A 72,089-nucleotide genomic window follows, 5' to 3' on the forward strand; every position below is an offset into this window, starting at 1 on the left:
TTGCAGACCCGTTGACTAAGCCTCTTCCATGAGCAAAACATGATCAGCACTAAGGCTCCATGGGTGTTAGAATCATTACTGTGTAATCTAGATTATTGTCTCTAGTGCAAGTGGGAGACTGAAGGAAATATGCCCTAGGGGCAATAATAAAGTTATTATTTATTTCCTTATATCATGATAAATGTTTATTATTCATGCTAGAATTGTATTAACCGGAAACATGATACATGTGTGAATACATAGACAAACAGAGTGTCACTAGTATGCCTCTACTTGACTAGCTCGTTGATCAAAGATGGTTATGTTTCCTGACCATAGACAAAGAGTTGTCATTTGATTAACTAGGTCACATCATTAGGCGAATGATGTGATTGACTTGACCCATTTCGTTAGCTTAGCACTTCGTTTAGTTTGTTACTATTACTTTCTTCATGACTTATACATGTTCCTATGACTATGAGATTATGCAACTCCCGTTTACCAGAGGAACACTTTGTGTGCTACCAAACGTCACAACGTAACTGGGTGATTATAAAGGTGCTCTACAGGTGTCTCCGAAGGTACTTGTTGGGTTGGCGTATTTCGAGATTATGATTTGTCACTCCGATTGTCGGAGAGGTATCTCTGGGCCCACTCGGTAATACACATCACTTAAGCCTTGCAAGCATTGCAACTAATGAGTTAGTTGCGGGATGATGTGTTACGGAACGAGTAAAGAGACTTGCCGGTAACGAGATTGAACTAGGTATTGAGATACCGACGATCGAATCTCGGGCAAGTAACATACCGATGACAAAGGGAACAACGTATGTTGTTATGCGGTTCGACCGATAAAGATCTTCGTAGAATATGTAGGAGCCAATATGGGCATCCAGGTTCCACTATTGGTTATTGACCAGAGAAATGTCTCGGTCATGTCTACATAGTTCTCGAACCCGTAGGGTCCGCACGCTTAACGTTCGTTGACGATATAGTATTTATGAGTTATGTATGTTGGTAACCGAATGTTGTTCGGAGTTCCGGATAAGATCACGGACATGACGAGGAACTCCGGAATGGTCCGGAGATAAAGTTTGATATATGGGATAATAGTGTTTAGTCTTCGGAAGGGTTCCGTAATTCACCGGAAGGGGTTCCGAATGTTCCCCGAAATGTTTGGGTACGAGAACACTTTATTTGGGCCAAAGGGGAAAGCCCACAAGGTTTTTGGAAAGCGCAAAAGGAAGTTTTGCGGAGTCCAGAGGCGAGACGCCAGGGTCCCTGGCGTCTGGGTCTAGACGTCGGGAACCCTAGCGTCTGGCCTTGGAGTCCGAGAAGGACTCTTGCCTTTCGGGTGAAACCGACTTTGTGGAGGCTTTTACTCCAAGTTTCGACACCAAGGCTCAACATATAAATAGAGGGGTAGGGCTAGCACCCAAGACACATCAAGAAACACCAAGCCGTGTGCCGGCTACCCCGTCCCCTCTAGTTTATCCTTCGTCATAGTTTTCGTAGTGCTTAGGCGAAGCCCTGTGGAGATTGTTCTTCACCAACACCGTCACCACGCCGTCGTGCTGCCGGAACTCATCTACTACTTCGCCCCTCTTGCTGGATCGAGAAGGTGAGGACGTCATCGAGCTGAACGTGTGCTGAACGCGGAGGTGCCGTACGTTCGGTACTTGACCGGGACGGATCGTGAAGGTGTACAACTACATCAACCGCGTTGATAAACGCTTCCGCTTACGGTCTACGAGGGTACGTAGACAACACTCTCCCCTCTCATTGCTATGCATCACCATGATCCTGCGTGTGCGTAGGAATTTTTTTGAAATTACTATGTTCCCCAATAGGGGGGATCCTACTCCCGGTGGGAGTAGGACTCCCTAGGGAGCGCCATAGAGAGGGTCGGCCCCTCCCCTCCTCCACTCCTTTATATATGGGGAGGGGGGCACCCCATGAACATACAAGTTGATCATTGATCTCTTAGTCGTGTGTGGTGCCCCCTCCACCATAATCCACCTCGGTCATATCATAGCGGTGCTTAGGCGAAGCCCTGTTCCGATAGCATCATCATCACTGTCATCACGCCGTCGTGCTGACGAAGCTCTCCCTCGACACTCTACTGGATCGTGAGTTCATGGGACGTCACCGAGCCGAACGTATGCAGATCGCGGAGGTGTCGTACCTTCGGTGCTAGGATCGATCGATCGTGAAGACGTACGACTACATCAACCGCGTTGTCATAACGCTTCCGCTTACGGTCTACGAGGGTACGTAGACAACACTCTTCCCTCTCGTTGCTATGCATCACCATGATCTTACGTGTGCGTAGGATTTTTTTTTTGAAATTACTGCGTTCCCCAACAAGTCCCGCCGAGTTTGCTTGACCAACTCTTTGTTTTGCTTATTACCAAAATCGGTCACACCGAGTTTGTGTAATCGGTCAAACCGATTTGAGGTTTTACCTAACCCTAGCACATCGGTCCCACCGAGTTGATCATATCGGTCCCACCTAAATCCTAACGTTCACATTACTAAATCGGTCTGACCGAGTTTCATAATTTGGTCCCACCGAGTTTGGTAAATTGTGTGTAACGGCTAGATTTTGTGTGGAGGCTATATATACCCCTCCACCCATCCTCCATTCGTGGAGAAAGCCATCAGAACGTGCCTACACTTCTACCATTCATTTTCTGAGAGAGAACCACCTACTCATGTGTTGAGACCAAGATATTCCAATCCAACCACAACAATCTTGATCTCTAGCCTTCCCCAAGTTGCTTTCCACTCAAATCATCTTTCCACCAAATCCAAATCTGTGAGAGAGTTGAGTGTTGGGGAGACTATTATTTGAAGCACAAGAGCAAGGAGTTCATCATCAACACACCATCTATTATCTTTTGAAGAGTGATGTCTCCTAGATTGGTTAGGTGTCACTTGGGAGCCTCCCTCAAGATTGTGGAGTTGAACTAAGGAGTTTGTAAGGGCAAGGAAATCGCTTACTTCGTGAAGATCTACCCAAGTGAGGCAAGTCCTTCGTGGACGATGACCATAGTGGGATAGACAAGGTTACTTCTTCGTGGACCCTTCGTGGGTGGAGCCCTCTGTGGACTCGCGCAACCGTTACCCTTCGTGGGTTGAAGTCTCCACCAACGTGGATGTATGATAGCATCACCTATCGGAACCACGCCAAAAATCTCCGTGTCTCCAATTGCGTTTGCACACTCCAATTCCATCCCTTTACCTTCTTACAAATTGCATGCTTTACTTTCCGCTGCTCATATACTCTTGCCATGCTTGCTTGAAATGTATCGTGAGTGTTTAAACTTGTGCTAAAACTCCACCTTAACTTAAAGAAATTAAAAATTGCTACTTTTCTTTGTTGAGTGTCTAATCACCCCTCCTTTAGACACCTCTTCTCGATCCTACAGCGATGCAGCAAGGAATGTTGTGACGCGTCGTCGATGCTGCAAGGCGGTGCTCTGAGAACGTCGTCGTGCTACAGGGCGGTGTTGTGAAGGCATGTCACGAGAGTAGAGACGCCGCCGTGTGAGCCATGGTGCAAGCGCGATGTCACACGACGAGCGGGTTGCAGTGAGCGATGTGGGTGCTTTGACTACATCGACGATGATGCTTTAACGACGGGGCAACGACTCCCCAAAGGGTGGATGGGCTGACACGAGGCAAACTTCGATGTGAGCAGAAACATGTTGTGTTATGAGGGAAGAGAAGCCGTGGTACGTCCACGAGCAACGCTACAAGGGTGCGGCGTACATAGGGATAGGATTAGCCGACTTGAGCATGTCACATCAAACGACCGAGGAGGTTACTCGTATTTCCTCTCGTATAGCCGGCTGACGCCTAATAAGGTTCATGTTCTTGGTCAGATTAGATTTAAAAAAACATTGACAACAACAACATGGTACTTATGGTGGGAGAGAAGAGGTCTAGGAAAAGTAAGTTCAATCACCAAGCCAAATCTACACTTCAACTGGTCTCTAGCAACAAGATTGCACATTCACTAAAGGCTATTAAGATATATGTTAAACTTAATGTTGATGTAGTTCATACAATACTGAAAGATAATATAGGTGATTTCCCAGCGGCAGCAAATGAGAAACTTGATATTTGTGTGGATACAGTTTATAACGGGAATTATGACGTTGTGATTTGGTTTGAATCTAGTCCAGACAGTTGGCAGTAACCAAACGATGATCAACTCTGATAATATTGGTCTTGCAACAATTGTCTTCGAGGACTGTTATCAATTATCACATGTCACAACCCACTTTTTCCATGTAATATACTCCCTCCGTTTCTAAATATATTTCTTTCTAGAGATTTCAACAAATGACTACATACGAAGCAACATGAGTGAATCTATGCTTTAAAATATGTCTACATACATCCGTATGTTGTAGTATATTTGAAATGTCTAAAAAGATGTATATTTCGGAACGGAGGGAGTATATGAATATTGTTAGAGAATGCATTAGTCCATGAATCAGCTAGTTTGGCTAGATTCTCCAATGCTGGAACTTGGTTAGATAAAACATGCACCGCCGTCACGCTCGCAGGCTACTGCGCCCGTGCTCTGTTACCATGGCTGCTCGGGCGCTCAGTGAAAACCAAGGTCGGGGGCTCGGGACCTCCGTAAAAAGGAGCTACTGATAATAACTAACCAGGGGATTCAGTTAAGTATACTTAGGTGTTCTTCCCAATTTCAAGAAGAAAAAAAGTGTTCTTGCCACTCTCGCTCTGCTCGGACGCGCGCCGCCATGGACAGTTCCTCCCTGCTCTTCCCTCGCTTCCAATCTCGTCGCGTTAATCACCTTCCAGTTCCACCAACGCGAGAAATCTCATTTTTCCAGACACAGAATTCCAGTTCTCTAGTTTCGATGCGAATTACCCAGCGCCATCCCTTCCCCAGTTCTCCAGCCTCGTCAGAGTAGCCGATGGAGATAGATCTGAACCGGGACGCCCGCGACGGCGACGCGGAGAGGGTCGCCGCCCCGCAGAGTAACCGCGCCGTCGGAGTGGAGGTCGTCGCCCAGGAGGGCAACGGCGATGGTGGCATGGTGGCCGCTGCGGAGGGCGTCGGCGCTGCCCCGGAGACGGTCGGCGTCGGCGCCTCGGAGGGCGTCGCCCCGGAGAAGAACGGCGTCGGCTCCGGTGGCGAGAAGGAGGTCGCCTCGGAGGGGAGCGGCGCCGGCGCCGAGGTGGGCGCTGCCGTCGAGACGAACGGCGTCGCAGTTGACGTCTGGATCTGCCACCAGGTGAGAGCTCCCCTCCTCCCTTTCCCTTTTTTTTGAGCGAATTCGCGAGACGCCAGGCGACTCACGAGGCGATCCCCAATCGCAAACCCTAGCTACACCCTTCGACCCTCGACTCACTCCTCGCCGCCGCCGCCGCCCTATTGTTCCTCTGGTTGCCTCGTGGTGGTCCATGGGCCATGGCGACGGCATGTGTGGGATAGGCGCTTCTCGGCAGGGCTGCAGTGGCGGCGGGTGGCTCCTCCACCGGTGGTGGGAGTAGCCGGCGTGCATGGCACCCCGCGCCCACTGAAGGTGGTGGGCGTTGGCGTTCCAGCTGTGGGCTGCTGGCAATGCAACTCTGATGTGGCCGTACGCAGTTCTGCTGGCTGCTCCTGCCATGGCGGCACCTGCGCCACATGCCAGCTCAGGGGGCGTGGTTTTGACATGCTGCCGACGGGTGCCTTGGTGAGGCTAGGGGTCTGAATGGAAGTGGTTAGCATGGGAGCTCCAGAGGATGAACGCCGTGCCTTTCAGGGTTGGCGACGCTGATGTCTGAGGGCTTCATCTTCCTCCTTAGAGGCGTTGTCGTGGAGTTTCAGCATCTCTTCCACCCTGGGGTTTCGTGTTCTGGGTAAAAACCTCAGATTTGGCTTGCTGGATCGGGCGCCGCCGCCGTCCATATCCTCCTTGGAGGTGTCGTCTTGGAGCCTTGACTCTCTGGTTCAGGACTGGATGGATCTCGGTGTTGGGTGCAGCTTTAGGAGGCAGGCCTGTGGGTTCTGCCGCAGACTTGGGCATTTTGGCTGCAGGTCTAGTTGGGCATGTAAGGTTTCGCCTGGTTTGCGGTGTCCTGGACATGGGCATTTCGGCTGCAGGTCTGTCCTGGCGGCCTAGTTTTGCCCTTTGCAGAACTGGAATCTCTGTCCCGGTAATTAAGGTTTCGTCTGGTTTCAGTGTCCTGGACATGGGTATGGAAGGCATCTACGCTTGTGTCGTGTAGTTGATGCATCTGTGTAATGTCCACTTAGCAGTGTCGTTTGTCGTTCAGTTAATGCATCTGTGTAATGTCCATTTAGCAGTGGCATGTGTAAATTACTCTTTCTATCAATGCACCGAGACGCAAAGCTTTTGCGCTTTGTTGAGAAAAGAAAGCAAATTCGGGAGGGGAGGCCCCTACCTTGATTTTCGTTAAAACGCTGAGCCAAAAACTTGGATGGCATCTAAAAGATTTACAAACACCAAATCAAAGAACCGCACAGATCGAACAGGAGGGAGGAAAAACAGGGGGGAGACAACTGAAAATCCTTTATGCCATGGATCTGATTTTGTTAAGACAAGATGCGTTTCACACAACTTCCTGACCGAGAGATCTATGATATCTTTAATGTAATCCTGCAACTCTAGTGACTGACTTCACTGGACAATTAAGGAGGGAAATTGGTTTGAAGTTACTACGGATTGTTGTCATTATCTTTTTTTCTTAACAAAATCATGTAAGATCTGTTTATCCTTTCTGGTTGTCCACCCAAATTATATGCCAGAAATCCTGAAAGAAAGCAGAACTGGATCCATCCGGACCTAGCTCATGCTCCCTTTCGCTTCTGCTCAACTAGTAAGCGTGCACGTGCAAATGCACGTCTCGACTAATATTACAAACATATGTGAAAATTAACTTGCAGAGAAAGATGTTTTGATCCACTAAAAAATATTGCAAATCAAGAAAGTATGTATATGGCCGGTTCAATTTAGTTGGTTCAAATTAGTGTAATTTCACACATAGCACTGCTTTATTGCGGGCCTTTGTTGCGATCGTACGAAGATAAACCACACCTCAGTAAATATGGTGCCGCATAGAGCCATAGTTAACATCCGGACCTAGCTCCTGCTCCCTTTCGCTTCTGCTCAATGTATCTTCGTTTCATCTCTTCTGTGTTGCTATTCCTCAGTGCCGTCAGAGAAAAACAGGGCTCACGGCAGCTTGCAGAGGGTCCAAGAAGAACGGCAAGTGCACTCTCAGATATTGCAAGAATTGCATACGTAACAGGTTCAATATGTCCTCTCTGCTTTTTCTTAGAGGCTGTGGTAGGCAATCTTGAATGGGTCTGTTGATGTTCTCTTTATTTAACAGGTACCCTTTGATTGCGGATGAGGTGTTGAAGGAGGAAGCCTGGGAATGCCCCAAGTGCAGGAATGACTGCAACTGCAGCAAGTGCAAGTGAGCAATCTGAAGCTGGTGCTTGTCATGAGGGATTATAGGTTTTTGTTATTGTTTTTATATACTCGTTATCTGGTTTTGTTTGGCAGAAAGAGGAGAGGGGAGGAGCCAGCAGGACCAATGGTCCATTCTGTCAAGAGACCGAAGGGCGACCTGCGGAGAATTGAGAGCACCGATGCTCTCAAGGATGAAATAGTCATACCCAGAGGTACTCTTGTCAAGAGACCGAAGGGCAACCTGCGGAGAATTGAGAGCACCGATGCTCTCAAGGATGAAATAGTCATACCCAGAGGTACTCTTGTCAAGAGACCGAAGGGCAACCTGCGGAGAATTGAGAGCACCGATGCTCTCAAGGATGAAATAGTCATACCCAGAGGTACTCTTGTGACTTGCGTTGCTGGTGTAGAGATGCAGCCTGAAGATGTTGGTGCCGCCATTCAATTTTTGGAGTTTTGTCGCTCATTTGGCGAGGTAGTTATGGAAAGCAAATAGTATTTTTTAATCATATGTTAGTTACACTTCTGCGATAAAATCTCCTTAGTACTCCCTCCGTCCCATAATATAAGAACGTTTCTGACACTACACTAGTGTCAAAAACGTTCTTATATTACGGGACGGAAGGAGTATCACATATGACATATGCATCTACATTTCTGACAACTTGACCAGCGCAATATGTCGTGCAAATCATTGCTGAGACTAGGATGTCTTAAGGGCTTCACAATATTTGTGATAGTGATGCATGTCTATGCAAGTGCCCACTTGGTATATCTCTAATGATCTGTATGCTTGATTTCATTGCTGAGACTAGGATGTCTTAAGGGCTTCACAATATTTGTGATAGTGATGCATGTCTATGCAAGTGCCCACTTGGTATATCTCTAATGATCTGTATGCTTGATTTCATCTACCTCCAGAAAGTGTCATAATTATTTTAAATCCGTCTTCTATCTCTAACAAGCACCATGGAACAATTTTGAGTGTACAGCAATTAGAAATTATTTTGTGTTGCATTGTTTGATGCATGGACTCCTCATTTGTCATTTCTAAATCCTGTTTGCAGTAGCTAAGTGAGGTTGTCTGAGATTGTTGCTGAGCTCATAAATTCTGCTGTTGGTGAGGTCTAGAATCTTAATCCTGTTCTTGTTACTTCTGTCTTGTTAACACAAAACAGATCATCAACTTGAGAGGCATATTCTTTATGATATGTCAATTTGTAATAATCTAAAGAAAGTTTATTTGCATTGTATTTATAATCTGTCATCAAACTTGGTTTTTGTTTCGATAGTTGGAATTCTTACCAGTTCTTAGCTACCTGCTTGCTTTTAGAGACCTTTTGTTCCGTATTATAAATAGAATAATGTACAAAATGATTTAAGCAGATCTTCCAAATAAGGAAGGGCCAATCAGAAAAAATTGTCAAAGACATAACTGGAGATCGTCAACTCCGAGAGGTGTCTTCAGTTGTTGCTGAGCTTCACACAAACCTGTTATCTGTCATAGAAAATGGCAATTACAAGTAAGTATACTTCAAATTGTATCTCCTTCTAGTTTTGCGCATGTAGTTGAAAAATGACTAAATGAGGTTTTTCCTTCCTTAAGGCCTTTGAAATATCCAAAACATGGGGATACATGGATAAGAAAACTCAGCAAATATATCACTGACTCGACATTACATGCAAAAGATTTCATCCTTGACTGCTTAAGCCATGGGCTATCTGGATATAAAAATTTGAGCCCTTCTCATAAGCTGGATGTGCTGAATTCTCTGTGTGACGAGGCATTATCATCTGAGTAAGTACAGGCTATCATATGTGTTGAAGAAGTTCACTTAACTACTGTCATATTAATTATCTTGTATCATTTTCAGAAAGTTGAGGACTAGGATTGAAGCTAGAGAGGGTGTGGCCAGACAAAAGATCCGTGCTGCAACCGAGAAGGTATTTCGTTGAGAAGTTCCTTTTTTTTTGTGTTCAAGTGTCAAGTCACTTGGTTGACATTAGTGATCAGCAGTTTTCTTTTGTTTCATAGGAAAAGGAGCTAAAAGAAAGACAGAATGACATGGCTAAAACAATGGGAGGAGAAATCACTGGCAATGAAGAAGCTAATAATATCTTTTGTCAAATAAAAGAGGCAAAAGAAGTCAAGCAGGCAGCCATGAAGGGTATGTGGCAGTATGGTTAAATTTGTTTAGTATTGTGCATTTGTTCAGTTCACAGTATGTCTGATATCTTTCAATCACGTTTAATATATCATTTCACATCAAATACAGTATACCTTTTAATATGTATATATGTATTTTTCTGGAAAGTACCTTTGTAATATAACTACATTATTAGGTTTTATATTACTCCCTCCAGTCGACAAAAACATGATGGTCTGGGCATATTTTTGGTCTAACTTCTAAAACGTTAACCACCAATAAGGCAATATCTTCTAAAATATTTTGATTGGGTGAGTGAGAACCATATGTGTAGATTTGTCTAAAAAATACTTGCACATTATAATGATTTTATTAACTTTTAAACATTATACCATAATAGAAACTGATGGTCAAAGTACTATTCTTGGAGATTGTGCAACATACTATCTTCTCAAAGACGCGAGGGAGTAGTAGAAACAAATGATCAAAGTTAAGACCGGAGGGAATATGTAACTTCCACTGACGTCAAATTGTCTGCCCCTCCACCATACATGCATACTGAGAGCTCCTTTGATTCAAAGGAATTCTATAGGATTTTTGGAGGATTGAACTCCTTTGGAATTTTTCCTACATTTGTCCTTTGATTCAAAGGATTGAATCCCATAGGAATCTTTCCTATGAAATCTTTTGTACTACATTTCATAGGAAATCTAACATCCACTCCAACCTGTTTTTTGCAATTCCTCTGCTTTTCCCATGAAATCAAACACTCCTTGCTAATCCTGTAGGATTGAAATGGGCATGACACTCCAATCCTTTACTTTTCTTATTCCTGCGTTTTCAAAATCCTGTTAATCAAAGAGGCCCTGGCCATTTTTGTAAACATACTGTTTGTATAGTGCAACCCAACTCTTTCATGCATGTGGACATAACCATCCAAGATAAGGTAGCCCTAAGAAAAGGAAACATATGATAATACGTTGATTACCTTAATTCATATGTGCTCTGCTCCCTGATTTTGTAAAATAAGATGGAACTTGACCATTGTTTTAGAGTCAGAGTCAATCAAGATTGATGTCTGTTGGTGGTAGGAACCGGATCCCTACCAGGGCGTGGTCTCAGGTTGTAGGGGTGGAAGGAGGGATGGCGTGGAGGAAGGCGTGGTCACCGGCGCCGGGGCGCCGTCGTTGCCTGCGTGCAAGAGAGAGAGAGAGCAGGGGCGGCGGCTAGGGTTAGGTCTCCCCCTAAGGAAGCCGAGCAAATATGATTGCTTCTTGCTTAATCCCAAAACGGGTCCTTACACGAGTTTATGTAATCCTCCTAATAAGATAATTGGGCTAAGCACCTAATAACGATAAGATAAACTGGGCCACAACTAACTGGGCTAAGCCCCTAATATGCCGGTCATAACATCTCTCCCCGCCTGCACAAACAGCTCGTCCTCGAGGTGGAAGGCGGGGAAGATCAACGGTCGCCAAACACCTCTGCGTCAACTGGGGCAGGTTGGTCGCTGAGCCCGGCGGCAGCGGGGTCCTCCTCAATGTAGCATGCAGCCTCCAGGTAGAAGAGTCGTGGGCAGACGTGGCCCGGTACGTAGGGCTCGTCGCAGTTGAAGCACAACCCTTGGCGGCGACGCTCGAGTTGCTCGGCCGGGGTGAGCCGGCGGAACGGGCGTGCCGCAGCTGCGGCGAGGGGTGCCGCGGAAGCTTGGGCAGGCTGACCCTGCGCGGGAACTTTCGGCCAGGGTGGCGGCCCAGCGGCTCGGGGCGGTGGCGCCTGCTGGATGGCCACCGCGCGACGCTCGAACGCGAGGGCGTAGTACATGGTCGTCTGGAGGTCCTGTGGCCCGCGCATCTCCACGTCCACGCGGATGTGATCCGGTAGGCCGCCGACGAAGAGCTCAGCCCGCTGACGAGCCGAAACGCTCGGGGTGTGGCACGCCAGTGCCTGGAAGCGGTCGGCGAAGTCTTGCACGGAGGTGAGGAACGGAAGACGCCCAAGCTCCGCCAGACGGCTCCCGCGTATAGGCGGACCGAAGCGCAAGAGGCACAAATCGTGGAAGCGCTCCCATGGTGGCATGTCGCCCTCGTCCTGTTCGAGGGCGTAGTACCACGTCCGCGCGGCTCCTCGGAGATGATACGAGGAGATCCAAGTGCGGTCGGACGCGAGCGTGCGCTGTCCCTTGAAAAATTGGTCGCATTGGTTGAGCCAATTCAGGGGGTTGACGGTGCCGTCGTAGGTCGCGAACTCCAGCTTGGAGAATCTCGGCGGCGTCTGGACGTGGACGACGGGCGGGTGCGCCTCGTCAGCACGGAGCAGCGAGGATGACGGGGCCGAGTAGGTGGGCATCAGGGTGCTGCCCTGGAACAGGGCCTGTCGACGCCGGCGAAGGGCTCGGCGGAGCCGAGGACCCGCCAAACTGCATGGCCGGGTGCGTCGCCGGCGGGGGCAGCACGTGCGGCCCGACCGAGGCCGTCGTGTAGACCGGCTCAAGGGATCCAGTGAGCTAGGCCGGTAACGGAGACGACGACGGGGGAAACCGGACCTGGTGGATGGGCACCCTCGGGCCCGTCGTTGGGATGCCCAGGGCCGCGGTCGCCGGTGGCAGCGGTTGCAGCTGTTACCCCTGTTGCATGGCGGAGGCGCCGGGGTTCGTTGCTGGTGGCGGCTGCCACGGCAGCTGCTGCATGGTGGCGGCGACGGGGGTCGCCGAGGATGGCGGCTGCTGCGGCGGCGGGGCGGTGGCGAAGGGCACATGCGGCTACGGCCCATAGGATCTCGCAAGGAACGTGTAGATGCCCGTGACCGCCTGGGTGAGATCCTGGATTGCAGCCGTCATCTCCTCCAGGGTGAAGACGACGGGGACGGGCGCGGCGGAGGTGACCGGCACTGGCAAGAGCGGGGCGCTGGCCGTGGTGGCCATCAGGACGGTCGGCAGCGGGTGGGCGGCGGCGAGGACGTGACCGCACCGAAGCTATTTGATACCAAATTGGTAGGAACCGGATCCCTACCAAGGCGTGGTCTCAGGTTGTAGGGGTGGAAGGAGGGATGGCGTGGAGTAAGGCGTGGTCACTGGCGCTGGGGCGCCGTCGTTGCGTGCGTCCGAGAGAGAGAGAGAGAGAGAGAGAGAGAGAGAGAGAGAGAGAGAGAGCAGGGGCGGCGGCTAGGGTTAGGTCTCCCGGCTTCCTAAGGAAGCCGAGCAAATATGATTGCTTCTTGCTTAATCCCAAAACGGGTCCTTACACGAGTTTATATAATCCTCCTAATAAGATAATTGGGCTAAGCCCCTAATAACGATAAGATAAACCGGGCCACAACTAACTGGGCTAAGCCCCTAATATGCCGGTCATAACAGTTGGCAAACTTATTTGTGCATCCACCATACTGCTTTGTGTTCACCCTTCTACATACACATCTTCCCACTTTGTTTTCTAGTTTGATACCGTCAGGCCCATTGGTGTTTATCCTGCCAAAATAGAAGCAATTGTGACAAGGATGGACATCGCCGATAATGGAAATATGTATGTCACACAATGTTCTTCCTGTGACACCAATCTACCACCTATTTTGATGTCGACGGCCTTGCCATTTTCACCATCGGGCTGCTTCTGCTTCCCACTTTGTTTTCTAGTTTGATACCATCAGGCCCATTGGTGTTTATCCTGCCAAAATAGAAGCAACTGTGACAAGGATGGACATCACCGATAATGGAAATATGTATGTCACACAATGTTCTTCCTGTGACACCAATCTACCACCTATTTTGATGTCGACGGCCTTGCCATTTTCACCATCGGGCTGCTTCTGTTGTTAGCGTAGCCATGGCTAGCACAACTTGTATTACCAATTGATCAACATACCAAGTCAAAGGCCCCTCATGTTAGGAACTTTTTCCTCATAGGATCGCTCCCCCACCCTCCAAAGTCCATTTTTCTTCGATTTTTAGGTATGAAACCCTAATCTTAAAGATGAGATTTTCCCTAATATAATGCTCCTATTACTCTTGACGACATCCATATTTTGATGGTCTCACCTAAACTGTCTAGGCGCTTGCCTAACTAAAATACCTAGGATGATGGCCCTTGGCGTCTGATATGGCCTTGGGGGTGCTATCTCAATGCCAAGGTGATGCCATGATAACCCCTCCCTGGAGTGTAGTAAACTGTTACAGACAGTTCTTGCAACGTTGTGAAATAGGTAGAACAGAAGATTCAACAAGCCTTGTAAAAGTAAGACGTGATGGCAACAATGGTCCTACCAGCATAGCAATTAGACTGTCATAAGGGCATGACGCCATGGCCTTACTTTCACGAATCATAAGCGACATGTTGGGTCAGGTAGTAAGTTTGCTCTAGACTACCAGTATGAAGGAATTTCAGGAGTATTACGTTGCTTCGCTTTCGGAAAGCGGGAAAAATAACCCTAGGGCTTTGATGCCATGTTGGGAATATGCAATTAGAACCCTAGGGCTTTGATGCCATGTTGGGAATATGCAAATTGCATTTCCATGAGGCAAGTACATGTGTGGTAAATATGTAGAAAACCCCTTATACAATGGGGACATCACATGGCTATATATAACTCTAACAAGTTTGAAGGTGATTATGGGCTGGTTGAGGTTTAGAGCAAACACTCCTAAAGCCAGGTCTAGATAATAATATTGATTAAGTCTTCATACCCTGTCCTATTTAAAGGGGTGGAAATGAGTTTAAAATGCTAAGTGAGAGTTTGATATCACAATATGTTTTCTTTGATATGATGAAAATTCCATTTGTGACAAGTGTTTGAACAAGTGATGGCGACACTAATGACTTCCCGATTAAAATAGGACTGCGCCAGGGGTCAGCTTTGAGCCCTTATCTTTTTTGCTTTGCTAATGGATGAGGTCACAAAAGATATACAAGGAGATATCCCATGGTGTATGCTCTTTGCGGATGATGTGGTGCTAGTGGACGAGATAGTCAGACGGGGGTCAATAGGAAGTTAGAGCTATGGAGACAAACCTTGGAATCGAAAGGTTTTAGGCTTACTAGAACTACAACCGAGTACATGAGGTGTGGTTTCAGTACTACTAGGCACGAGGAGGAGGAGGTTAGCCTTGATGGCAGGTGGTGCCTCAGAAGGACACCTTTCAATATTTGGGGTCAATGCTGCAAAAGGATGGGGATATTGATGAAGATGTGAACCATCGAATCAAAGCCAGATGGATGAAGCGGCGCCAAGCTTCTGGCATTCTCTGTGACAAGAGAGTGCCACAAAAGCTATAAGGCAAGTTCTATAGGACGGCGATTCGACCCCAATGTTGTATGGCACTGAGTGTTGGTCGACTAAAAGGCGACATGTTCAACAGTTAGGTGTGGTGGACATGCGCATGTTGAGATGGATGTGTGGCCACACGAGGAAGGACAGAGTCTGGAATGATGATATAAGAGATAGTTGGGGTAGCACCAATTGAAGAGAAGTTTGTCCAACATCGTCTGAGATGGTTTGGGCATATTCGGCGAGGCCTCCAGAAGCTCCGGTGCATAGTGGACGGCTAAAGCGTGCTGATAATGTCGAGAGGTCAGGGTAGACCGAACTTGACATGGGAGGAGTCCTTAAAGAGAGATCTGAAGGACTGAAGTACCACCAAAGAACTAGCCATGGACGCGGGTGCGTGGAAGCTTGCTATCCATGTGCCGGAACCATGAGTTGGTCGCGAGATCTCATAGGTTTCACCTCTAGCCTACCCCAACTTGTTTGGGACTGAAGGCTTTGTTGTTGTTGTTGTTGATGATGATGAAAATTCCATCTTAACTCCAAATAAATAAGTTGGAACAGAAGCAATCATGATTCATGAGGCACCCCTTTACTTTGAACATCACATAATCTTTCATTGACAACTTTTAGTTATGCAGCAGAAGCGCAGTTCGAGTGTCAGTTTTCCTTTTCAATTTGATGTATCCTCCATTTGCAATTTTTGGTTTACTTTTATTTTCAATATTTTGCATAGTGTGTAGTCTAGACTGGCCGGGTAGTTACTTTTCAGAATGTGAAAGTAAAAATGCTTAATTTAGTTTCTTAACATTTCAAGCATACTGAGCCTAATTAAGTTGGGAGGTTTAATAAGATGGGAGGTGTGGTTGTACACCCCCACCACTGAGTCTCTTCTGACATGTGTATTCTTGTCCTTCTGTTTTATTATGTGATGTGTAAAATGTCTATGCTTTTTTTTAGTAAAAAAGGATATTGAGCTAGCCATGCTGTATTAATTTCTTCTTTTACTTCCCAACTATGCAGAATTAGAGGAACTGGGATGTGTCCTTAGGTCCACGCCTGTCATGGTAGACAAAGGAGTAGCATACTGGAAGCTGGATGGCTATTGTAATAACAATACAAACATATTGCGCCAAGGTAAGAAATTATTATGAGATAAGTTTTCATTTTACTCATTTGCAAATATATAGTGATTAGTAATACCATGTTTATGTCAGAATTTGACAAAGAAGCTACAATGAAGAACCAAGACAAGTGGTTCATGTTCAGTGAAGATGAACAGAAAGTAGTTGAAAATCATGTAACTACAAGGTAAGGAGTTAATCTTACCAAATTATTTTTCTGTATCCCTCTTCCCTAAATGCTGTAGAGTTGCTGCTACAGTGGTTTTCTGTCACCAACGTGTTTCTGTTAATTACCCCATCTGAGGGCCTCCTTGATTCACAATTCTCAAAACGCGGGAACAGGAAAAACGTAGGAATAGATTGTCATGTCCTTTTCTATCCTACAGGATTTGGAAGAGTGTTTGATAGCACAGGAAAAACAAAGGAATCTTACAGAGCTTTGAAGATGGAAATTTTCCTCCAAAATGTAGTACAAATGAATCCTATGGAAAAAAATCCTAAGGATTCCAATCCTACGAATCAAACAACCATCATAGAAAAATTCCTAAGGATACAAATCCTATGAAATCCCTTTGTATCAAACGAGCCCTGATATTTTATGCTGTAGACCCATTAACTCTGGTAAAAAGAACTCATATTTGTATGTGTTGCTATGTTTGGGCAATTTAATATGATATAGTACTGTAATTGAAGCATAATGCTATGAAGTAGCATTTTCTGAAAAATGATCATTTTTTTATGCCTTACGGTGTGTTGTCAAAAGACTTTTCTTGGCAGTACATTCTCATATATTCTTGAAAAGCAATAGCTGGCATTCACCATTGTCAGTATTTCTTCTGCATGTCACCTACCTACCTACCTACCACCCTCTTGCTAGTGTGACCCGATGTTTTCATTACCCGCTGTTCAGGCCTTTAGGGACATTTTGGGTTGGGGGTATTCCACCATCTCATGTGGGAACTAACAGATGAAGTAATTTTGATTGGCGATATGATTATTTTATAGAAAGGTTACTGATTTACTTTGAAAGGATTCGCCAAATATGCTTAGGTGACAAATTTACTACCTGCGGTTTTGGGATGCTTGAATTATGAAGTCTGGAGGTCCTAAACAGATTGTTGATACCTTACTTTCATGGATTTGTAGTCTTCTGTTTCATTTTGGAAATCTATAGCCTGAGGCTTTTAGTTCTTTACATTTGCTCTCAAGATATAAATATCTTTGTATATGTTCTGTCAAGCCATGCTCAGTTGCTCATATCTGTGTCTTTTTTTCTTTTCTATAAACACTTCTTCATTCAAGCAAGTTATACTTTGAGCATGATTGGACTTCTAGCTGATGGTGTGTTCAGTCTTTAATTCACTGCGTAGAATTGATGTGTCAATATGCTCAATTTCTTTGGTGTTAACAAATTTCTTATTTATTTTGGGCTGGATATTCTGTTTTCTCGTTTTCTAGTCCGAGAAGTATTGCCAGCTCAGTAAGTTGGCCTTTTTTTATTGATATAGTAGTAAAACTGTTGGCTGACCCAGTATCTTGTTGCAACTGTCTAAAATAGGTCCCAGCGCCCATGGAGAAAGGATAACCGGGTGTGATGATTTACAGATCCCAATCTCCTGCTGTTTTAACTGCTTGATGGTATTCATTTGTCCTTTCTATGCGCCTTTCTTTTTATGGCTTCTAGGATACACCACATTTCCTTTCAAGTAAAATGGAAATAAGTTATTTTACAACCGCATCGTCACTATTTATGTTCTAACAGCAAAGCATATATAAACCACCAGTGTTGACTCTGCTGTGCTTATCAACCTGATGAGTGTTCACTTACAGTTACAGCTCAACTTCACCGGAAACATACGTAAACGATAACATCGGAGATGTACAGAAATTTTCACACGAATCTCCATTGCTTCTTCAAACCTCTTGCCATGCTATAGCAGGAAGAAGCTACTGCGTTGAACAGAATATCACCTGCGGTAGTATTGCTGATATAGTCCCGAAACATAACTTTTAGCTAGTCTACAAAAGTATTTAGGATAAAACTATATTTTATTTGCCACCGTAAAGCGAGTCATCACATGAAACTACATGGTTAAGTATTTATCCTATTAGAGTTTTGTAATGATTGTTTCTCTTAAGTATTAAGCTCAGAGTGGGAGCTGTGAATTATTTTCATCTTCTTTTTATGTTCTGTTTTGGCAGGTGAATGAACTACCCCAGATGACAGTTGCTACAGAACAACCAACATTTCTCGAAGATTGGGTCATAGCATTTGAATACAAATCTTGTGGCATCTTTTTTCTCCCCTATGGGAACACAGCAAGACTTAGTAGCACCTTCTGATGTATTTTTTGGGGATGTTTTGAAAATGAGAGAAAGCTAGAGCATGCAGCTTTGCTGAAATTTATTGTTAGCATTTGAATGTCGTACAGCCAAATTTTCATGCTGTATCGTACTCCTTCTGTAAAGAAATATAAGAGTGTTTAGATCACTATACGCTCTTATATTTCTTTATGGAGGGAGTATTATTGATCGTTTTATAGCAGAAACGGATTATTTCCAGTCTCGAACATGAAAGAGCTTTCTTTGATTATTATTTTTACTATTTTAGAAAAGGCAGGATTCATTGCTTGCTTGTCTGGTTTGTGCCCTGGAGAATAGATATAGCCTCTAGCATGCTATCTGGAGAATAGGGACGGCCACAGTGTGCGCACCGCTGCACTCGAGCAGCTATCTGGATAATAGGAACGGCATTTAGGGGCTGTTTGGTTTGCTACATGAGAGAAATTTGCCTAACCTAAAACAAGCCAGACAATTGCATGCATCTGTTTGGTTGGTGCCTGAGTATAGGGATATCAACCGGGTCCTGTTTAATCCTGTTTAAAATCCACTTATGATATGATAGTTCAAAAAGATTTTTTATTTGTTTGAGGAAAATAAACTATCAAGCTAGCAAAAAATAATTAAGCGAACGCCATTTATTTGCCACTTACATCCCTGCCTGAGCATCATTTCGACCAGCCTGACCCGGACTCCTACGGCAGGTAATTAGCTGGAGCCAGGCCACCAAAATCGAAGGCCTGACTCAGGCAGAAGCAAAGTGTGACACATGCATGTACTCTAGGCCACGGGATACTATTTTAATATTGCTCAGGCTCATGCAAGGCTCAGGGAGTATGCAAGAAAACGCCCTTTTCTGACATCAGTCTAGCCGTTGCATTTCAATCCAATGGCCGGCGTGCTTCAAATTTCCATCAGCCTGAAGGCCACGGGACCCAATAGGTTTCTCAACCTGTATGCAAGAAAACGCCCCTTCCTCGCATCAGTCTAGCCATTGCATTTCAATCCAATGGCCAGCGTGCTTCTAATTTCCATCTTGTTCCTTAAGCCACACAAACCAACGCCGGCCGGACAATGTGCTACCGGCCCTTGAGACCGGCAAAGCTTTCGGGTGCACCTCGAAACCCCAATTGCCGTCTAGGCCATCCCTTAACCCTACACAACTCTTGTTCTTTTCTGGCGACAACAACCCTATCCCGTACTTTAACCAGTCAACCCTTAGCCTTGGACGCCACTGTTGCATTGTTCCCGGCTCAAGTCATTCCGTTCCGGCCTCGCCAACAACCCTTGCTTGGTTGCGCTTGCCACCGTGCCGTCGTTTCTACTCTTGGTGCTAACGTAGAATCGACTAGTGTGAAACAAAAATTCAGTTCAAGCATTATGTAAAGATCAAAAGCATAAAAAAGTGATGGCTCCTACTATAATGTTGACGTCGAAGACCATCAAATTATCAACGTAATTAATAAACGAGAGAACTATGCTAGGAAAAGTTGACACCGGGGACCTAGTAGGTTAACATGGCCGTACACATGCAAGTGTCTCCTTGATTCTTGCATCAGTCATTCTGGCAGCCGTTGGATTCAAATCCAATTGTTGGCGTGCTCCTTCAATCTTCCGTCTTCTTTCTCCAGCCACCCAAACCAGCTCCAGCCAGACCGTCTGCTCCCAACCCTCGTGCGAACGACTGTGCTGCTGTGTGCCCTACCATGAAGCACGTCCCATGCTATCCCTTTAACCCCCATACCACATGTTCTTCTCGTTCGAGTCCTCACTTGCCCAACTTCTTAACACATTCTTTTGGTTTGCTTTTCGAGTCCAACATACCCATGTCAAGTGGATCCAACAGATTTCAACATCTGCTACCGATTTTTGTTTTTTCTTAGAAAATGACCGCTCAATTTTTTAAAAGAAAAATACAGAGCCCGACTTTAATTTTCTTTTAAGAATGCCCAAGTGCAAATCTTTCAAGATGAGAGATGGATTTGGTCCTTGAAGGAAATTTTAGTCTTTTTTAGGTTGGCCCACTAAGCAAATGAACTATAAATTCTTAAAGAAGGTCGTAGTTCCGCTACATATTTGAAGTCTGACATTTGGGACCCACCTTTCGCTAGAAAAGCGTTGGAACCCATGAGGTTGAAGCCAATGCAAGGCATCGACAACATAGCAACAAATGAATCTGCCAAGTCGTTGGATTGATATCCAACTGCTATTCTGCATCTTCAATCTCCCGTCTTCTTCCTTCAATCGCTCAAACGAGTGCGGTCAGGTCGTCTGTTCCCGCCTCCCGTGGCTGATGGCGCTGCAGCGCTCCCCTCGCCGTCCCACTCTACACTAAACCGCCTCTCAGGCCATCCCTCTATTACCTCCACACCTCTTATTGTTCGTTGGTGACAGCAGCCCCACCCCGCACCCAAACCAGTCAACCATCGTCCCCTCGCGTGGGACTACACTGCAGCGTCTTACTCAGCTATGAGTCATTCCCGTTCGAGGCCTCTCCGTTGTCTGCTGCCTTGGTGCACTCGCCGAGGCGCCATCGTCTGGTGTTGTCGACGTAGTCAACAAACATAGTCATTGAAAAAGGACTGTATATGGAGAGGCTGACAATAGGGACCACTAGGTTCAAGATCACATGTAAAATAGGTGCCTCCTTATTTTAAGAAAAAAAAAAGATTCCTCCTAGTTGGATTATGATATCTGTGACCCACTAGGTTGAAGTCTATGTGTGTATTTGCCTAAAAAAAAGTCGATGTGTGTATGGTGTTATATGTCCGGTACCAATCGTGGCGTGCATACTGTTCTCCAATGGTGAGCCGTATTGTCCTAACCACATTGTGTTGGTAACATGCATATAAGACAATGTCGAGTATGCAATAGCGTACACTTGGATAATACAGTACACACACAGAGAGTACACACATGACTAACACACTCAAACTGGTTGAGAGAGATCGAGAGACTACGCATATATACGAGGCTAATTCAATAATGCTAGATTGGTGCATATATTATTTTTTTTAGAAAAAAAGGATTACCCCAACCTCTGCATCAGAGTGATGCATGCAGCCCCTTTATCGATGCATATATATGGGCCTTTCGGATGCCCTACGGTCGAGGAACTTTGTGCGATCATCCAGTTGGTCCTCTCCGAGCGGTGGAAGCATAGGAACAACATCGTCTTTAACCAAGATGTGCCATCTGTGACGATGGTGCTCACTAGGATAAATCAAGAATTGGGGGAGCGGGGATCACACCAGGCTAGTATCAATGGAGCAGCCTTTCAGATGGAGTTGATACAATGACTGTGTAATAATCATGTAACTCTTGTCTAGATGGAGAGTTGTGTATGGGGTGTGTTCTCGATGTATTCAGCTACACAAAGTAGTTGGCCATCTTCGTCCATTCTTTTATAATACTCCTTCCATTCCCTTATACACGATTATTCCATATTTTCATGTTTAACTTTAATCATTAATTTTACCAACAAAAAGTAAATTAGATGTCATAGAAAGAATTTCGCCGGATGCACATTTTAAAGAACTTTCCGATGATATATTTTTTATGACATATAATTCAGATTTTGTTGATCAAAATTATAGGTCAAAATTTGACACGAGAACAAAGTGGCCTTGTATTAAAAAAAATGAAAGGAGTATATGATACGCGTGCCGCCGGTGGGTACTCCACATGCTTCATTTTACGGGTGAAAATACATGAACATCCATGTGAAAAATTCACAATTTTTTTTTTGCGGGTTACAATTATCGCTGATCCACTTGGTGCGACGATACTACAAGTTGCAAACTGATCCGATCACTGACAAGCAACTGGACTGAACCACCCTGCCAATTCTCGTGTTTCCGCCAAAACCAAAACCAAATCTAAATTTTAATCGTTTGTCTTGAGCCTAGCTTGGCGTCTGGTCCGTGCCCCGAGGGAAGCCACAGGCGCCCGGCACGCACCTCCGGCGGTTGGTTCGGCCCGCGACATGACGCCCTTTCTTTAAGCTCCAGCGGCAACATAGGCTGTGGAAAACAAAACTTTAGGGTGTGGCAGCAGCACATTTGACTATAGTAATATCTCAGGAACATGCCAATGGAGCTCGGATCACATGGCGCGCAACATGGGCAGAATGCTTGACCGGACACCTGCTACATGCTACACAAAAGAGAAGAGGCTCGTGACCAACATGTTGGCGCAGATCCACCATCAAAGGAGATCAAGAGGACGTGCTTATACAAAGTTGAAACGAGCGTTGCTTGTTTGTTATGGCTAATACGCCACAGGATGTAAGTATATCAATATGGGCTACAAATATTTGTCTAGAGAGCCTCACATGGACAAGGATGGAGGGCTGTTGCCGCTGGTCTACATGGCTACTCGAGTGCTAGCCCACTGGACGGACGACTGAAGGAAGAAATCAAAAGATACTCCTTTGCTGGCTTTGCCAGAGAGGAGATCCGGGAGTGTGATCGGACGAACTCGATGTGTAAATGAATGAATGAATGAATGAATGGCGGGATTCAATGCGGGCTAGGAGTGCCTGCACTGACCAGTCTGATGGCATCTGCGGCGCGTGGTGGCCAGATCACGCAACGTTGCAAGTTCGGAACACAGACTTGCATGGGATGGGGGGACGGCTGCGAGGAGCCGGGGAGAGCACGTATGTGATGAAAATGTACTTACATGGTTCCAGCATGCGGGCAATAATATGGACTGAAGGAGCAGCCCTGTCCACTTCTGGATACATTGATCGTTGTATTCTGCCACAGTTGCTGAATTATGTTGCGTCGTTTTTTCCCCTCTTTGCCCGCGGTTGTTCGAACGAGCCTAGCCTAACTTAGCCGAGCCCAGCCGAGTGCTCCGTGGTGGATAATCTGTGTCAGAGCCGTACGTAGCCTTTTGAGCACGGCTAGCGGGCAGGCGGGTCCACTCCGTTAACCAGTCCGCCACCACCACCGGGCGCCCCGCAACCCACCCGGCCAGGGCATGGCATGGCATCGCAGCTGCGACAGGAGCATCTCCTTTACCGAGCAGATTTCTCACGACGCTACACCAGTAAAATATCCGTAGGTGCAGCGGCTGGCCGACGGACTGAAGCCTCCCCTACGGCCTACGCTACGCTACACATTGCAGCCTACGCATGGGGAAACCGATGGATCCGCGCCCAGCCCGGCGTGCCCAGCATATGAGTGCGTGGTCAGCATGGGATGCCGGGCGTACAAGCATACGTACAGTACTCTACATACGCCCAGGAGCGCATGCACCGGCAGGTGACGGACCGATGGACGGACGGACGGACGGGTGAGAGGATCGAAATGGGTTCGGCCTTCGGCGCCGTGCCATGCCTGCCTAGTCGATCGAGCCCGGCCGCTTGACCAGCAGCCAGGCCAGGGTCGACGCAGGCATCCAGGCCGCCCCCGCCCGGGCCCCGCCGCCTGCATGGCGCATGCGCTCCGTCGGAGACGACAGGAGCGTTATTACTCCATGGCGCCGCTGCACTTCCACCCACCCACCGTAAAACTCATCGCCATTCACTCCCGCCGTGCATGTGCGTCCATCCACCATTAACGGCTACTCCTCCTAACCCTAGCTTCTCGTACCACTAATCACGGCAGGAAAAGAAAAAAGGCCCACCTGCCGTCGTTTCTGGCTGCCGTGTCCACAGCACCTGGTCACGGCACGACACATTGCACCCCAAAGACGCTAGTAATAATCTCACCTAATCCGGGTCGCAACACGACAAGCCGGCGCCAAGGTAGAATCAGGGACGGACGCCACCCACCCCGGCCCCCTCCGTTGGCGATCGAGCACGTACCACGTACGTACGACCGAACAGCAACGGGGAAGGAAGGAAGGCGGCATGCCTCGTCCCATCCCGGACATGCCCCCGTCCGTCCGTCCCACCGCACCCTACTGGGGCCTGCATGCCTGCATGTATGCCCCACCGGTCGACAGGAAAAGTTCCTGCGCTGCCCTCTGCCCAGTACAACTTTGACCGCCACAGTATCGCCGGAAACGACAGCGGAGAGGGGCACCGCGGTCTTTTCGTCACAGCTCAACTGATTGGGTTGGGCGCCAACGTTTCCCTCGCTTTCTCCCGATTTTGGATCCGCGTCGTTTTTGCACGTAGACCCCCTTGCTGTTCTCGGAAAGAGCCCCACTCCACTCGCCTTTGCCTTTTCCACGAGGGGCGGCAGGGCCACCGCCGGCGGCCAGTGGCCGCCGGGCGGGGCAGCCGGTGGGCGAACAGCTGGCGATCACGTGCCCGCGGGGCGTGCCGAGGACCGCCCCTCGCCGTCGGATGGAACGGACGGTCCAGATGTCTTCCGGTAGAGAGGATAAGGCTCGGGCTCAGCCAAGGCAGTAGAGTGTGGTGGTGGTGTTGAGTGGGGTTGGTGGTGGGGGGTCACGTGCCGGGGCCCTCGAGTCTCGGCGTGGTCAACGTGGGGGATAGCAGAGCGGGTGGGGGGAGCGGATCAAGTAAATTCTCCCGGCCGAGATGACCAGATAAGGTTAAAAAAAAACGAGAGCCGTTACCGCCGTAGAAAAAAAATCACGCCGTTCGCTGCAACGGGAATGCGTGGACAGGAAAGAGACAAGCATCTAGGTAGCCCTTTTGCTACGTGGACGATGGATCTTTGCGGACAGATTTGTTCCCTAGCGAGCTAGCTAGCGTAGTAGCCTTTCGCCATCGGACGGCGCGGGGAGGGTATGGTCTCCTTGTACTTTCCGGTGTCGGCGTCGGCGGGCGTCTCCGGTGGCACCAGACCGGGCCGGACGAGGCCGTCCGTCCGTTCATTCATTCACGGTCAGCAAATCTAATCGCCGTGTCGGCACTGTTTTGGAGCGGCGTCCATCATGGCGGAGAAAGGGAGAACTGTTGCGCGCGCATGGGGACGGGGTGCCGAGACCCATATCCATCTGGACGACGGTGACGGGACTTGGGCATGGACATCTGTCTGCACGGCAGGAGCAACTGGTTTTCTTAGGCCAACTCCACCGCGCGTCCCTATCCTGTCCGGTCCCGTCTGTTTAGGGTAAAACGAATAAAGAAGGCAGCCCAGCGCGCGACGGATCGGACCCATCTTGTCTGTTTTGTGTCCGGGCTGACCCATTTCAAGCGCAAACTTGCGCCGGGTTTGGGTCGCGGCGGACACCAAACAAACGCGCGCTCGTCCGCGTCGGGGCCGCGTGGCAGGCGGCCACCTACCTCCCACCCGCCCACATCAATGCGCACGAGCGGGCGGTCCCACCTGTCATCCGCACGTCGAGCGGTCGCCGTCATTTTTTAAGTGGGAAAGCATGGACGGGTTGTCGTCCACACTGCCCCACGCCACCCCGCGGCCTCCTCGAAACCCGACAGCGGCGACGACGTCCCAAACCCTAGCCTAGACCTCGCCGGCCGGCCGCCCGCAGCCATGGGCCTCTGGAACTACGGCCGCAAAGGCAGGCACGACCGCGAGGCCGGCTCTTCGTCGGGACGCCACCGCGGCTCGGTGAAGGAGGAGCCCGCCTCGCCATCGCCACCACGTCGGGCCCCCGCGCCGCCCGCCTTCTCCATCGCGCCCACGTCCGCCGGCGAGCGCGACCAGCATTACGTCCGAGCGTCGGTGTGCCGCCGTTATTGGGAGACGAGGACGCCGCTCCCCTGGAGCGACGCCCATCTCCCCAATAACTGGCACCTCTCCTCCGACCGGGTCCCCATCCCGCCGGTCCCGACGAGCGGCCGTGCGCGCGACGAGGAGATCGAGCGCCGCCGCCTCCTCCCCGACGACCTATTCTACGACGCCAGGTACGCCCCCGACTCCCCGCTGTGGGACACCTGGTTCCGTGACGAGCACGACACCAGGCGCGCCTCCTTCTTCGCCGGCACCTCGACGGGGCCGCGGCAGCCACGGGAGCGCGCCCAGGAGCGCGGGCATAGGCGGGTCCGCGGCGTCACGCCCACACCGTCACCGTCTCCGTCGCCCCCTCCACCTTCTCGCATGACAGACGAGGAGGAGGCCCGTCTCCTGCAGCGTGTCATGGACGACTCCATGTACACGCACGACGAGCGGCAGTGGGACGGCCTGGAGGAGGCCATGGCCCTCTCTGCTGCCGCCGCCGCGTTCCAGCCGCTGCTGGGCCAGGGGTGGGGCTGGTCCTGCACTGCTTCGGAGATGGCCGCTGGCGTGGGCGTGAACTGGTGCCCCACTCCGCCGCGGTCATCGGAGCGGGAGGCCTCGCCACGGGAGGAGGTGGTGCAGGAACCTCCGGTCGTCCAGCCCGCCCCCGTCCACCACGCACCTCCGGCCCACCTCTGGACGCCGCCGGAGTACGTCGAACTCGTCAGCGACGACGACGACACCGGCGGCCAGTGAAGACGGCGACGGCCACGGCACCGACGGGCGCGACAGGAGCGCGAAGGCGTTTTTTTTTATTTTTTTATATGTTAATTATGAAAAATGGGCCTTTTAAGTGGTCGTGGAAACTGGGCCATTTTGTGGCCGCCTCCTATATATATTTTATGTTTTTTTAAATGTGTTTATTTAGTTTTTTAGTTATTTCGTTTTAGTTTTAATATTATTTTTATTCACGTCCACCCCGGACACGATTTGGGGTGCGGCCGCGCGGTGCGCGCACGCACGACCCATCTGACAAAGGCGGACACGGGCGAACCCATCGGCGCCCCAAAGGGACAAAATCCGGCCAATCCGGACGTCCGTTTGGGGTCGCGCGGTGGAGTTGGCCTTAGGCTAGTCATAGTGGAAGTAACTTAGCTAGTAACATAGCGCACTTCAAGAGATTGTTGCTTATGTGGCAAGTAATTAATGAGAGGTGGTAACATAATATGTTACTGTAACATAGCGTTTTTCAAAACAAGATGAGTCTACAAGCTAATAAATGAAGCCATCTAAGATACTACTATTGTGTTACTTTACATTATGAATGTAATAACTTAGACTAGTGTGATGACACTAGTCTAAATTACTCCCCACTATGACCAGCCTTAGTTTTATGTATTTATTTATGGAGCTGGATTAGCAAAGCAGTCGACGTAATAGGAGTATCAACCAACGATGCTTGCACTGCCGCTCTTTGGGCCAGTTCTTTTCCTAGCTTTTTTGGGCTTTCAGAATAAGTTGTTCCCTACCCAGCTTATTTTAAAAACCAAACCATTTTTTTCTTTTGGAAGCCTACTACTCAAGTCTTAACTATTAGACTTCTAAAAAAATAATTTTGATTGGGCTTCTAAAATAAGCTGTGTAGGGATAGTTTATTTCAGCTTATTCTAGAAGCTAGCAAAAGAACTGGCCCTTTGTTCTGCAGCGCAACATCTACAATCGTATTTGCTTAATCTCCCTCCGTGTGTGTGGATGTGTTTCGAAGCATCTGCGGACAGAATCCACACGCCCCAATTATTTGCTCAAGCGATCGCTCATATTCAAATTTGCAAATCCGTACAAAGCCATGCACAGTTGTACATAGACCATATAGCACACAACCAATTCAAAAATTCAACACCAGCACGACAAATAAGACTTCAACATTCATACATAGTAAATACACGAATGAATCCAACTCAACAACAAAAAATACACGAATTAATTAATCGCCTCTGTTGGTGCCCTCATTAATCTCTTTTTATTTGGTGATGAACCACTTCTTACAATCATCCATGAAGTTAGTGTCGGCCAACATGATCCTTAGCTCCTCGGTGATCCTCGCGAGCCACACCTTCTCTTTTTAAAGCTGAGCTGTCTTATATGTCTTCCCCTTCTCAAGCTCAATTTTTGTCACTTTCTCTTGTTCTCCATCCTCCTTCTTCTCCCCATTCTCCTCCATTTTCTTCAATGACCCCCCTTTGTTGCAAAACATGCCCGTCCACGTGGCAAGACATTTTGCTTGTCGCAGCATCCTATCCTTCTCCTCCCTTCCCCCCTCAAGTGCCCTATTCTCTTTGTCTCGGTCCTGTCGGAACCCAGGATCAGAGATATGCCAATATAGTCATTCCACTAACAAATTCATATAAAAACTCCAAGCCGCACCACACAACATGCATGTAATATCCATACACGCAACATGAATGCCGTGTGGGAGAACATCAAGTAACACAACCCAACATTGTGACATAACTGCAACATATATATACAGCGAGTCTTCAACAAGTAATGTTCAAGAAATTAATACACACAAAGGTCTCATGACCAAATGCAACTCTCACAGTGAAAACAAATAATATCTTCGACGGGTAAATTCCAAATTCCTTAAGAAGGCTACAGAAAGCAGATGGCGATTACATCCCTTCATATACCACTTTCTGGGATTAACATATTTAACATTGTCTTGCACCACTAGAGATCAGCTGCTCCAAATGCCACTGTCTGATTTGTAGCATCTGACCGAAAGAATAAACATTAAACAAAGCAAGGTGAGTACACAACCGTACTCGCAAGACTCACATCAAAACTACCTAAACATATGCATCAAAATATCAATGGAAGGGATATATGAACTTGCACCACAGAAATGTCAGAATAGAAAAAATCCATATGATTTCTGAATTTATTCATAAGCGATTGTCCACCCTTTTTTATTTATCCAACAAATACTAAAAATATTATAATGTACAGCCGAATAGACCCAGTCTATTCTTGAAATGGACAACTTGCGTACACTCCCTTTCAAAAAAATCAAAATACCAACCACTACAGTTTGATTTATTAGATGTGTTGCTAAAATATCGATATTAAGCCCGAAACTACTAGCGGATGGCACTAATGAACTACGACTACTAGCATCTGCTACAAGGGGTAAGAGAGCGCCACTAGTCCATCTATCTAACCACCACAACAATACACCACCTTGAATCCTTCCTCGACTCACCCACGAGAAAGCAATTCAAGACACTCATACTTACGTGACAAAAATTATTCGAGCAATCGTTAAAGTTTACTATTATCAAGGAACAAACTCCAAATCGCCCATAACCGCAGACATGGCTATTTGAATAGATTTGAGCTATGTAGGGAAGCACCAAGTTATCCATACACGTACGGTCATGTCTTAATGTCACATGACACTTGTCCTTGCTCGACATGACACTTCCGCTATGCCGCAAAGTCACCCACCCGAGTTGTAGCCCAATTGTGAGTCCGGTCGAATCTCCAAAATGGACCCAACAGTTGTGAGGGAGGCCCCTGTATATCCTGCAAGATAACCACTTCGCCGCTCCAAGTGCCTACCATGACATGCAACCATTCGTTTATTCATTCACTCATTATATTATCTTTTCGTGCATATGCTGACTTAAAAATCCCGAACTAAATGGCGTGTTTGATAGCCTGCATGAGGCCCAACCAGGCTGCACGATGTGAAAATCAGGCGTTTGGTAGGCTGAGTTGCTTGCGTTTCTCAGTCTTCATGGAACTTAAAGCAGGCTAGGTTAAGGGGGGCGGTTGATTCGACCATTTTTGCAAGTCAGGCTTACGGGAGCCACTCATGGCTCTCGCCAGCACGCGTTGGGAAGCACGGGAGATGACGGGACATCTCATACCTCCTCCTCTTTCCCGTGTCACCGGTCCATCCCATTCACACCACACTCACCCGCACTCTCTCAGTGTCCCTTCATACTCTCTGATAGTCGACCCTCAACCGCGTCGTCCCACTACCATCCTCGCCAGCAACAACCCATCCAAGGCTGGTGGGTCGCCAGCAAGGCACTAACCTCACGGTGGCCATCCGAGCCCCTCCCCCATCTGCACCACACAGCGGTCAGCCGACCATTGACCCATCGTCGGTGTTCCTTCTGGTCGGTGCGGCCGCGGAGGGAAGCTTGTCTGTAGTGGTCGCGGAGGGAAGAACGTCAGCTATGACGGCCGCGACGACAGGAAGCCCATTGTTCGTGCCCGTTAGGTTTTTTAGCATTGTTCGAGGGTTTTCCCCTCGCTCCCAACTAGGCCAAGGGTACTGCGGATGGAGCATCGACACGGGTGCCCTCTTCCTCCATCGCGTGTGTCACGAGGAGCACGATTGAAGTGGCGATGGCTCTTGGATTGGCCTTGGCGGGACCCCTATTCCTGCTAGGGTTTAGTCCATGGTCGGCGTTCACTTCACGGGTAACCGCTCCGGGACCGGTAAGCTATTTGTTCCATGTGCTCCCATTAGTAGTTAGTTTGTTTACCTCGTTCTGAATTGATTGGATTAGATTTCAGTCAATTGGATTCAGTTCCAATCGATTCGGGGCCATGCTATGTTCCTGCTTGGGGTCTTCTTGTTACTGCCTTACACCGACTTGCTATCACGACAATTCTAATTAGGGTGTTCTTGCTAGTTATTGTGTTATTGCTAGTTAGTGTGTTATTGGTATGACCTCATTGATAGTTCTTGCACTGCTAGTTAGGGTGTTGTTGCTATGATCAGAAATGGTAGGACAATGCATTGCTAGTTAGTGTTTTCTTGCTATGATCAGAATCGGCAATGGATTGCTAGTTAGTGTGTTCTCGCTATGATCAGAATGGTAGGACAATGAATGGGCTACGTTGTTGCATGATCATAGTGAGACAAATGGACCAAACTAGGACAACTATGCATGCATGATAATGCTACGTCTCCATCGTATCTACTCTTGCAACTCTTTTGCCCCTGTTTTGGACTCTAATTTGCATGATTTGAATGGAACTAACCCAGACTGACGTTGTTTTCAGCAGAAATTGTCATGGTGTTATTTTTGTGCAGAAATAAAAGTTCTTGAAATGACCTGAAACTTCATGGAGATTATTTTTGGAATAAATCAAAAATATTGGCGAAAGAATCAACCAGAGGGGACCCACACCCTGTCCACAAGGGTGGACGGCACGCCCATCTCCCTGGGGCGCGCCCTCTGGTCTTGTGGGTCCCACGAGGCTCCACCGACCTCAATTCCAACTCCATATATTCACGTTCGGGGAGAAAAAAATCAGAGAGAAGGATTCATCGCGTTTTACGATACGGAGCCGCCGTCACCCACTGTTCTTCATTGGTAGGCCAGATCTGGAGTCCGTTTTGGGCTCTGGAGAGGGGAAATCGTTGTCATCATCATCACCAACCTTCCCCCATCACCAATTTCGTGATGCTCACCGCCGTGCATGAGTAATTCCATCGTAGGCTTGCTAGACGGTGATGGGTTGGATGAGATTTACTATATAATCGAGTTAGTTTTGTTAGGGTTTGATCCCTAGTATTATGTTTTAAGATTGATGTTGCTATGACTTTGATATGCCTACTGCTTGTCACTAGGGCCCGAGTGACATGATTTCATATCTGAACCTATTATGTTTTCATGAATATATTTGTGTTCTTGATCCGATCTTGCAAGTTATAGTCACCTACTACGTGTTATGATCCGACAACCCCGAAGTGACAATAGTCGGGACACTTCTCGGTGATGACCGTAGTTTGAGGAGTTCATGTATTCACTAAGTGCTAAGCTTTGGTCCGGTACTCTATTAAAAGAGGCCTTAATATACCTTAGTTTCCAATAGAACCCCGCTGCCACAGGAGGGTAAGACAAAAGATGCCATGCAAGTTCTTTTTGATAAGCATGTATGACTCTATTCGGAATACAGGCCTACATTATATTGATGAATTGGAGCTAGTTCTATGTCACCCTATGTTATAACTGTTGCATGATGAATGCCATCCGATATAATTATCCATCATTGATCCATTGCCTACAAGCTCGTTTCATATTGATCTTTGCTAAGTTACTTTTCCGTTGCCATTGTTACGATTGCTACAAATTTGCTACTATTACTTCTGCCACCGTTGCTGTTACTTTCATATTACTTTGTTACTAAATACTTTATTGCAGATAGTACGTCTTTCAGGTGTGGATGAATTGACAACTCAACTGCTAATACTCGAGAATATTCTTTGACTCCCCTTGTGTCGAATCAATAAATTTGGGTTGAATACTCTATCCTTCAAAACTGTTGCGATCCCCTAGACTTATGGGTTATCAAATAACCTAGGAAAAATGTTCACGTATTTTGAATAGTTCTATGATGCACTGGTCATAGAAATGCCCAATTGCAACTACACTCATAAGTGGGTGGCAATTCTAAGATGGCAGTGCTATGATCTAATCATTGCACTTTGAACTGCCACTAATCAATTCTGATTTAACAAATTGCTACTCTGTTTTAGTTTTTTTTTAAAGCCAAAACAACACCAAATAACTTGAAAATTTATATGTGGCGAAAAGGGGCTAGTTCAAGTCAGATGTAATTTCAAGATATTTTTTGTGTATATTTTTGTTTCTAAAAATATGTATCCATTTTTATTTAAGTTTGGGGTTTCAACTATGAGTGTGTTGTGGGTAATTCCTAATATTAATGGCAGGCTAAATATAAGTACTCAAGATAAGTCATCATGTGAATTCCCTCAATTTGAATATCAAGATCTATGAATTTTATTAGAAGTGGGTTTTAATTAGGGTTTTGCATTTCAGGGAAACTCGAGGGTTGAATTATCCTAATTTCAAATTAACATGATTTTTTCATTAAACATGATGCTTATGGTACATACTTAATTCCTAATTGCTACCATTAATTCGGGATTGTTACATGTTCCATGTCCGTTTACCCTTCCACCTGGCTCATCGTCGTTATCCAATCCAATAGATCGGCAAGAGCTTACGTAATCGTTGTTCTTCATCTTCTTGATGAATTTCTTGAGATTTATTTTCTAATTTATCCTAATTTCAAAGAGGTTTGATCACTTCGGTTTTTCATTCAATTGCATCCAACGATGGAACATACTGAATGATTTCTTTTCTCAACTTGATGGTACGAAGCAACAGCGAACCTGTCTAGCAAGCGAAAATCACACATCAACATAATGCGAGAAACGAAGCAAGCAAGAAGGATGATGGCGAATATCAAGCAGACAAAACTTACATGGCTATCGACTCCAATACGACTTTGGTGCCCATTCAACACTTGTGCGTAGAAATCACAAAATGCGTTCACACACTCTTGGATGGCGTCCGATCTATGTTGCACAAAGCCCCCACTACAGGTGATAAGGATTGAACGCGACTCCATGTAGTGCTTGTGTTTGTGGCACCATGCATGGATTTTTTTTTTTCTAAATACTGTGAACCCTTTTGTTCGGTTCCACAAACAAGCTTCATGCCTGTGGCCAACCAATCTTTACACAACAGTTTATATATATTCAAGGGTTGAGTAATGCATTTCCTCTTTACCTTCACCTTTATTTTAGTCGTTCTATCATTGCCTCAGACAAATTTTGATCACCCATCTCATAATTTGAAGGAGCTCGTCATGAACAGTTGCTGGGAATGTCCGGCGCAGGAGATCCCGATGTGGTCTGCGACCGTTGGAGTTGCGATGACTTGTGCGCCGGGTCCGAGGACGTGTTCACTCCTGCGGGAAGCCATCCAAGGTGTGTGGCCGTTGCGAACCCTGAACGGTGTAGGGCGCGTGCATGGCCACGGCCGCGACAAACTCCATGTCGTCGGTGTCCTTCTCGACAACTACATTCTCTGCCTTCCCTCGGGCGTGTTGTCGGACACGCCACTCCGTGCGACCAATGTTCTCCGCTTTGTCCCCAATGGTAGAGACCCCCACGGTCTCCGCCGAGCAACTCTCCATGATGCGGGCGGGCAGTGGAGGGGGTGTTGATGGCTAATGGGGAAGGAGGTCGGTGACGTGGACGTGGAGCAAAGGGGGAGCGAACGTGGGTAAGAGAGGACGGACGCGGGAGAAAGAAGGATCGGTCAGATCGATTTGAAAGGATTTGAGATGGATCGAGACAGTCGGAAATAACATGACAAATAAGTTCAATCGGCATCATATCCGCCTTAGATACGAGCTGAGTTGAGTTTAAAGTGTCCCAGTTCTGTTAGAAATGCTCTAAGCACTTGCGTGAGCAGATCTGCCTTGTCGCGGCGTGATCAAAACGCAACGTTACGTACTAGGAGTACATTATTATCACTGCCGCTTGCTCCATGCAGAGGCAGCGTGCCCGTCTTGGCGTTTGCTTGTCTGTTAAACGCAACACGCGGCTCCAAATGCAGACAAAAACAACACCGATTTCCCTTTGCCAGATTCAGACACAAAGATTGAGAGAGGTGTACTGTTCCCGCACTATACAATTAGTCGAGTAGCGCCACCAACCTACTGTCAAAAATATTAACCGCGGATCAACTCCCCGTCTCCACCCGCAGGGCACGAGGGGTCGGCCCCACGCGTCGGCCCCTCAAACAGCCGCCCCGGCGAGCTGGGCCCGGCCTGTCAGAAAAATTACCGCGCCAGGTTATATATGTACGCGCGCCTTTACCCGTGCGTCCCTGTCTCGGCATTTCCCTTCCCACCAGCTCCGCTCCACACCCGCAGCCAAGTACAGTGACCAGTGTACTGCCCGCTCGCTCCTGGCCCTGCCGCCCTTGGATGCGCCATGGCATCCGCCGTCGCCAGCAGCATGCCCGCCGCGGCCCCCGCCGCCGTCTCCTACGGCTGGCTCGGCCCGCGCCTCTCTTTCAGCCGCGACGCGCCTGCTGCCGTGGCGCCGGATCGCGGCCAGGCGCTGTCGCTGGACAGCAGCGGCTGCAAGGCGGACCAGCCCGCCGCGGCGGCGGCGTCCAAGGAGTTCATCGACTTCGAGTTCAGCTTCGGCGGGTCGGCCACCATGCTCCCCGCCGACGAGCTGTTCGCAGACGGGAAGCTGCTGCCCCTCCGGCCGCAGCCCGCGTCCGCGGCGGCGCCGGAGGCCGAGCGGGAGCGGGAGTGCGCGCCGGCGGAGATCCCGGCGGCGCCTGAGATGGTGAAAACCCACCGGCCCTCGGTGGCCGAGGTCTTCGACCCCTACGTGTTCTCCCCCAAGGCGCCGACGTGCTCCAGCCGCTGGCGGGAGCTGCTGCGGCTCAGGAAGGTCCAGACCCCGCAGAAGCCGTCCGCGTCGCCGTCGCCTGCGCAATCTCCTTCGCCGGTGCCGGCGACTCCCTCCAGAGCGTCCAACTCGTCGGCGGCCAGGTCCCTTAAGCTGCTCCTCCTCCAGCGGAACGGCGGCCGCGCGTCAAGTGCCGTCGCGTCGGATCTCTCCGTGGCGCCGCTCCTCCGCGACAGCTCGGACTCGGAGGCGTCCCTCTCCCTCGCCTCCTCCCGCTTCTCCATGTCGTCGTCCTCCTCCTCGTCCGCCTACGACCACGACGACTTCCCCCGCCACTCCCTCGACTCGGTCGACCTCACCCCGAAGCCACGAATCCGGCTCGTGCGCTCCCAACCCCAGCGCCATTGCCACCCGCCCGCCTCCGCCCCACCGCAGCGCCATTGCCCCCCGCCTGCGTCCGCCCCGCCGCGCGCCGCGCACAGCCCCGCCCGTCGCCGGCCCGCCACCCCGCCGCCGCCGTCCGTGGCCTCGGTGGACTCCCCGCGCATGAACTCTTCCGGCAAGATCGTGTTCCAGGGGCTCGAGCGCAGCTCCAGCTCCCCGGCCGGCAGCGTCCACTCCAGCCTCCGGTCACGCTCGCGCGTGATGGACCGGTCATACTCCACGCCGGTGGTGCTCAACGTGCCCGTCTGCTCGCGGCCGTCGTTCGGGTTCTTCAAGGACAAGAAAGAGACGGCGGCGAAGGACGCAGCCGCGCGGCTGCGGTCGTCGCTCGGCCGGAAGACGGCCCATCCCGCCGGCGCCACCGGCGGAAGCAGCGTGAGTGGCAGAGGTCTTGGCACCGGCAAATGAAATTGACCTTGTTTTGACTGAGCTAGCTAGGTTTAGCGGTAGATCAGGTAGCCTCCATTAGGTAACACCACTAGGCAGCATTTCCTTTGCCTTTAGCAGAAAAGGGAACGAAAAAGATTGAGAGTGATAGCTAGTTTGGATTTGGAGTGAACAAGAGATCCCAAGATCGAAGAGAATACTGTGAGCTCTGATTTTTTGTGCTTGTCTTTAGGAGAAGCTGGCTAGGCTAGAGCCCCATGTTCATGCTGTGCATTTTGCTCCTCCCCGTGTAAATTTTGTCTAATGTGCTTCACCATCCTTTTTCCTCTTCACTTTGTGTTCTGTTTCTCCAAGCACATTCGATGGCAAGTTCGTTGTGAACTCTTAAGCAATAGGAGAAAAGATATGAAAGAGATTTCCGAACTATTCTGGTGGCCTGACGGCGTTATTGTTGTCTGTTCTTGCACTGCCAAAATCCATGTACGCTGTAGTTACCCTATTGTCAGTATCTTAATCGCTCCCTGTAAAAAGTCGGAGGAAAAGGGTGTGGGTTTAATCACGGTGCCATGTGGACCTGGTGAAAAAGAAGAGATGCACAATGGTGGCTTTTTGGGGGGAACTTTTCGTGGCCGGTGATGAGTGACTGCTGGTAACTCGATGGAGACGCTGGCCGTTTAAATCGGAGGCAGGCTAGGCGAGGATGGGAGACCGGGCCGGAGCGGCTCTCCTCCCTCTCCTCCGTGTGAGCCGGCGATCGGGCGCTGTGAGCCCAGCAGCATGTGCGCGGCTCTAAGTTTCTGTGTACAAAATTATACTACTGCTCGTAGCAGGCAAAAGGGGCAGCGGAGAAAGCAATTGAAAACACATGTAGCTGCAGGCCGGCCACTGTTTCTGAAACAGCGAGGGCTTAAACAAAGCCTCTCGCTCGGCGCCGGAGCAGCCGGCAAAGCTGCGTCGCGCCCATGTGGCCGCTGCCTGCCCCCCCCCCCCCCCCCCCCCCCCCCCCCCCCCCGCTGCTGGTTTACTGATTTATCTCCGCCTTTCTTCACTCAATGCTACACCATGATCTCCTCTTTACTCTCTCTCTCCGTCCAGCGTCCCAGCGGCTGCTGCTTTGGGCGAGGCTTTGAATGAGCGTGTGTTCTTGGACTCGTGCCAGCCTTGCCAAAAGGATCTTTTCTCAAGGCACACACGCTCCTAGCTGCCATAGCTAGGTGTGTGGTGGTGGTAGAACAGCTTTTTTGTTCAAAGATCCTCTCCTGCGGTATTGCGACCGTGCTGCTCTACAACAGTACTAGGATTTGCCGCAAGCGCCAGCACTGTTCCCCAGCTTTGCTGCAATACAGTAGTGCCCCAGTTTTCACTCGAGGCTGGTGGTGCTGGCAGCAGCAGCATGGGGGGTGGCATCGCAGGCGAGATTCCTGGGCCTTTCTGCCTCGTGGAGCGGCGGGAAGAGTTTCAGATTTGACCGCAGTCCTGGCGGAGAGAGAGAGGGGGAAGAAAAAGCTTTGGCTGGCTCAGTTTCAGTAATGGCGATATGCCTGGGGAAAATTGGATGGGGATGAGGAGGGGGGAGGCCGCGGGTTGCATGCCGGGTTGGGTCGATCGGAATCCGCGGCGTGTGAGCAAGGCTCCACCCGCTAGGGGGGCTATGTATGGCCTGCGGCACCTGCGGTACGCGGCTGGGCCTCGCCTGCCGTGGTACGTCCGGCTGAGAGCCTGACGGACGGTAGGACGGACGGACGCCAGCCGGTGGGTGGGGAGCCATGTCGTGGTGATGGGACGGTTGATGTGAGGGCGGATGGGGGCATCTGACGGCTGAGATCCCCTGCCGCCGGTGAATTCCTGCCCCTCCCGTGGGAGGCAGCGCGCCCTGACGCGTCTGCCTAAAATAATATTTTCTTTCAAGTTCTCTGCCTAAAATAATCTTGTACTCTATCTTAGGGTGATTGTTTTTTGCATCGACATAATCTTATTTCTCCTCTGGCCCCTGGCCGTGGCGAGCGGCTTGCGAGTCTTGAATCGTTTCAAAAGGACGCCCAGAAAAAGGCCAACACAATTTTCCAATTCAAAACAATCTTGTCAGCTATCTCAAGTTGAGTTGATGAGTACTTCTTGGTGAGGAAGAAGAAATAAGTAAATAAGATAGTATTAAATTTTTCAATATTTGTAATTTCCAAACGTTCTCACCTTGTCAATAGATTGGGATAGTGATTGATGGCATAAAGTTTTGATAGAAAACTCGTATCAAAATCATACCAAAAGAAAGTCTCGATTCGAGGAACGGAATATAGGTCCATGATAGAACACAGACCGGTAAAAGAAAGGAAAGTAAGCATAGTCTTCATTGAACCGGAAGAACAATTTGATTTTCCGTCAACAAAGTAACGCTATGCAAACTCATTTGATCCCTGTTTGGGACTTCTTCTTCATGTCACGAGCCGGAATCGAACCGGCGCTGAGTTTGATCGGCTCCATCGATCCACCATCCGCCCGCTTTTCATTTTTCGCAAAAAAAAAGAGCAGCGAAGGGAATCAATCCTTGCACCTGCAACGTGCATTCTGCTACCGGTAACCAGCCTAGCTAAGTCTTTTATGTGGTTACTGATATGTTACATCTCCGTTTATCGTATTACTACTCCTTTGCATCTACAGCCAAAAAACCTAGAAAATAAATTTGATGTGTGTGTGTGTGGCGCCTTTGGACTCATACCCCTGAGTCTCTCGTAACTAAGCTCTGGCCCATTAACCTGCTCACTTAATTTTCTGTTGTTGTCTTACCCCCTAATTTTATGCTTTTAAATAGCCCGTTGATTATAGTAGGCAGTTTTTATATATAGTATTAAAAACGCTATTGCCTCTCTCCATTATGGTAGTATGTCTCGTTGTCTTGCTCCCATTTCTACCTTGTCAGAGGAATGTAAATAATGGGCTAGAAAATTAAGAGGATTGAAATGGGAGCACACAATCCTCCATTCAAAGACCAGAGCACGCAACCAATACATGTCATCGGGCTCCTGGACTTGATAACTTTGGTACAGAAACCACGATAACTTTGCCTCCATGGATAGAAGTTGTTGAAAACATATCATCGATAACTTCTTTGTAATAGCATGATAATATACGATCCGGGACTTGATAACTTAGGAATAAACACCACGATAACTTTCACTCGTGGAAAAAAGTTGTTGAAAACATACTCCGGTAACATCTGTGTAAATAACATGATAATATAGGCTCCCGGACCTGATAACTTAGGTACAAACACCACGATAATTTTGACCCGCGAAAAAAAGTTGTTGAAAAAACACTCTGATAACATTTTTGTGTGTAAATAGCATAATAATATAGGCTACCGGTCCTGATAATTTGGGTACAAACACCACGATAACTCAGACCCATGAAAAAACTTGTTAAAAACATACAACTGATAACTTCTTTGTAAATAGCATGAGAATATACACTCTCGGACTTGATAACTTAGGTATAAAGACCACGATAAATTTGACCCGTAGGAAAGAGTTATTGAAAACATACTCCGGTAACATTTGTGTAAATAACATGATAATATAGGGTCTCGGACCTGATAACTTAGGTACAAACACCATGATAACTTTGACCCGTGAGAAAAAGTTGTTGAAAACATACTCTGATAACTTTTTGTGTAAATAGCATGATAATATAGGCTCTCAGTCCTGATAACTTAGGTACAAACACCACGATAATTTTGACGTGAATATATTTGTTGAAAACATACCACTGATAACTTCTCGTGTAAAAAACATGAGCTGATAACATGGAAAAATGTTGTTAAAAAATACCTCTCAATAACTCATGTGTAAACAACATGATAATACACACACATGAGAGCTGATAACTCATATACAAATATCGCGGTAATTTTTTGACCGAGGGAATGAAAATTGTTGAAAAAGATACCCTCGATAACCTTTGTGCAAGATGGTAATATACACAAGAAACCTGATAACTCGCTGCAAACATCATAATCACTTTTGACCTCTGGGATAAAAGTTTGTTGAAAACATACCCCAAAACTTTTGTGTAAATGACACAATAACTTATGTATGACAGACGTGATAAGTCACGGACGTGGTAACTTTTGGTCCGAAAAAAAAGTTATGAAAACATATCAATATATGATCTAGTTTCAAAGATATCGTCAAGATGATTTTTTTTGTGAAGACGGTTTTTTAATCGGGGTGACGGTTTGAGCTACAAAATATTTTGAAATTTGGAAAAAAGAAAGAATCTAGAATGACATCAGCTTTTCGTCCTTTAGTGCATATATGCATGTAATTAGAGAAGGGAGTGCACGTGAAAGAAAAATTAGTCATTCTAATGCATGCATGTATATAATTAGAGTGAAGTAAGAATCGTTCTTGCCTATTGCTAAAATCTGAACGTTTGGTAGTTATAAAAATCCTAAAAAATTTTGAGATAAATGCTAGCACATGTCTCCAAGACAGATGTAGTTCATATGGGCTCGTGGATGACCATAAGAAAATGGGACTGCCCAAGGGCAAGTCGTCTAAAATCAAATTTGAGTAAGTCGATTTTACCCCTATTAAAAAGATTAAGTTGTTTTTTTTCAGTGCAACAGAATCATAAATGACTTGAACTAATTTGGGTAAGTCAATTTTTTTTTGTAAGAGCATTGGGCCCTTTGCAACCACAAAACAAAAGCCTACCGGATACTTGGGCTTGGTCTGAACATAACATACTTGATGCCTAATAAGACACGAGATAAAAAAAATAAAAAATAAAGGTTTCTAAGAAAGAATGAATTAGTGTCATTGTAGAATTGCTCAAACGAGTGTATGATGTCTTCTCTGATGATATGCCAGCAGGAGCAACAGAAGCGCCCCATGAACCCATCCAACCTTGGCGCCTTGTCAAGGGCATGAACTTAACCACCACCTTGATCTTATCGGCGAAGAAAGGGCCATCAAGGTGGGAGTGATCCATAGGACCACTCAAGGCATTCTCGACTCAATGGAACAACTCCTCGATGACTCGCGTGTTGACAGAAGAACCTAGTGTTAGCAACCCCATGAGCATACGCTTAAGAATTCTATGCGTCCCCACTTCCTTGGGGGAGATAGGCCTTGTCTTTTGCTTCCACATTGAGTCGTTGAATGGTTTCCATCGTGATGGCGACCTGCAGCTTGTATTCCCAATCCAACGATCGTTCCAGTGTGTTAGTGCCTTCACGACGACCTTGAGCTTGTCAACGAAAACCCTTAAGAGATTCCCTGAAGCATGGATTGAGTTCCAGGCCCTGGAAACCACATCCAAAAAACTATCAAACTTGGGTGAGAAGCATTCGAATCTCAATCTTCGCCCAGTCTTGACCTCCATTGCCAAGTCCAACAACAAAGGACAAAGATGAGATAAGGCCGCCCCCAATACCGAGCAGAGACATAAGGGGTAGAGCTCCTCCCACGTAATAATTGTGAAAACATGGTCGATTTTCTCCAACCTGGGTTGTCCCCTCTCGTTGGACCATGTATAGCTACGACCATTGAGATAAATTTTCTTGAGTTCCGGCCTATTCAAATTTCCTCGGATGCAAGCAATCACGCACATGTTGACAACCACATTATTCTTGTCCTGAAGGTTAACAAAGAGGTTGAAATCCCTAGCCACGATCCAAAGGCTAGCATGCAAATCACAAACGTCCATGAGTACCTAAAGAAACGTAGCCTTCGCCTCATTGTCCGTTGGCTGATAAACACTCGTGAAGCAACAAGAGAGGTTGGCGAGGTGGAGAGAGATGAACGACAGTAAGAGGCGCAAGGCCGATGTAGAGGAGTGTAGGCTTTAACTCGTGGAGGCCCAATTGATGCAAGACATGGTGGTCGAGGATAACCGTCTCATGATGATTGATCCAAATGGAATGGATGAAACGGTAAGAACGTTTGAGGAGACGGTTGTTGGAAATATGCCCTAGAGGCAATAATAAATAAGTTATTATTATATTTTCTTGTTCATGATAATCGTTTATTATCCATACTAGAATTGTATTGATAGGAAACTCAGATACATGTGTGGATACATAGACAACACCATGTCCCTAGTAAGCCTCTAGTTGACTAGCTCGTTGATCAATAGATGGTCACGGTTTCCTAACCATGGACATTGGATGTCGTTGATAACGGGATCACATCATTAGGAGAATGATGTGATGGACAAGACCCAATCCTAAGCCTAGCACAAGATCATGTAGTTCGTATGCTAAAGCTTTTCTAATGTCAAGTATCATTTCCTTAGACCATGAGATTGTGCAACTCCCGGATATCGTAGGAGTGCTTTGGGTGTACCAAACGTCACAACGTAACTGGGTGACTATAAAGGTGCACTACGGGTATCTCCGAAAGTGTCTGTTGGGTTGGCACGAATCGAGACTGGGATTTGTCACTCCGTGTAAACGGAGAGGTATCTCTGGGCCCACTCGGTAGGACATCATCATAATGTGCACAATGTGATCAAGGAGTTGATCACGGGATGATGTGTTACGGAACGAGTAAAAGAGACTTGCCGGTAACGAGATTGAACAAGGTATCGGGATACCGACGATCGAATCTCGGGCAAGTATCGTACCGCTAGACAAAGGGAATTGTATACAGGATTGATTAAGTCCTTGACATCGTGGTTCATCCGATGAGATCATCGTGGAACATGTGGGAGCCAACATGGGTATCCATATCCCGCTGTTGGTTATTGACCGGAGAGTCATCTCGGTCATGTCTGCATGTCTCCCGAACCCGTAGGGTCTACACACTTAAGGTTCGGTGACGCTAGGGTTATAGAGATATTAGTATGCGGTAACCCGAAAGTTGTTCGGAGTCCCGGATGAGATCCCGGACGTCACGAGGAGTTCCGGAATGGTCCGGAGGTAAAGAATTATATATAGGAAGTGCTATTTCGGCCATCAGGACAAGTTTCGGGATCACCGGTATTGTACCGGGACCACCGGAAGGGTCCCGGGGTCCGCCGGGTGGGGCCACCTGCCCCGGGGGGCCACATGGGCTGTAGGGGGTGCGCCTTGGCCTATATGGGCCAAGGGCACCAGCCCCAAGAGGCCCATGCGCCAAGAGAAGAGGAAAAAGGGAGAGTCTTAAAGGGGAAGGCACCCCCGAGGTGCCTTGGGGAGGATGGACTCCTCCCCCCCCTTGGCCGCACCCTTCCTTGGAGGAAGGGGCAAGGCTGCGCCCTCCCCCTCTCACTTGGCCCTATATATAGTGGGGGGAAGGGAGGGCAACCATACCTAAGGCCTGGCGCCTCCCTCTCCCTCCCGTGACACATCTCCCTCCTCCCGCAGCGCTTGGCGAAGCCCTGTTGGAATCCCGCTACTTCCACCACCACGCCGTCGTGTTGTTGGATCTCCATCAACCTCTCATCCCCCCTTGTTGGATCAAGAAGGAGGAGACGTCGCTGCTCCGTACGTGTGTTGAACGCGGAGGTGCCGTCCGTTCGGCACTAGGATCATCGGTGATTTGGATCACGACGAGTACGACTCCATCAACCCCGTTCTCTTGAACGCTTCCGCGCGCGATCTACAAGGGTATGTAGATCCACTCCTCCCTCGTTGCTAGATGACTCCATAGATTGATCTTGGTGACACGTAGGAAAATTTTGAATTTATGCTATGTTCCCCAACAACGGTGTGATAAAAGATCTTGGCATCTAGAATGACATGGAGAGGAGCATACTTGGGAGGAGGAAGCGGTGCAAACTTGGGAGTACCAAGTGATGCCGATGACGTGTGATCATTGGTGTCGGCTGAATGTGTGCATAATGATCTGCTTTTGGTCGAATTTTGATTTTAGTTGAACTTTGGTCTTGGATGATGGTTCATGTTTTGTTCATGCATTTGGGAGCCTATGCCATGTTAATTTCAAATTTCAGAATATGGTTTATAATCTTGTTTAAGTGTGTGATACCGACTGTAAAAAGTTTGATCTATATTTATATGGCTCCGATGGTCCGTGTTGGATGACTTCGACGGTTTGGTTGTCCGAACGGTTGCGGGAGGTTTACAGGTGCACCTTGAAGATACCCTAAACAGACTTTTGGCAAAAATATGGCTTCTAAATCGAACATGGCCTAAAATCATGGATCGATTTTATTATCTTCGGGTAATTGACAATGGCATCTACGTTTGGTGTCTTTGTGCTCTCGCGGACTCACGGTGCCTTCTCCAAAGAAGTCACGAGTGTTGAACAGTGTCGCGCCCGTCTAGTCGCGACGAACGAAAAGGTCATGTCTTTTCCTATTAAGGCCTCCTTTGATTTGGAGGAATTTCATAGGAATTCTAAAAGATATGATTTTTATAGGATTTTTTTCTTTAGAGCCCTTTGGTTTATAGGAATGGATTCCTATTCCTGCATAGATTGGTTCCTATCCTTCACATTTTATAGGAAAATAAAAATGAGCCTAGACTCAATGAAAAAAAAATTGATGTCAATCAAATAACATCTTGTTTCCTATTCCTATTCATAGGATTTGAGACACGTGTCATCTCATTTTCTACAATATTCCTATTCCGACGATAATCTTATCCTATGAACCAAAAGAGACCTAAGTGGTAGTAGTAGTACGCCCTATCTACCTGGCCGTCGGCCCGGTTGCAGCACTGCAGCGCGCGCGGGTACAGCTACAGCAACACACGGGGACAACAGGCGCGTAGGCCACTGCTGCTACTAGCCAGCGACGCGGCCGGCGGCCGATGGGACGGACGCGCGTCTATGTACCGCACGCGCGCAAAATGACCTCGCGCGTCCTTCCGCCCGGTATGGCGGGCTGGATGTCTCGTCGTGTCGCGTGCCTCCTTTCGCCTGGACATGTATTTCCAGTGTGATATTTTCTCGTACATTCGTACTTTGCTCTCATGTTTACTAGTAGTATTTTCTTTGTTTTTAATCAGTATTAGCAAAAAGGCACGTGCGTTATAATAAAAAAAAATCCTCTCATATCTCTAGGTGGATCAGTTGAACAAACTGTGTATGGCCGGTTGGCGGGTTATGAGATCAAACCCTGCCATCGGCTCTTTTATTTTTTCCAGCTCACCAGATATGGTCCACAGTGCGCCATCAGGTGAGCTTTCTTCGATGGACCAAAACAGATGGCAAGCAACGAAACCAAATAGCATACGTAAAATTAATTGAAAATTAATTGAAGCAGGACCAAATAAAACGAAAGCTTCTCTTTGACGCTCATTGGCGTCAAACGAAACAGCCTCTGCGCAGAATTTGCTAAAGGTCGCGCAAATGGGCCGCCCATTTGCAGGTAACGAATGAAAAACTTCACGAAAAAAATAAGCCGCAATGCGGAGTCGAACTCCTTAACACTTACTACAAAACTTGGCCACTCGGGCTGGCAACAGTTGCAAGCTAAACCACAGCGCTGACCATTAAGTACGCAGCCACAGTTCTTACTATCACTGTTTCTATTTGTCTTTTTAGAGATTTTAAATGGACTATCACATACAGATGTATATAGACATATTTTAGAGTGTAGATTCACTCATTTTGCTCCGTATGAAGTCACTTGTTGAAATCTTTAGAAAGACAAATATTTAGGAACGTAGGGAGTATTTTGCATGATAAATTCGTTTTTTTATTTTGCAATATTCCTTGGAAAATGCAACTAATGTTTGAAAATGTGCAAAATTTCAATATTTGAACAAACGCGAACAAATTTTGAGAAGGTGAACAAAAATTGAAAAACGTGAACAATTTTTCATATACGCTGAACAATTTTTAAATATACATTGAACATTTTTGTAATATACTCTGAATAATTTTTAAATACATACACTAAAAAAATTTTAAATACACGTCAAACATTTTGGACATCGATAACAACCGAACGTTCGGTCTGGGGAGGCACCAGACCGAACGAATCGTTCGTACTGAAGGGTAGATCGCTCCGAACGAATTCGTTCGGGAGGAGAGGCCCCCAGCGCGAACGCCCCACGCCCCCACCTGTCGACCCTACAGCCCGGTAGCTAAAGAAAGCCTAACTTTTTTTTGCTGTGGCAGATTAAAGCCCAGATTTTGCACTGCTACCTAATAAAAATGTCATCAACTCTAAAAGCAAAAGAAAAATAGTCATGGCAATTTCCATCATCGAAACAAAAACAAATTGCCATGGAAGATTCATAGTTAAAAATGCCATGCTATTTTTAATTAAATTTCCATAGATTGTATGCACAATTTGAACACAAAATTATGTGTGAGGAATTTGCCATGGTGTGGTAGTATAAATTGCCATGTTTCAAAAATACAATTTCCATGGCACTAAAGAATAAAATTTGCATCATGAAAATTAAAGAAAAAGAAGGGGATTTGCTATGGTCCACGATCTCAAAACATAAATTTACCATGGATTAAAAAAATATCCCACTACCTATAATGAAACGTTCACACATGGCAAATTTATTAAGTTTTTCTTCAAAAAAAGATGGCAAAATTAGGAGACTTTTTCAATAAAACAAATGGCAACTTTTTTTAAAATGCAACAGATACATGGATTTGTTGAAAAAAAGATGGCAAAAAACTCATGAAAAATAATTTAGGAAATCCAGAGTAGATGACCAAAAAGTTGCCATGCTATATAGTGAATGAAATAAAAATTTGCCATGGGGAAACAAGCTAAATTTATCATGGCAATAAAAGTTAAATATTTTCCATGGCGATATAGGTAAATTTGCCATAGTAAAAATAAAAAAGTTAAATTTGCCATGGAAATAAAAGTTAAGAGTTGCCATGGTGATTTAGCTAAAATTTGACATGTCAATTAAGGTAATTTTTGCCATGGTAAAAATAAAAAAGTTAATTTTACTATATACCTAAAGACACAAAATAATGTGGATTGAAAAATGCCATGCCAAATAAAAAGTAAAATTTGACATGGATGTAAAAGTTATATCGCCATGGCAAGTAAAGAAGTAAATTTGCCATGAGCAATAGTAAAAGTAAAAAAAGTTGCCATGTATGTAAAAAAAAGTAAGTTGCCATGTATCTAAAGGGTAGGTTGCCATGGCAAAACAAAAAAGGTTAATTTGGCATTGGCAAAAGAAAGGGTAAAATTGCCATGGCAAAAACAGGGTAAATTTGCCATGGCTATAAAATTAAATTTGCCATGTTGCAAAAAAGAAATAATTTCACCATGCCATTGTTACAAAAATTTGGCATGGTCCATGCGCTAGAGATGTCATGATGCACAAAATAAAAATTGCCATGACAATGAACTCTATTTGCATCATCTCATAAAATTGTAATTGACATGGCAAAACATTCTTGGATGGACTTTGGCAAGGATACAACGAACCATGGCAATAAATGATTTTAATTGCCGTGACAAAAAACACATCTATGAAAAAAACTTTTAATTGCCATGGCAAAAAACACATCTATAAAAAAATCTTTTAGTTGCCATGGCAAATTTGCCATGTTTTTGAATATCTTAGGCTGCTATGTTTTTGTACATCTTAAGTTGCCATGGCAAGTTTGCCATGTTTTTGAACATCTTAAAAATAAAAAAATTGACATGTTTGCCATGTTTGTAAACATCTTAAGTTTGCCATGTTTGTAAACATCTTAAGTTTGCCATGTTTTTGAACATCTTAAAAAACAATTTTGACATGTTTGCCATGGCAATTTTGCCATTTTTCCCATGGTCTATGAACTAAACTTTTCCGTGATCTATGAACTAAATTTGCCATTGTTATTTGCCAAAGAAATTGTCTTTGTCTTGGCAATAAAAGTAAATATTCCATGGCAAAAACAAAAAAGTTTCAATTGCCATGGCCAAAAAAATTGTTTGCCATGGTGTGCTTGATGTAGTCAATGATTGCAGGCTTCGTTTCTTCTTCATTTGTATGGCCATGTGCAATGAGCCAACCAGCCAAAACATCACACTACTGAACCAAAACAGAGATTGTCTCGAACGATCGATTAGATTTGATTGAATCAACATGAAGCAACATCGGATGAGGTGGATTAGCAGCAATTATGAATGTCCGATATGCTTGGCACTCTGTTCTACACTTCTACTACTTGTACTGAATGGCAGTGCAAAAACACAATTGAAACGAAGCATGGCAGAAACCGAAACAACAGTGATGGAGTGGATCGATCAATCAGACTTGCGGCTTCAACAATTATCGCATTGATGAGATGGATGGATGCATCTTGTACCTCGATGAAGTGCCAAAAATGGAGGGGTCAACAGCTGACGACGCCATTGATGCACTTGGAGCAGAAGCGGGAATGACTGCCACCCCCGCTCGACGTCCTCCATAGCCGCCGACTCCACTCAGCGACCGTGCGCGACAACGGGAGCAACCAGCTTTCGCCCCCATCAGTAGATGCTCCTCCCTCGTGTGTCGCGGCAGCCTCCATAGCTACCGGCTAGATGCAGACCTCGCGCATCCTCACCGCCGCACTCGCACGACCCGTCAAAGCAACGCCGTGGACCGGTCCCCGCCGACCGCGTTGCCAGGGCCTGGCAAGCGCCAGGATGTGGTGGCCGGCACGACCGGGACCGCCACGCTGCTCTCACGCGCGCGTGATGCCGGAATGCACCTGGTCGTGCATCCCGCGTGGGACGAGCTCCAACTCGTAGGAACAGCTTCTGCCGGCCGCCACCTCCTCCCCGCGGGCCGTGACCTCGCCGCCGCACTCGCTGTCGCCTTTTCCCTGCAGGCCGCAACTTTGCCGCCGCACTCGCTGTCGCCTCCTCCCGCGGGCCGCATCCTCGCCGTCACCTCCTCTCGCAGGGCCGCAGCGTGGTGCCCGGCGGACATCGCCGTCCCGCACCCTCGCCGCCGCACTCGCGCCCTACACGCCGCTGCTCCAATCACCGAAGGACCCTGCCGTTGTAATCGCCAGAATGGGGAGTGGGTGAGGCAGAGCTCGCTGGGGAAAGGATAAGGTAGGGGAGCAAAAATCGTTCGCATCAATTCGCTCTCAACCCGAACGAGTCTCCTGTGATGACGTGGCAATGGGAGAGCATCAAGATTTGTGCAACGGGTACGAGCGCGTTCGGCTCCATGTCCAGAAAACCCGAATGTTCGGGAGTTATCGATTCCGAACATTTTTGCGATATACATTGAACAGTTTTTAATACATAATGAACATTTTCTTATGGTAATTTTACATTTTCTTAAAGGTACGATGCACAGTTTTGCAATACACATCAAACTTTTCGTATAATATACAAAAACTGTGAACAGATTTTGAAAATGAGAACATGTTTTGGTATTCCGTACAGTATTTGATCTTTTACAACAAAGTATTTGAAAACAGAAAAAAGAAAAGGAAAAGAAAAAAAAAAGAAGAAAGAAAGGAACGAAAAAGGAAACAGAAAAGAAAGGAACAGAAAAACTGTAGCGCCTAAGTGCGCCGGCCCAACTCTGAGCACCTTCAGCTGAGGCATGACATTTTGACGCCCACGAGTGTCAAATAGGATCCACCGAATAAGGCGGGACGAAATCAAAAATATCACCTTCATTTAATAATAAGTATAGATATAGATATAGATTTTAGTGATCTAAAGAGTCTTATACTTTACAGAGGGATTACATATTTAGCATGACTTAACCTTCTTTTGCCCAGTTTGCCAAAGTTTAGCATGACTTAATCCTCTTTTGAAAATTGACCATTTTTTGTTACACCATCCACCCTGACGTTGGGGTTGTATGGGAGACGTCATGGTCCATGGCATTTTACTGCTTCCAAACGACATGGTCCGTGGCGTTTCGTCCCCTCTAGAGACGCCAAGTCCGACAAGAGAGACACAAGGAAGGAAGCGCCATAGACCATGGCATCTTCCATGCAACCCAAACGCCATTCAATTGCATCATCCAAAAAAGTCAGAATGCGCTAATTTTCCAAAAGGGGTCAAATCGTGCTAAACTTTGGCAAAATTGTCAAAACAGTGATTTTGTTCCCCTTTGTTGATGAGAAAATAAAAAGCTTCTTGGGTTGAGCTTGGTTGACTTCTAAAATAAGCTTAGGCAGCAGCCAACAGCTGAAGCGCTTCCAAGCGACCAACCGTGTACTCCCACGTGCACCGTCCTCTCTATGGCTGGCCGGCTCATTTTGGTTTTTCGTCTCACACGTTTTGGGAAGGTTCTAGAACATTCCCTGAAGCGGTTTTTTCTTCTGGTTTTTCTTTTGTTTTATGTTTTTTTCTTCTGGTTCCTTAAGTTTTATTTTATGATTTTTACATTTTCTTTTTCCAAATCCCTAAACTTATTTTCAAAACTCATGAAAATATTACAAACCGTGATTTTTTTGATCGAATTCGTGATTTTTTTCGAAAACCAGGCACAACATTCCAAATTCGTGATTTTTAAAATACATTAAATATTAAGAAATAAGGGATAATTATTCAAATTCCTGAACATTTTGATATCCCAGAATATTTTTTAAAATTCATTTACATTTTATAAAAAGTAAAAATATTTAAATTTGTGAACACCTTTTCCGAAATTCGACATTTTAAAAAATATTATTGATTTTTTTTAAATTTGAAACTGATTTTGAAATTCGTGAACATTTTTTCTAATCTGTGACTTTTCTGAATAGGCGAACATTTTTTGAAATGAACGAACGTTCAGGAATTTTGGAACATTTTTGTAAATTGTGAACATTAACTAGGAATATTTTTAAAAATGGTTCAAATCAGGGCTGCTTTTCTAATTTGAGATTTTTTTAACCGGGACATTACTAATTTGAGAAAATTTCCTTAATTTGTAATATTTTCTGAAATTTAGATATTATATAAAACTAAAAATTGTTTTTTAATACAATAAATTCTTCAAGTTTAGGAACAACTTGTCAAATCCAAGAACATTTCTGAAATTTGGGACCATCATTTGAAATTCAGACTTTTTTGCAATTTAGATTTTTTTTCAAATTCATTGACATTGCCTTTGTCATCGGAACCTGTTTGAAATCTTGACAATTTTTCAGAATATGAATCTTTTTTTAATTGTTGATATTTGTATTGAAATTCCAAACATTTCTTGAAATACATGAATATTTTTAAAGAAAATCAGAAGAATTTTTAAATCATGAACATTTTTCAAATTGAAAACTATTTTTGGAATCCCAAACATTTTGTTGAATTTGAATATTATGAACATCTACTGTTATTTTAAAAACAAAAAGAAACAAAAAAGAATAAGTGAGAGAACCAAATGAAATGAAAAAAACAAGAGGCAGCAGCCCACAGCTGAGGCGCTTCCAAGTGACCTACCGTGTACCCTCCGCGCGCACCGTCCGCTCTATGGTTGGCCGACTGATTTTGATTTTTCTCCTCACATGTTTTGGAAAGGTTCATGAGCATTCCCTGATGCTGTTTTTTCATCTGGTTTCTCTTTTGTTTTATGTTTTTTTCTTCTGGTTCCTTCAATTTTATTTTATGATTTTGTTTTTTTTTCTTCTTTCAAATACCTGAACTTATTTTCAAAACTCATAAAATTTTTACAAACCGCAAATGTTTTATCAAATTCGTGAACTTCTTTCAAAGATCAGACACAACTTTCCAAATTCGTGATTTTTAGAATATGTGAAATATTCAGATATAACGGATTTTTACAAATTCATGAAAATTTTCATAATTAAAAAATGTGATTTTTTTTTCTGAAATATGATATTTTTTAGAATTCTTGAACTGTTTTTGAATTTAAAAGTGATTCGAAAATTCTTGAAATATTTTATAAATTTTTATTTTTTTAATTGGCGAACATTTTTTGAAATGAACGAACATTTTGGTAAATTGTGAACATTAAATTGCAATATTTTTTTCAAATGGTTCAAATTAGGATTCATTTGTGAATTTTTTCAGGAATCCGGGATTTTTAAAAAAAATTGGGACATTATTAAATTTGAGATTTGTTCCTTAATTTGCAATATTTTCTGAAATTTAGAACATTATGTATAATTCAAATTTCTTTCTTTTAATACGAAAACATTCTTCAACTTTACGAATAACTTGTCAAATCCAAGAACATTTCTCAAATTTGGGACTATCATTTGAAACCCAGACCTCTTTTGCAATTTCGATTTTTTTTCAAATTCATGGATGTTGTTTTTCTCTTTCGGAACTTGCTTGAAATCATGACTATTGTTAAAAAATTGATTTTTCTTATAAAATTTATGTTATTTGTTTTGAAATTCCGAACATATTTTAAAATTCATGAACATTTCTTTATATCCATGAATATTTTGAAGAAAAATCAAAAGAATTTTTTAATTCATGAACTTTTTTCAAATTCAAAACTATTTTTGAAGTCCCAATCATTTTTGTTGAATTTGACGATCATGAACATTTACGGTTACTTTAGAAACAAAAAACAGAAAGAAACAAAAATAGAATAAATGGAAGAACAAAATGAAATGAAAAAAAAGGGGGGCCTTGCCCGACTTATGGGACGGCTCAAAGCATGAGCGAGGGGGGGGGGACTATATCTCGCGCTATGTGAGTCGGAAGGATCTCTTGCTCAAGGACTTCTTGAATCAAAACAGGTCTCCTGGATTGTTGCTGCCGATGCTAGCCAGTGGGTCTGTGTTGAGTTCGTGGTGAAATAGTAGGGCCCGACATGTTTGATGGAAAATAGCCGGTTTTCTCTATCAGTTTTCTTTGTTTATTTCCATGTCTTCATTGCCTTTTTCTTTTCTCTATTTTTTCTTTGGTTTCCTTTGTGTTTTTTTTCATTTTTCATTGCCTTTTTTCTTTCTTTATTTTTTCTTCGGTTCTTTGTTTCTTTCTCATTTTTCATTGGGTTGTTCTCTCTCTTGGGTTTCACTGTTTTTCTATACATATTTTTGGTATATGTATAATACATTTTTCTAATTGATGTTTAATAGTTTTTAAATACAAGATCAACATTTTTTTGATTTGGTCAACATTTTGTCTATACACATTCAACCTTTTTCAAATGCTTGATTAAGAATTTAAAATACAAGATCAACAATTTTTGACTACATGGTCAACATTTTTTATAAACATTTAGGCCTCTTTTGGTTCATAGGATAGGATTATCGTAGGAATAGGAATTTTTTAGGAAATGAGATGACATGTATGTCAAATCCTATGAGTAGGAATAGGAAAGGAGATGCCATTTGGTTGACATCAAAGGAATTTTTCCATCGAATTTAGGTTCTTTTTTATTTTCCTATGAAATGTGGAGGATAGGAACGAATCCTATGTAGGAATAGGAATCTATTCCTATGAACCAAAAGGCTCTAAAGGAAAAAAATCCTATAAGAATCCTATCCTATAAAATTCCTATGAAATTCCTGCAAACCAAAGGAAGCATTAACATTTTTCAAAAGCATTATTAACATTTTTCTATAGACATTTAACATTTTCCAAATGCTTGATTAACATTTTTCAAATACTTGTTCAACATTTTTTCAAATGCTTGATTATCATTTCTTATATACATGATCAGATTTTTTCATCATTTTCTAATACATGGTCAACATTTTTTCTATACACATTTAGCATTTTTTAAATGCTTGATTAACATTTTTAAAATACTTGTTCATTTTTTCAAATGCTTAATTAACATTTTTTAAATACATGACCGTTTTTCTTCAAATGCCTAATTAACGTTTCCTCACTTTCCCCGCCGAGAAGGAACTGTCTTTGAGATCACACGAGGAAGAATTATTGAGCTTTTGGTGGTTGGCTTCTTTTGAGTCCCAGGCATGGCTCATGGTGTGCCGCATGCCGGGCCTAGCTCGTTTAGCCCATGTTGTGCCGTACCGTTCATGCGTGCTACCGTACCGGCCCAGTTAGCACGGCCCATTTGGCCAGCTATACTTGGTGTGTGGTTCTTTAGCATAGGAACAGACATGGCAAGCAGTCCTCACAAGTCACAAGCGGACTCGATACCTCAGCAGTTGGGTATGGTTAATCAAAAAGGAGTGGAGAGATAAACAGTGTCATCTAAATTAAGTTCGCATGGACGGTGTTGATATATGTCTTAATTGTGTTTCACAACACACTAGTTTAAAACCTGCTAATTAATTCCAACTCAAGTGTATTGTAGAGAAGCGTACGTGTCCCATGTGTAGGAAACACTTTTTTTCATGGATTGTGATGGATAAGCTTATTAAAATTAAACCCAGAGGCCAGAGCTAAGGAAATATTTAGTCATGTCTATGTGCAGATGTCATAGAAAACTGATATTACCCGATACATAAGGACAAAGTTCCAAATCTGATTCAGATTGCGATTCCTGGTGCAGACATATTTCAAGTGAAAATAAAAGTATTTTACAACCTTTATCTATATCTAGAATTATCTTTTTAGGAGCAACCCGTTACCATCTAACTTAAAAAATGTTTTGACAATTTTTTATTTTGTTTTGGTTGGGGTGCACCTTGTCTAGACAGTAGTGCAAAGCCTTAGCGACCCATAAGGACCCCAATAGCAAGCTATTGTTGTGGGTTCTTCTTCATAAAAAATAAATTTTAATATCATTGCAAGGATGTATCTCATATATCAGATATTAAATTGATAAGAACAGATCATTTGATCTTAGCCAAAAGCCCGAGAAAAGTATGCTTTCGTAGGAGGCTGTGCGCTTCATCAACCGACTTCACGCCCTGCACAAACGAGGTGGTACTAATCCATCTATGACCTGTCCTTGGGGAACCTTCGGCTCTGTGCTTGCCGTCGTTTTGGGCTTGGAACCTGCATGAGACAAATGAAGCCCACAATCATCTGATGGTACTGCTCGGACGGCCCGTTAAAACTGTTGATTCCCAGCCCTCTTCTTCGGGAAGAAGGGAAGAAGAGCCAAAGTCGAGGGAGGCACGGAGGAACTACCTTCTTCGTCAGAAGGGAAGAAGAACCAAAGTTGCTTGCCAACTTGCAGCAGGAACCCTATCACTATCAGGCCGGAGATGAGCTGAACCTGTGAACCAGTTCGGTAGTTTGAGCTTTTACGGCATGTATAATGATGGCATATGGATACATATGCCCCATGACAAAAAGTAATTTGAGGCACTTATATTAATTTTTTCTCTCCAGTGCAAGCTATCACTAGTGAGCCTTATTAAGAAATAGAAAATAAAAACTCTAGTACACATGCATCTCTACTTTTCACTCCAACCTTTTCAGTTTTTGTCATCGGACCATACTTTTTTTTTTCAAACACCCACCTTCTGAAAAGGATCCCGCTTCCCTATCCAAACCTACTTTACGTCATATCCAATCATATATTACATGCGAGGCATCACCTTGAAATTATGCATGGCCTTGTAGCCAAAAAAGCAAAGGGTCTGAAGTCTAGGACGAGAACGGCTCGCCGGAACACGTTTAGCAGACAAGCAAGAGAGTCCTGGTTCACCTGGTGCACGTACTACAAAGGGCAAAGAAGGCACACCACTCTGCCGGTGAACTTGCTGACTCTGCTGGATCTTGCGTATTTTAGACAGAAGACTGTTGTAGCAAAATGTTGGTTAGTAGCACAGGGAAAAAAATAGAAACACGCCGTCTGTGGGAATCGAACCAACGAACCTTGCGTATTTCAGACAGAAGAGAAAAAAAACACGCCGTCTGTGGGAATCGAACCCACGACCACGTGGTTAAAAGCCACGCGCTCTACCAGCTGAGCTAAGACGGCCTACGAAATGGTTAGTCACTCCTGCTATATAGTCGGAATAGATATTCGCTAGCTTTGTCACAATTGGAGATCCGTGCCAATCTCAAACGCGCGAGGTTTTACTCTCTACTACTAGAAACGACTGGGAAATCTAAACTTGAGAATCGGAATCCGCGATTTTCTTAGGGCCACACTTCTGGTTATGTTGCGCAATACCATCTCAATGTTGAAACTCTGCCACCGGCGCTTATTACTGCAACGTAAATGGCTTTGACCCAAGCCCATATAGCGCCATTCGTCTTATCTTTACCCGTTGCTCTTAAAGGCTGTGGTGTGTACAGTATTTAATTCCCAATGATCACCTTGATCTTTGAAAATAAAAAAAAACTATGATCTTCGTGTGTTTGCAGGAACAAAGGACTAATACACTATGTCAAGAATTTTGCACATTCACACAATTGTTGCACCATCAAACTATTGAGTCTCATTACGTACTTCTGTTGCCGCACCATCTGCGGTTCATGTTTGTTCTGTGCATACCAAAATTCTGGCTTCCAGGAGCACCGAAGAATGTACTTAATTTTTGTCTGGGCTATGTGTTCATTGAGTGTAAATGCCTCTATGTTCATGGCTATGGATCAGTCCCTGCAAAATCAGCAAATGTGTGATATTTTGTTATTATTTCTGTTTCTTGCTGAGCATATAAATGAGTGTGATCGTCATTTCTGTTGTCAGGAAGATGGCCCAAATGCAGTGGTAAGAGTTGAGGTTGCTGCTGACAACATGTAGCGAAAAAAGGGCACCAATATATACATATTGTGAGCTTGCTGATAAATTGTCGGACTTGCTTAATCATCCATATCAACCAGTATTTTAAATGTTTATTTGATGTGGATGCAGCATAGAGTAGTGTTCTCCTTTTGCTATTGCTTTTAAATTCAATGTTCAGTGCAATAAAACAGTATGTCTCCTGCTGACTTTTTCAAAATTGAAGCTAACTGGTGTTGATGTTGTGCAACGTCGAAAGTTAGAATCTTTGAAATAAATGGACAAAGTAGTTTCTTCTGTATATTAGATCGGACAATCCGTATATACTAGAAGTACATTGTTGAATCTCAAATCAAGAGGACGGTATCTAACTGGTCTTTCATCTATTTTTCTTTTTAAGGAACCGGAAAGTTTAGCAAAGTCAGTACAATGGGCAAGAGATCAGTTAATTTGTTATTCTTGTTGCTAATAAAGAAATTTTTGGGACAATGGTTGTAGCAAGATTTGTGCTTACATTTGTACTGTGGATGTGTAGAAGCAACCACATTGTTGGTACCTGAAGGCACACTCAACAAGATTATCGACCCTTTTATTATTTGGTTTGCACCTGACTATCATACATTCCATTGTTTGTTAGTCATGGACTTCCTCCGTCCGGAATTACTTGTTGGAGAAATGGATGTATCTAGACATATTTTAGGTCTAGATACATCTATTTTTATCCATTTTCGCAAGAAATAATTTCGGACGGAGGGAGTAGGTGACAAGTGATGATCTACTTACCAGAAGTCTACAAGTCGGTATATTTTTCTCTTCAACTCATCACCTTGGTATTTTTTGTGTGTTCTTCAAGTCTTGACGTGGATGACATCTAGGGGACTTGGTGGCTTTGTTTAAAAATATTCTGTAAAAAAATAAAAGGATAATAAGAAAATTCCAAAAAGGAGAACTAATTAAAAGGATTTTATTTTTATTTTCCCATCCTCATGGCCTTGCTATCTTTCTAATTAATACGGAAGTTAGTTGCCCCCAACTCCAGGGAATGGGTCAGCCAGTATAGAATTCCGGGAGGCAGAATTTACAAGTTGGATTTCTACCCATGGAAGCGACGGGGATACCCACTGGGAATGAGACTACCTAATGATCCCTCGGTGTTCAAACTTGCTTGGTTCCAGTCTATGATACTTTGCTACCAGACTAGTCCTTGCTTCCAGTGAAATTACCAAACTGGTCATGTTCAGATAATAATGGCAAACACAATTAATTAAGCTCAAGCATAACCAATTATTTGGTCATCACCAATTTGGACAGATGGGTAGATTTTGGACACAGACAAACATACCCTAGCCTTCGGAAACCAGCTGAACGGGCAGGTGTTGGTTGCAAACTGCATGGCAGACATGTTTCTTAATTAAATAAACTAGCTACATATCTCACAGCAATAAAGTTCTCAGCTCTCTCATCCTATATAATTGAGTTTATGCGCACTTGGATCAGATACTGTAGTTGCTTCTTTCAATTTGCACCAGGTATGGAAAAATCAATCATTTTGCACCTATGAGGCCACTCTAATTTAGCACTTGGAACCAACTAAAATGAAAACCAACCTGGAGCCACATCCCAGTCCACAGCCATAAGTTGCCGCCGTGGAAAGCACCTAGCCCCGAATCCACAGCGCTGAGGGCGGGAGCAAACAAAGCAACCAAGGAGAGACAGGGAGAGATGGCATGTGCGGTGCTGACCAACATGGCAGCCTGCATGGCCCAATTGTTTGGTTTTCCTCCTACTTGACGCAAAGTGAATTTGGAATGGCTCCACTATAGCAAAGCGATTGGTTTTCATATAGCTGGTGCAAAGTGAATTTGGAATGGCTCCACTATAGCAAAGCGATTGGTTTTCATATAGCTGGTGCAAAGTGAAGAAGCAACGACAATACCTGGTCCAAAAGTTCAATAAACTCTCTACTTCGCGAGGTTCTCATAAATTACATTCCCGAGCTCTCTCTTTCTCTTGTTATCCATCTTCCTTGTTATTAATAATCCAGCGAAAAAACCACCTACTGTTGCAGCACAAATCATCCATGTCCTCTGCACTTCCTTCGGGACAAACTCCCTACGAGCATTCAAAGAGCTGGAAAGATGCCATAATTAGCGTACCTTGCCCAAAAAAGGAACAACTGAAAAATAGGTTTTATGAGGAACACATATTATATAGATGTATATACTTCTCAATGATGCGCGTAAGGATATCATTACTCAATGAGGAAACCTTGGTTGCTCGAACCACCTCATACAGTGCATCTAACTATACAAATACAAACGAAATAGTTTGATCAACATTGAAACGTAAAATCTTCAGAAGACAGGTAGGTAAGCTGAAGCAAGGATTCGTAGTAATTACCCAGTGTCTTTTGTTTGATGTTTTTTGTCATTTAAAGCTGATTATCCATTTATAAATAATTTTGTGTTCGGTGTTTTTTGGTAGCTGCCATTATCGTGTAGGCATGTATTTCTCTTATGAGCCGGTTGTAGTATTTATCTTCAGGCTGTGTTAGCATGGACTTCTTGGCTCGATTTAGTACGCTGGTTCATGTCGGTCAACTTAACTAAAGAACCCGATTCTTTTTTATGGCGGTAGCCTTCTTCTAGAGTTTCCTCGTATGATCTATGTATGTGGACCTCATAAACACTGGGCCTCGGAGGCAACATATTTGGAAACCTAAGGTGCCGCTCAAGATTAAGATCTTCATGTGGTTTCTGCATAGAGGGGTCATCCTAATTTGGCAAAACGTATGTGGCAGAGGCATAAAAAGTGTTGCTTTTCTGATTACAAGAGGGAACAAAACAACATCTCTTTCTTTTGTGTCCATTTGCCTCCCTTCTTTGGTGTACGTTTCATGTAGCTTTCAACTTACCTCCACCTAGTAGTGTATTGAACTTGTTCGAGAACTGATTGGGTGGGATTCATCCTAAGTGTAAGGCACACATCCTTGTGGGAGTGTGCGCTTTTCTCTGGGCCATATAGAGATGCCGTAATGACCATGTGTTAATAGAACGAAGATACCAAATTTTCTGAAGGTCAATTTCCAAGCTACAAGATGGATCTGTACGTGCTCCTTAATTCAGTGTGCGGAAGCGCAAGAGTATATGTAATTTGGGTGCAACCCATGAGAGAAGGTAGCACGGGCTCAACCAATTTGGATGGCGATCTATTAATGGGCTATGTGTGTAGGCATGTATTTCTCTTATCAGCCGGTTGTAGCATTTATCTTCAGGTTGTGTTTGCGTTGTATCGGATGACATGACTTATACCCTATTTATCTTCAATAAATATATGGTTGTGTGCATCGCAATGATGCCGAGGCTGGGGGTTAAACCTCCATTTTGAAAGAAAAAAAAAGCTTAGAAGTAACCCAGTATGGTACCACTAAATAATTTGATTTCTTTATCACTAGAATCGATACTCGACAAATATTAAACCAATATGCTCAGAAATCAGAATTGAGACTTTGCACACCGCTGAGCAAAAGAGCTATACTCACTTAGACAAATCTTTGAAGATGCGTAGGGTATGATGACTCAACAATTTTATTTTTGCAAGCTAAGGCCTGAGATTAGACATAGCAACTGGTAAGTAAAACTTGGAGCACATGACTGCATTTACCTATAATTTAATCACTGATGGAGTTTGGCAATTTCGTAATGCATTTAACGAACACTTGGGGCGCTATCAATTTCGCTGTTGTCAGCGGCTATGCAGTTCCGAACAACAAAAATAAGGAAAAAGTTCGGTTCATTATGAAGTGACCCAAATAAAATGCGCGTCCAGTTGAGTGTTAAACGAATTAAACCTGAACGACGTAGGACGCAAAAATCTCGCTTGAAGCTAGGCTAGGTTAGGGAATCAAGATTCCGCAGACTAGACAGCCAGAACCAGGGAGCGCCTTGCGGCAGATATCAAAGAGGATCCAAGGGGCGAAATTGGAAAAATCACCTCGTCTAGTGGAGACTTGGGAGGCAAATCAGCTCGAGTAGAGGAATGCAGCCGACGGCTGTGTGAGGGCCGGAGCGCGACCGCTACTCCCTCTACTCCTGAAAGCCTAGCGGCGGCCGCCGCTGGGATGGCACGGCGGAAGGCGGACCCGCGCAGCACCGTCGATGTCATCCCCCTCCTCTCTCTCTCTCTCTCTCTCTCTTGGTTAGGAAGGTGTCTGGTGTAGTATTGGTTATCTGGGCCAATTCCACCTCAGTCCGAAAAGGCCCATCTCCAGCCCTTTATAAACTGAATTTTGGGGAGTTATGGCAACTTGGGTCTGTGCGAACAAAAAATATGACCCAACATGTTGAAGCAAACGGACGGGATGTCCGTTTTCATGTATGCTTTGACCTATTTTCTCAGCCCGAAAATTTTCAAGTATGTCAAAAAAATTGTTCATGGACAAAATAATTGTTCATGTGTACTGAAAAAAAATATTCACCGTATAGTAAAGACGTTCGTGGGGTATTAAAAGAATGTTCATCATATGTTTCAAAAATGCTCACTGTGTATTTAAAAAAATATTCATTCCATCTCATAAAATATTTTTCGTGTATTAGGAATGTTGAGTATTTCAAAATGATCACCATGTATTTAAAATTTTTTGACTGTGGCACGAAAAATGTCATCATTTTTTTAATGTTCATAGTGTGTTTTAAAAATAGTCCATGATGTTTTTTTAGAAAAAATGTTCGTTGTGTTAGAATTATTAGGCTTTAGCCCATTATCATTTACAATCATTCCTAGGAAGAATCCCAAAGAGCACATAGGGTCCATTCATGCATGGAAGGAGGAGTGGAAAAAGTTTAGGCCCACCACGTTAGTGAAGGGTGTGAAACATCAACGCGTAACGCGAGTTATTACATACACAACTAAAGAGCTTGAGAAGACACATACACACGTACTCCTCCTCCGTCGTCACCTCGCCAAAACTTGCGTTGTATTTCGTGATCAAGTCGAGTAGCGCTTACCACTACTAAGGGGTTAGTTGCAACTCATCTATAAAAGGTCGCTCCTCTTTCCAAACAAGATAGACTTCATCTCCAAGGTGTCTACCTCCTGCTTCTAAAGCTTTGTGCCGCCTACCGCTTTCCCAACTCGCTTCTCGATGTGCACCAAGAAGTGAGACAATAGATCTCTGAAGTTGTATCTCTCGCGACATGTACGAGAGAGAGAGAGGCAATCATATTTTTCGAGAGCGGTCTAGCGTGACTGCTGGATTTTCCTCCATCGTGGCAGAGCTCGTCGACTTCTTCTCCGACGTCGGTCACCTCCTCGGCGACATGATGAACGACACACATGCATCTTCTTCCACTACATTCTACTCCTTTTATCTATAGAGATGGATATGATGTTTGTCTGTTACGTACCCGACTTTATGACTACTTACAGAGTGCGGCGTTTCGATGCCCAGGCTCATCTGCACCCGTCCAGAAAAAAAATAATAAAAAATTCAAAAAACATTCAAAAAATTCCAATCTTTTTTTGCATGGTAGACAATTTATCACGTGAGGTCCGCTCCAAATTTTAGATCATTTAGACTTCTGAGAAGCTCTCAGCAAAAAAGACAAATCGGATCAGAACAGTGCATGAACAGTAAATATTTTTACAGACCCTGAATTTGTCTTTTTTGCCGAGAGATGCTCAGATGCCCAAACGATTTGAAAATTGGAGCGTACCTCACGCATCAAATTATCTAACACACACAAATTTTTTGGATTTTTCTAGTATTTGTTTTGATTTTTTTTGTAAGGGCGGGTGCAGCTGAGCCTGGGCTCAGAAGTGGATTACCGCTACTTACATCGCTTTGTTACTTGATTTGATTATCGTCTATCTATGATTATCCTATTTTATGTACCTTTTTTAGGATTAAATATAATGAAGCATTTCTCAAATCTTTAACAATCCAAAAATCTAACACGCACAGGACATTTTCTTCAATTGCTTTTGTTGCGACTCACAAATCTCCTCTGTTTGAGGGTGTCAATTGCAAGAGATGGCATGGGAGTGTAGTTCTTTGGCAAACCACCATGCACTGTTTTCACGCCTCCAAGGGAAATCCAGAGGGTCGCTTCCTCGTGAACAGGAGCAAGCATTCCAGACTATTGACACTATCTTGAGAGGTGAGGTGATGTTCTGAGTGTACTTGTTGACAAGATCGTCGATCGTTACATGACCACTGAGGTTGGTAACAATATGTGGAATGCACTGGAGTCTGGAGGCCAAGTTTGGAGTCTCGGACGCATGCATGAGTTGTATGTAATGGAATGGTACAATTGACTACAAGATGACTGGGGACAACTCCATAGTTGATCCGGCTCACGAGATTCAATCACTCACTAAAGAACTTGAGCATTTAATTGTGTGTTGCCGGATAAGTTTATTGTTTGATGCATCATTGCCAAGCTTCCATCTTTGTGGAGGAATTTAACTACTTCTCTGAAGACCAAAAGGCATGGATTTTTGGTTGTCAATCTTATTGGTACTCTTGATATGGAAGAGAAGGCGAGGGAAAGTTACACACACACACACACAAACACGCGTGCGCGCATGCATACACACACACACACACAGAGAGACTTGAGTCTATGAGGGGAATTCTAGTGCCAATCTTGTGCAAAAGATGAATTTCCTATCCCACAAATTTAAGGACAAGAACAACTATGCGAGCAAAGAAAAATTTGAAGGCAAGAACAAGGCCCCACTGTCTGCCAACTTCAAGAAGGAGACCTTTAAGAAGTAAGGAAGATGCCATGTGTGCGGTGCATGTGATCATCGGGCCTATGCATGCATGGACCACTTTGACACGAGAATGGCAGCAAGACCGATTATGTTGTTATTGACGATGTTGAGATGAAAGATGTCGGGTATGGTAAATTTCGCACTGTTCTTTCAATATGTCATTCTCCTAATTTTTGGATTGGCACAAATACCAATATACCCGTGGATGTTGATATCTCCATGTTTTCTTCTTATCAGGTCGCAAGAACTACACTCGTGCTAATGGGAAACACGTCACAACATGCTTCTGTTCAAGGTGTTGGTACAGCCGATTTGAAGTTCACTTCGGGAAAGATCGTGCAGCTGAAGAACGTTCATCATGTCCCTTCTGTAAATAAAAATCTTATCGATGACTCTCTCTTGTGTCGATATGGCTATAAATTGGCATTTGAGTCCAATAAGGTTGTAGTGTTTGAGTGTGAATAATTTATTGGAAAGGCTATGAGTGTGGAGACTTGTCTCACCTATCTTTCTCAGACCTTGCCATGCAAGTTATTAATCATGTTTGCAATGAAACTCAATTGAATGTTTGTCATTCATGACTTTATCATATTAACTTTGGTTGCATTACGCGGTTAGTTGTTGGGAAACATGGTAGAACACAATTTTCATTCCTATGAATAAAAATCACGAACACTATAAAGATGCAAAGAGGTTTGTTCTGATCTTTAGAAAATGAACGTAGCTTGGTGAAGATTGATGCATATTCCTGCAGCTCGGTTATACCTTCTAGTCGCGAGAATTTTCCCGATCGAGGATCAAAGATACGTTCTCTGTGCCAGTATCCACGCGTAAGGAATCACTTATCCAGCAGGGCTTCACCATCCAGGACGAAGAGATCAGAGGTGTGGTGGAGTAGCCATGCGGCAAAGAAAACTCTCTGGAAGAGAGGAGGGCACAGCAAACGAGCACAAGATGCGAGGGAGGGTTTCCCTTCCTCTCATATATATAGGCGTAGAGGAGGGAGGCCGGCTTGGAGGAGGAGCTCGTCCCCCTAAGGCTAGCCGCACCAGGGAGGGGGAGCATCACAAACCATGGTCGCTGCCCCTATACCTTGCCCTCAAGCATGTGGGGTGTGCCCCACTTATGGGCCCCTTAGGCGCATGTGGTTGCCTCCACCTGGGCCTAGCCAAAGGAGCAGCCCCATAGCACCTTCCAGAATTTTCTTAAAGTTCCAGAATCTTTCGATGCCTTTTAGGGTTCTTTGGGACTTCCCCGGAGCAGCCCCGTAACACCTTCCAGAATTTTCTTGAAGTTCTGGAATCTTTCCATACCTTTTAGGGTTCTTTGGGACTTCCCCAGTTTTACGAGAACGATTTTGGTTTTCTCCGTAACACTTTTGGTTCCTCTTTGAAACACTTCCAATTCCTCTCTGAAACACTTCGGTCTTTCCGGAACTTTTTCGATGCTTTTATCTTGTGCTCCTAACACCTCCTAGCACTCAACAATTCAATGATCCTTAAGTGCGTGACCTGATACGTCTCCAACGTATCTATAATTTTTTATTATTCCATGCTATTATATTATCTGTTTTGGATGTTTTATATGCATTAATATCCTATTTTATATTTTTTGGGACTAACTTTTTAACCCAGAGCCCAGTGCCAGTTTTTGTTTTTTTCCTTGTTTTTGAGTTTTACAGAAAAGGAAAATCAAACGGAGTCCAAACGGAATAAAACTTTATGATCATTTTTCTTGGACCAGAAGACATACGTAGGACTTGGAGAGGAAGGCAGAAGAGTCCCGAGGGCTCCACAAGCTCTCAGGGCGCGCCCCTGGCTTGTGGGCCCCACATGACTTCTCTAACCCTAATCTTTGGCCTATAAATTCTCAAATATTCCCAAACGACCAGAACTGTCCACCAAAATACTTTTCCGCCGCCGTAACCTTATGTACCCGTGAGATCCCATCTCGGGGCCTTTTCCAGCACCCTACCGGAGGGGGATTCGATCACGGAGGGCTTCTACATCAACTCTATTGCCCTTCCGATGAAGCGTGGGTAGTTTACACTACAAAAAATACACTTCCGTGATGATACGTGTTTGTCACAGTAGGTCACTTTTTCTATCATGCATGTACATCCATGACAAATTTATGACAGAATCAAGATAGTCATACCTGTGCTGTCGTAGAAGTGTTCCATGACATTACCAAAATTATCATCACGGAAGTGTCCACTTCCATGACGATAAATCGCGCGTCACAGAAGTGCTTTCGTCAAGGGTGACTGACAGGTGGCATCCACCGTAATGGAACGCCGTTAAGCTATCGGGTCCGGTTTTGGATCCGATAACCCATTAACAGCCTCGACCAATGGGGATTTTCCACGTGTAAAATCATCATTGGCTGAAGGAAACACATGTCGGCTCACCGTTGGGACAGATGTCATCCACTCATTGGACCCAAAGCGCCTATTATACGTCGACACGTGGCACGGCCCAACAGAGGCCCATTCCTGTGAAAAGGCTGGCCCGTTTGACTTGGTCAAAAGGTGGCGGGCCAGCCCACGACAAGCCTGTTAACGACCTGTTCGCATATAGCCCATTTACAACCCGCTAACTCAGGGCTCGTTTACATCCTATCCGAATTAGGCCCAGTAGGGTCATCTAGGCCGTCCAATATAATTCCAGTCCATTTTAACTTCTGGCCCATGTATGGCCCATGACATCTTTTGGCCCATATGAGGCCCTTAGTAACCCTCGACCCATTAACGGCCCGTGGCAAAACTGGCCCGTAATGAACAACGTATCACTTTATACCCATTAATGGCCCATTATTCTGTTGGGCCATTTCCAGCTCATGTTATCTTTCAGCCTTCTCAGGGCCCATTTATTCTTGGGCTCATTTCCAGCATTCGTTTACTTTCGGCCCATTACTGTCATTTTCTGCTTGTGGGCCAAATACAGCCCGTGGTTACAGTCGGCCCGTTTGTGGCCCGTTAATACGTTGGGCCGTTTTCATAGCGTCATCAAATACGGCCTATTAACGACGGCCCGTTATGGTCGGCCCATGAATGGACGATTTCAACTCTAGCCCATTTACGACCATAATGTGGTCTGTTATTGGCCCATGTTTGGCCAACTGATCATATGGCCTGTAGAAGGCCCATTGATGATACAGCCCGTAGAAGGCCCATTGTGTCTATGCCCCGTAGAAGGCCCATTGTTTCTACGGCCCTTAGAAGGCCCATTGTTTCTACGGCCCGTAGGAGGCCCATGTTAACAACAGTAAATATGTAGCCCATTGTTAATGTGGCCTAGTTTTAAAAAATAGGTTATTGCGGCCACTAGCAAACCGCGGAAAAAGAACTGCACTGACTACAAGAAAACAAATAAACAAGACAACAGAAATAAATAAGCAAGCAACTTACGCTAGGCTATCATGGCTATTACACATATTACATCCACTGGGCATCAAAGTTCGCCACAAGTGCAAATATAGGGAACAAAGCAGCATATAAACGCCGCAACAAAAAAAGTCCAGAACTGAAACCACTTTAGAAGAGCTCAAGAAACAATATCCTGGGTACCCATAATGCTGGCAAGATGCTTAGCAAGCTTATTAACTTTCTCTTGTTTGGCGCTTAAATCCTCCAGCACTTGCTGTTGCACCAAAAAGTATGCATCTGAATTCTGCAGGGACTTCCTCAGTCCTTCGGCTTCCTGTCACATAACATCTGATCGATGTTTACAACTTGAAGTTGAGACTCAAGAAGCCGAACTGATTCAGGCAGCGAGTTCAAAGAGCTGGTGCCAGCAGTAGTAGCCAGTAACTCGAACACTACATCAAGACAGGACTTTGGGGTTGTCTCAGTGTCTTCAGTAGTTTTTATCAGCTTTCTTGGAGAACAACAGGGATGTCTCACTATCTTGAACCTGATCTGCATTACTTCCTTTACCATTGCATAACGAGGTACTCTTCTCCAATATTTTATCCATGTTCTAAAGGAGAAACAAACAAACACATCATAGGTTTACAATGTAGTATATGAAACTCATTTTGGTAAACCAGTTCAGTAGTAAGGTGGACAGGATAACAACATGAAACAAACATATATCTATGTAGTATGGTCACTGTATGGTCTATATCATTCTAGTTTATGTTGCCAAATCAAGATAGATACAGTTCGAATCATATCTATTTAAGACAAAGCAACATAGACAGAATATAAGTGTGGGAAACTACACAGCAATAACAACACTTGTAATGTGCATGGCATGAGAACATAACTGTTTATTCAATTGAAACTGAAATCAACATAGAGCAAGTTACAACAGCAAACACGTTAAAGAAACAGGTTTAAAACATACCTGTTGCGCCATTGGAGTTTCAATTGCATCCTTCAAATTTGAAATTAGTTGGTATGAGTAAATACAGTGATGCAAGAGCAAAGTAGTATGAACCATAGCTATGGAACCTGACCTGAGAACAATTCTTCTTCTGCTTTAAGCGTTGACTTGGGGTTCGGAGTGGTGGTCCTCGTGCTTTGTGCACTATAGTTGCCTTACTAACTGCTCGTGTTTGGGTGCTCTGTGGTGGAGACGGTGCTATGTCAACGGGAACTGGGTTACTGTCTGCTGGGGTTGGGGTTAGAAGGGGTGTAGCTGGTTCTCTATCCAACTGGGTAGGGGTACAATCTGCGTGAGTCTGGGTTATGTGTGGTGGGGCTGGTTCTTGGGAAAGTACAACCGTGGTTCTATCTCCATCGACAGGTAGCACGATCTTTTCTGAAGACCATGTTTTTACTCCCACAGATACTGCCATCACCCCCTCCAATTGAAATGGCTGATAAACAAGAAAAGTAATTGAATGTACAAACATTGTAAGATAGACTTGTGCAATGGATAGTAGGGAAGAAAAAGGGCATGAAATAATTCACATTTATGTTGTCTAACCAAATAGAATAGCAGGACATAATTTCAAATATATGATGGCTAATTAAAAAGGATAGCATGACACAATTTCGCATGTATGATGGCTAACTAAACAGGATAGAATGACATACTTCAAAATATGATGACTATGTAAACAGGATGACATGATATAACTATACGATGTGTCTATTAAAGTGGTTGGCATGCCATAAATCACAAACATGCCATCGATGGAAACATGATGGCATGATATAATTCACAGATAGAATGACATAATTCAAAATATGATGACTATGTGAACAAGATGAGATGATATAACTATATTATGTCTTTAGAAAATGGGTTGGCATGCCATAATTCAGATACATGCTGTCTATGTAAACATCATGGCATGATATAATTCAAATATATGATCTATATACTAAGGAAGTGAGCAGAGGGCAATCACATATATGATGTGTCAACTAAGGATTTGGCATTCAATATCGTGTATATGATGTAAAAACTAAGCATTGCAATACAACATATGCATGATATGAGTAATATAACCCTACCAAGTTTGAGCATACACCTCAAGGGGATAATAGGACTGGTCATCTGCCTCTGAATCCTCCTCTGAAGAGCTATCTGTAACCAGCAACATATCTGCTTCACCAGGTAGCATTGTCTGCTCTGAAGACATTGTTTTCACTCCAGATTTCTCCATCACCAATTCAAATGGCTGATGCACAGGAAGAGTAGTTGAATATACAAACATTGTCGACAAAAGCAATGAGAAATACAAAAAAAAGGACGACATGATATAATTCACATATATGACGCTTGGCTAAATAGCATGGCATTGCATAATTCACATATATAATGCCTTGCAACAAGATAGCATTGCATAATTCACATATATAATGTCTTGCAAAAATATGGCATTGCATAATTCACATATATGGTAATTAGACACTAAACAGGTGGCATTCACACAAATCATGTCTAAACTAAGCAAATGACATAGCAATGCAAGGTACCATACGCACGATATGAGCAACATAACCCTGCCAAGTTAGAGCATGCACCTCGGGGGGGGGGGGGGGGAATAGGACTGGTCATCTGTCTTTGAATCCTCCTCTGAGGAGCTATCTGTAACCAGCAAGACATGCGCTTCGTCCGATAGCATTGTCTGCTCTGAAGACCTTGTTTCCACTCCAGATTTTTCCATGACCGTGTCGAATGGCTGATGCACAGGAAGAGTAATTGAATGTACTAAAATTGTTGACAAATTTAACACGTAATAAAAAATTATGTCATGATATAATTCACATATAAGATGACTAGCTAACCAGGGTGGCATTGCAAAATTCACATATATGATGCCTGGCTAAACAAGATGGCATTGCATGATTCACATATACGATAAAGAAACTAAACAGATGGCATTGACACAAAGCATGTATAAACTAAGCAGATGACATCTTTGATGTATACAGTAAGCAATGCAAGGCACCATATGCATGATATTGCCAAGATCAGCATGCCAAGTTAGAGAGATCTCATGGGGTAAATAGGAGTGGTCTTCTGCTTCTGAATCCCCCTCAGAACAGTTATCTTCCTCTTGATTACGATCCAAAATGGGTGGAGGGGGGCTGCCTTTGTGCCCACCATGGAGCGACGTCTGCATGAAATTTTATTGCCACACAAGGCTCGTCTCTTTTGCTCTACATGTTCAGTTCCATTGTGTATAATAACTGACATGCATAGGAATAAAACATAGTGAGATTATGTAAGGAGTGCATGCACAAATCCAGAGTGAAGGTAGAAAACTGTAGATAGACCCAAAACACATGATAGCAGGCAGATAACAACTTTAGTTAAAAAATACAGATAATGGCTCCTTTAATGTTTGTTTGCACCGAATATGAAACTCATAGTAGACACCCGAGATTAACCAGATAGTAGACAGATAGTACCGATTGCTGCCCCAATATGTACCCCACAACTATTTAAAAACTCAAGTTTCATCATAAGTTTGGATCCGAGTCGGAGTCTAATAGGTGAACACGATAATAAAGTAGCATGTCATCATATTAAGCGATGCATAACGTAAGCAGACACTGTCGTGGTTCTAAGACTGACAGTAGAATAGGGGGGGGGTAGGAATGTAGAGACAAGATCCTAGCTATGGAGGAGTTGTACACATGAGTTTTACGAGTTCAGGCCCTTCTCAGAGGAAGTAACAACCCTACGTCTCGGAGCCCGGAGGCGGTCGACTGAATATATGTGTGTGAATTACAGAAAGTGCGAACCCCTGTCCCAGGGGAGGGGGGTGGCTTATATAGAGTACGCCAGGACCCCAGCTCCCCTCCGTTACACAAGGTTCAATGCTCATAAAGGAGGGGCGTTACTGGTAATGTCTGCAGTAAAGTGTTGTAAATGCCCATAAAGCTATGGTTTAAATCCTGACCGTTGCAGAGTGGAGGGTTTCTCATCTTCTGGTGGTCGAGTGTCTTCAAGGTGGTCGAGTGAACACATCTTCATGGTCGAGTGGATGATGGTTTCAATATATCTCTTCGACTGCTTTTGATTCTTTGTAGAGATGTCCTTGGGGAGGGTATGTTGGACGGATCCATGACCCTACCCTAGGTACATAGCTTCATCAGACACGGAAGAGTGCAACCTCTCTTGTGGACCCGTGTAGTCCTCAAGGTCATCTGCTCAGTTGATGATGGTAATGCAGTTGTCGTGGCTGCCAGCGGCGGGGAAGAAGATCTGAGGCGGCGAAAGACAGTCTGGAGAGTGGATCCCTACCGTGGTGAACCCTTCTGTCGTTGGAGCAGCTGAGCTGGGGTGGAACACAGCACCGCATGAGCAGGACAAACCACACAAGGTTTTCTTTGACACATATGTTTAACAGAAGTAATTGTGTAAGGGCTTGTTTGAATTTGAGGATTCTAACAATGCAGGGATAGGAAATAGACAGGAATAAGATAGGAATGCACTTGCAAAATAGAGAATTTAAAAACACAGGATTTCTGCCAATCTGGGTGTTTGGTTCAGAAGAATTGGAAGATCACAGGATGCAAAGAAGCATGGTGAGATTAAGTCAAACCACAAGAAGTGTACAACCTCTTTGGCGAAGGAGCCGAGGGAGCGACACCGTGGAGGAAGTGGCTGGCGACGCCGCCGTGGATGGAGCCGCGCCGTGTCGGCTTGGGACCGAGCGCCGGCAGCACTGTGAGATCGAATCAAGAAGAAAATGCGGCGATTAGTGTACAACCTCTTTGGTGGTGCCGATTAGGCCGCAACTTCATCCGAGGAAACGGTGATGATGATGCTCTTCCGGTGGTGCAGGTGAAGACGGCAGTGTGGGAATGGAGGTGGTGCGAAAGACGAGGGGAATGTTGGGGCAGCTCCTTGGAGGTGGAGGACGGGGTGGCTGAACCGGCGGGATGACCACATCGACGACGGATCCTCATCCGATATGGTGGATGAGGGGCGTCGAGGTGTTGCTGTGGATGACGTCGTCGGGGAAGAGGCTCCTACTGGGTGGCGGACGGAGGAGGGTGTGGGGCTTCGCGGGTTTTGCCGGCCTCGATGTACGAATGGGTGGGCGCATGGGATGGGAGTGGGGAACCATGGCTTAGGGACGCGCTTGTCCGAAATGTGGGGTATGTTACGAAAATACCCCCACCGATTTGAGGCGGTTCTTTCGGTTCAGGGGTATCACGGGCATTTCACGTGTCGGGATTTCACAGGAGGTGGGAGTTTTCGCGCGCGTTGTAATTTTGGAATAGCAAGGCGCGGGTTGAGATGGAGGGAGTTATCGGAGCACAACGAGACAAAGATATATCTTAAATATTTCAGGCTAACAAGGCGCGGGTTGAAATTTCCGGACAAGCCTAACGTGTACTGTACCAAATCAATTCGCACTACAAATTTCATTCAAAACTTTGAATTCATGTTATGTTTAATTA

At 45.1% G+C, this 72,089-nt stretch overlaps 3 protein-coding genes, 2 non-coding genes and 1 pseudogene across 5 annotated transcripts; 3 read left to right on the forward strand and 3 right to left on the reverse strand.

Moving 5' to 3' along the window:
* Window positions 1–4,568: 4,568 nt before the first annotated feature.
* LOC125516109 (uncharacterized) lies at window positions 4,569–18,565 on the forward strand. Its single transcript, XM_048681584.2, has 12 exons — window positions 4,569–5,255; window positions 7,181–7,278; window positions 7,363–7,449; window positions 7,539–7,920; window positions 8,832–8,968; window positions 9,052–9,243; window positions 9,320–9,389; window positions 9,481–9,613; window positions 15,872–15,985; window positions 16,066–16,159; window positions 17,531–17,610; window positions 18,175–18,565. Exons 1-11 carry the CDS (start codon window positions 4,935–4,937, stop codon window positions 17,565–17,567), a joined length of 1,665 nt encoding a protein of 554 aa, XP_048537541.2. The 5' UTR covers window positions 4,569–4,934; the 3' UTR covers window positions 17,568–17,610; window positions 18,175–18,565.
* Window positions 11,003–15,855, forward strand: LOC147964393 (uncharacterized; annotated as a pseudogene).
* Window positions 18,566–34,635: 16,070 nt separating the features above from the next.
* Window positions 34,636–36,347, forward strand: LOC125513915 (uncharacterized). The gene has a single exon (XM_087526928.1). It carries the CDS (start codon window positions 34,753–34,755, stop codon window positions 36,034–36,036), a length of 1,284 nt encoding a protein of 427 aa, XP_087383054.1. The 5' UTR covers window positions 34,636–34,752; the 3' UTR covers window positions 36,037–36,347.
* Window positions 36,348–54,431: 18,084 nt separating this feature from the next.
* On the reverse strand, window positions 54,432–54,625 carry LOC125517852 (U2 spliceosomal RNA). The gene has a single exon (XR_007287850.2). It is a non-coding gene; the product is annotated as a U2 spliceosomal RNA (small nuclear RNA).
* Window positions 54,626–55,617: 992 nt separating this feature from the next.
* Window positions 55,618–55,690, reverse strand: TRNAK-UUU (transfer RNA lysine (anticodon UUU)). Its single transcript has one exon. It is a non-coding gene; the product is annotated as a tRNA-Lys (tRNA).
* Window positions 55,691–57,701: 2,011 nt separating this feature from the next.
* On the reverse strand, window positions 57,702–60,687 carry LOC125517215 (uncharacterized). The gene is made up of 3 exons (XM_087529960.1): window positions 60,431–60,687; window positions 58,662–58,741; window positions 57,702–58,567 (listed from the first exon to the last, which is right to left on the reverse strand). The coding sequence occupies exons 1-3, from the start codon at window positions 60,599–60,601 to the stop codon at window positions 58,399–58,401; spliced, it is 420 nt and encodes a 139-aa protein (XP_087386086.1). The 5' UTR covers window positions 60,602–60,687; the 3' UTR covers window positions 57,702–58,398.
* Between the last annotated feature and the right edge of the window lie 11,402 nt (window positions 60,688–72,089).

The sequence above is a fragment of the Triticum urartu genome, chromosome 6A (assembly GCF_056163025.1).
Source record: "Triticum urartu cultivar PI428250 chromosome 6A, HENAU_Tu73, whole genome shotgun sequence".
Taxonomy (NCBI): Eukaryota; Viridiplantae; Streptophyta; class Magnoliopsida; order Poales; family Poaceae; genus Triticum; species Triticum urartu.

Coding starts and splice junctions, on each gene's coding strand:
- LOC125516109 (XM_048681584.2), top strand. CDS start 4,935: ATGGAGATAGATCTGAACCGGGACGCCCGCGACGGCGACGCGGAGAGG. Junction 7,921..8,831: donor TTTGTCGCTCATTTGGCGAG/GTAGTTATGGAA, acceptor TGATTTAAGCAG/ATCTTCCAAATAAGGAAGGG. Junction 9,244..9,319: donor GACGAGGCATTATCATCTGA/GTAAGTACAGGC, acceptor TATCATTTTCAG/AAAGTTGAGGACTAGGATTG.
- LOC125517215 (XM_087529960.1), bottom strand. CDS start 60,601: ATGACATCGACGGTGCTGCGCGGGTCCGCCTTCCGCCGTGCCATCCCA. Junction 58,742..60,430: donor CCAAGTCTCCACTAGACGAG/GTGATTTTTCCA, acceptor GTATTTGTATAG/TTAGATGCACTGTATGAGGT. Junction 58,568..58,661: donor CTTACGCGCATCATTGAGAA/GTATATACATCT, acceptor GCATCTTTCCAG/CTCTTTGAATGCTCGTAGGG.
- LOC125513915 (XM_087526928.1), top strand. CDS start 34,753: ATGGCATCCGCCGTCGCCAGCAGCATGCCCGCCGCGGCCCCCGCCGCC.